The sequence below is a fragment of the Scyliorhinus canicula genome, chromosome 28 (genome assembly GCF_902713615.1).
Source record: "Scyliorhinus canicula chromosome 28, sScyCan1.1, whole genome shotgun sequence".
NCBI classification, from domain to species: Eukaryota; Metazoa; Chordata; class Chondrichthyes; order Carcharhiniformes; family Scyliorhinidae; genus Scyliorhinus; species Scyliorhinus canicula.
This window is the reverse complement of record NC_052173.1, coordinates 4673145-4744977: the sequence shown is the minus strand read 5'-3', so window position 1 is coordinate 4744977 and position 71833 is coordinate 4673145. Positions and strand designations below refer to the sequence as shown.

The 71833-nt window shown below is 50.2% G+C and overlaps 1 protein-coding gene across 2 annotated transcripts; it reads left to right on the top strand.

Moving 5' to 3' along the window:
• Nucleotides 1-43866: 43866 nt before the first annotated feature.
• On the top strand, nt 43867-68328 carry LOC119958201 (transcription factor Sp5-like). Of its 2 annotated transcripts, XM_038786583.1 has the most exons (3): nt 43867-44219; nt 44482-44587; nt 67300-68328. In XM_038786583.1, the coding sequence occupies exon 3, from the start codon at nt 67346-67348 to the stop codon at nt 68255-68257; it is 912 nt and encodes a 303-aa protein (XP_038642511.1). In that variant the 5' UTR covers nt 43867-44219; nt 44482-44587; nt 67300-67345; the 3' UTR covers nt 68258-68328. The 2 variants fall into 2 exon arrangements, with proteins under 2 accessions (XP_038642511.1, XP_038642512.1); XM_038786584.1 differs by lacking the exon at nt 44482-44587.
• The last annotated feature ends 3505 nt before the right edge of the window (nt 68329-71833 follow it).

The window sequence follows — 71833 nt, the reverse complement described above, 5'->3', positions numbered from 1 at the left end:
TACAGTATAGGGGACCCTGAGGTAGATGACACTGTGACTCGAACCTCATTGCCACACACATAGGTGGCAGATTAGAATCAAATCTGACACTTTGTTCAAATCGGACACAGACCAGCCATTCCCCGGAAAACTCCCTGTCAAACCAGTTCACTTGCACCTTTGTGCGGATTTGAGCAGGGCCAGGTTTAAAGAACAGGAATATGGAGTAATAAGCAGCATCAAATTGTATAAATGGGACTGGATTTGATGATCTTCCATTAAAATTCTCCGAGTTTGATCACAGGGTGCATTTATGCACAGGCCCAGATGAAAGACTCCAGGATGAAAGGCATTTTCGTCAATAAAAGTTGGACAAAATGAATACGCGACTCGTAGCTTATACTAATTGAAGATCAAAAAGAGTTATTCTGTTGTTGCAAAGACATCTCTCATTCTCAACAGTGGGGGCCATAGGGGAAGGGATGTGGGGAAGGGACAACACAGGAGAGATGAGATCGCCCTCATGAGACCCACGGGGATGATCCGATACATCGCTCTGTGGGGTTTGTGGATTACAAGCTCCCACGGTCCATGAGCGGAGGCCTATCAGATGGGGCTCATAGAATCAACTCTTAAAAGCCCGCGCGGATTGCGGCCGGCATGGTTGGTCGTTCCGGTTGGGAATTATGTGTGTAGGCCGCATTTTCCTTTGGTTATTAATAACCTCCGTTTGATTCACCTTCTTCGATCCCCTACGGTTTTTTAGGAGAGAAGAGGACATGGGAATGGGAGAGAACACTAGGAAAAAACACTGGCTACCGTCGTACCTGTAATACAGGTCCTACCATACATGACCTAATATAGGTGCAACAGTGGTTTACCACATTCACCCCCTGTTAAAACTGAGTCCGGCGGGGGTGGTGGAGAACTATATACAGTAGTAAATTTATATTTACAATATTTGATCAGAAAACAAATGTCTTTTGATGTCCAGTGGACCAGTTAGAGGTTTAACCGGTCCGGGGCTTTGATGTGCCGCTGGGAGCGATGTAGTGGTGGCGGCGATGCCAATGCTGGACTGATGTTCGATGACTCCGGGAGCGTGCTGAAACCTTCTTCATCCTCGGGCGTGGGCAGGGGAAGGATGGATGGTCCTGGTGGGGTTAATGCTGGGAGTGCCGGAGGAGGGGAGGGTGGCGCCGGGCCGGGGGGGTGTGTATGGGTGGAACCTGCTGGTGCCAGGTCCCTGAGGGAGACAGTATATTGGCGGCCATCGGGGTACACCACGTAGGAATACTGGGGGGTTGGCATGGAGCAACTGTACCCTTTCCACCAACGGGTCTGCCTTGTGGAGTCGGACGTGCCTACGGAGCAGGACTGGCCCTGGAGCTGCCAGCCAAGTCGGGAGCGACACCCCGGATGTGGACTTCCTGGGGAAGGCAAAGAGATGTTCATGGGGTGTGTTATTTGTGGCGGTGCACAGTAGAGACCGGATGGAGTGTCGCGCATCCGGGAGGACCTGCTGCCAGCGAGCGGCTGGGAGGTTCCTGGACCGTAGGGCCAGCTGGACGGCCCTCCATACCGTCCCGTTCTCCCTCTCTACCTGCCCGTTTCCCCGGGGGTTGTAGCTGGTCGTCCTGCTGGAGGCGATACCCCTGCTGAGCAGGAACTGACGCAGCTCATCACTCATGAATGAGGATCCCCTGTCACTGTGGATATAGGTGGGGAAACTGAACAGAGCGAAGATTGTGTTTAGCGCTTTGGTGACGGTGGCAGACGTCATATCGGGGCACGGGATGGCAAAGGAGAACCTGGAGTACTCATCGACCACACTGAGAATATGCGTGTTTCGGTCGATGGAGGGGAGGGGGCCCTTTGAAATCCACACTGAGGCGTTCAAAAGGGCGGGAGGCCTTCACCAGGTGTGCACGGTCTGGCCGGTAGAAGTGCAGCGTGCACTCCGCACAGACCTGGCAGTCTCTGGTGATTGTCCGTACTTCCTCGACGGAGTAGGACAGATTGCGAGCCTTGACAAGATGGTAGACGAGTTACTCACGGGTGACAAAGGCTGTCGTGCAGGGCCCGGAGTCGGTCAACTTGTGCGCTGGCACATGTACCTCGGGATAGGGCGTCTGGGGGCTTGTTGAGGTTGCCGGGGCGATACAACATCTCGTAATTATAGGTGGAGAGCTCGATTCTCCACCGCAAGATCTTATCATTTTTGATCTTGCCCCGCTGTGTGTTATTGAACATGAAGGCTGCCGACCGTAGGTCAGTGAGGAGAGTGAATCTCCTGCCGGTCAGGTAATGCCTCCAATGCCGCACAGCTTCAACAATAGCCTGGGCCTCTTTTTCGACGGATGAGTGCCGAATTTCTGAGGCATGAAGGGTGTGGGAGAAGAATGCCACGGGTCTGCCTGCCTGGTTTGAGGGTGGCGGCTAGGACGACGTCTGAAGCGTCGCTTTCTACTTGGAAGGGCAGTGTCTCGTCTACTGCGTGCATCCCGGCCTTGGCTATATCGGCTCTGATACAGGCGAAGGCATGTTGTGCCTCGGCCATCCAGGGGAAAGTGGGTGGACTGTATGAGTGGGCGGGCCTTGTCCGCATTGTTTGGGATCCACTGGGCGTAGTACGAGAAGAACCCCAGGCAGCGTTTGAGGGCCTTGGGGCAGTGAGGGAGGGGAGGCTCCTTGAGGGGGCGCATGCGGTCGGGATCGGGCCCCAGAACTCCGTTCTGGACCATATAGCCGAGGATGGCTAAGCGGGTCGTGCTAAACAGGCACTTCTCCTTGTTGTAGGTGAGGTTGAGGAGAGTGGCGGTGTGGAGGAATTTGGCAAGATTGGCATCATGGTCCTGCTGGTCATGGCCGCAGGTGGTGACGTTATCCAGGTACGGGAAGGTGGCCCGCAGCCCGTACCAGTCGACCATTCGGTCCATCTCCCGTTGGAAGACCGAGACCCCGTTGGTGACGCCGAAGGGAACCCTGAGAAAGCGGTAGAGACGACCGTCCGCCTCAAAAGCAGTGTATGGACGGTCCGATTTACGAATGGGGAGCTGGTGGTAGGCGGATTTGAGGTCTACCGTTGAGAAGACCCGGTACTGTGCAATCTGATTGACCGTATCAGATATGAGTGGGAGGGGGTACGCGTCGAGCTGCGTGTACCGATTGATGGTCTGGCTGTAGTCCACGACCATTCTGTGTTTCTCCCCGGTTTTAACGACTACCACTTGGGCTCTCCAGGGGCTGTTGCTGTCCTCGATGATGCCTTCCCGAAGCAGCCGCTGGACATCAGACCTGATGAAGGTCCTGTCCTGGGCGCTGTACCGTCTGCTCCTGGTGGCAACGGGTTTGCAATCCGGGGTTAGATTGGCGAAGAGAGAAGGCGGATCGACCTTTAGGGTCGCGAGTGAGGGGTGGTAGGGGCCCGCCGAATTTTAGGGCTAGGCTCTGGAGATTGCACTGGAAGTCCAGGCCTAGGAGTAGGACAGCGCAGAGGTTAGGGAGGACGTAGAGGCGGAAGCCGCTGAATTCTACGCCCTGGACCGTGAGTGTGACCGTGCAGAACTCCCGGATCGCCATGGAATGGGATCTTTGGTTGGTGGGGTGGACCGCGAGGGAATAGCGCCTTACCGTATCCGGGTGGATGAAGCTTTCAGTGCTCCCTGAGTCCAGCAGGCAAGAGGTCACGTGTCCGTTGATTTTCACACTGGTCAATGCGGTGGCTAAGTTGTGCGGACGAGACTGGTTGATCGTTATTGAGGCGAGTCGTCGTCGGTCGTCGCTGATGTCGGATGATGGGGAGCCTGGGGGGCCCAGGTCCTGGAATGCTGCCGGTGTCCATGTCCCGTGGGGGAGACAAGATGGCGGCGCCTGAAGATCCTGCGGGGGACAAAATGGCGGCGCCCATGGGCCGCACATTGCGGGGGTTGGACAAGATGGCGGCGCCCATGAGCCGCACGTGGACTGGGGGGGGAGAAGATGGCGGCGCCCACTGGCCGCACATGGCCCCGGGGGGTGAAGATGGCGGCGCCCACTGGCTGCGCGTGGTCCCGGGGGGTGAAGATGGCGGCGCCCACTGGCCGCGCGTGGTCTGCGGAAATGAAGATGGCGGCGCCCATTGTGTGTAGACTAAAGGGGTAGGGGCGATAGCGGCAACTGCGCGGGCCTGGCACACCGCAGTGAAGTGCCTCTTTTTGCCGCAGGCCTTGCAAAGGGCAGCGCGGGCCGGGCAGCGTTGGCCACAGAAGTAACATCGGGGACCCCCGGTGTGCGCGGGCTGGCGTGTGGCGCAGGCGTACTGGCTGGGTAAGGACCCCGCTGGGGCGGCCATCTGTGGGGTCCATGAGGGGTAGGAGGGGTGGGCCGCGCGGCTGGTGAGTGATGCACAATCAATGGACACGAAACGTAGGTGAAGTCCAAAAAGAAAGGCTTTAATTAGCAAGAAGTGAGCCCGGCCGTACACGAAAATGGCTGGCTGCCGGGGAACACGGGTTTTTATACCCTGCCTCGTAGGCGGAGCTACCTTCCTCTTAGCCAATAGGGATAAGCGGCACACAATACCTGGGCCAATGGGCAGCGAGTCCTCTGCACCAATGGCAGCTCACACTCCCAGGTACCGTAATACCCCTAGTCATACTACCACAGTGAGGTATGTTACGTGAGGCGACCGTCATGGAGAGCTCTAGCTTTTTAGTCTCTGCTAGGTCGAGCGTGGCCCCTTCAAAAGTCTTTGGCGTATGAGGTCCAACCCAATCCCCGTTACAAACGCATCCTGCATAAGAAGGTTGGAATGTTCGGTGGCCGTAACGGCCTGACAGTCACAGTCCCGGACGAGTGGGATTAGGGCCCACCAGGAGTCTTCTATGGACTCACCAGGGAGTCGAGAGTGAGTGGCGAGTGGAGGGGAAATGGGGAGTTTAATAACTCATAAGGAAGCTGTTGTTGATGAAGCAGGCTAGCCAGTGATTAAAGTCCTTTTTGGCGTCGCTTGATTGCGGATCCAGCTGCAGGCGATCCGGTTTGATTCGGAGGCCCATCTTTTAGAAAATCTCAGAGCAATAAATTAATGCACGATCAATTGCACAAAGACTAGAGTTGGATACAACTGAGGCTTTATTGCTCTAAGGTGTGTGGCCTCCCACAGCAGCTGGCGAAATGGCTGCTGAATGAGGACATGCATATTCATACTCCGCCTACTGGTCAGAGCCAGCAGGCAGGGGCTACCGGCGAACCTGTAGTACAGGTCCTACCATACATCACCTAATTGAGGTGCAACAGTGGTTTACCACAGGGAGGAGACATGGGGATGAGAGGGGACAGGGGGAGGGGACATGGGGAGGGGACAGGGGGAGGGGACAGGGGAGGGGACAGGGGGAAGGGACAGGGGGAGCATGGCAGTGTGCAGGCCCGCTCCTCACTTTGGGAATGCCATCCTGGGCAGGCTTCTGGACGCTGTGAATGAGAGGCGGGGCATCCTGTTCCCCCAAGGGGTATGGAGGACCAGCAGCAGGGTCACCAATACCCGCTGGGTGGCAGTGACAGTGTGGGCAGCGTGGCCAGAAGGACCGCCGTCCAATGTTGGAGGAAGACCAACAATCTACACCAGGCTGCAAGGGTACGTTACCACCTCTCTCCTGGCATCAGTTCTGCCTGCCACCCCTTGTGGTGATCTGCATATCTGTATGTATATAAAGGGTTAATATACAAAAGTAACAGCTGGGTAACCATTAGATGGCAGCACTAGAGACGGGTATAAAAGACTAACCCACGCCGAGTTCCCGCCTCTTTGTGTTTGGAGTGACCAGAGGTAGAGAGAGATAGCTCAGAGTGCAGGTGTTGTTAATCATAGTTAATATATATTTAATCTTGTTAATTTAATCTCTAGTTTAGTTGTTGAATAGACAACAAACTCACAGTTTAATTGTTAACGTTACTCAATAAACTGTTTGCTTTAATTGAAGACTTTGAGTGTTTTTTAAATTTAGTGCAATTAGATTTTTCCCAATTAAGTGGCAATTTAGCTTGGCCAATCCACCTACTCTGCACATCTTTGGGTTGTGGGGGCGAAACCCACGCAGACACGGGGAGAATGTGCAAACTCCACACAGACAGTGACCCAAAGCCGGGAACGAACCTGGGACCTTGGCGCCACGAGACAGCAGTGCTAACCACTGCGCAACCTGACTTGGAGTGTTGATGAACATCAAGTAAAGGAACATCTTGGAAATGAGTAATAAGATATTACACAATGTAATATAACATGGTACCAGGATGATGACTTAAAGAAATTTTACTAGATTAGATTAGAATCAGCACAGAGACACGACAGTGGGTGACATTAGTGAACAGGCTTCATTATAATGGGTCTCTGCCACGGTCTCCGGCACTAGCTTCATCAGCCAGGCCTCAGCGGGTATCCCCTGTCGCTCAAGAATGAGGATGTGGCACAGGTCTCTCCCCTGAGAGGCAGCCTTCTGTGACACATGCTGTCCGTCAGTTCATTGAAAGGCCAATGGTGCCTGTACACCTTGGGCCACTGCTGGCCTCTCCCCTCTTGGTTCCTCCTCAGCCTGATGGGTGGCCGGATCTTCAGGGAGTGCGGCGGCCCCTTGCACATGGGGTGCCCCCTCCAGCCTGCGTTGTCGCTGCTGCATCTAGCCGCCTGGGCTGCCATCAGCAACGTGAGAGCAGCTTCTGTGAGAACGATACCAGCAACCATTTTGTTCTCTGTCACAATTTGGAGAAGGAGCGAGATCGACACTCAGTTAGGGCTTCCATCCCGGGACCCTCAAATCCCCCAAGCCTCCCCCTCCGCCCCACCCTTACGTGTCCCACCTTCTCCCAGTGTGCCAGTTGTACTGGCAAACCTCACTCTGCACACTCAACCCCGGTCACATCAGCAGCCTCTAGACCCCAGACCCCTTTCCGGGAACATGAGGGAGACTGTGCTCAGGTGCCCCCCCCCCCCCCCCCCCCCCTTGATCCACCCACCTACCCTTTGGTTGCGAAGATAAGTGGGGCAGCAGGGTAGCATGGTGGTTAGCATAAATGCTTCACAGCTCCAGGGTCCCAGGTTCGATTCCCAGCTGGGTCACTGTCTGTGTGCAGTCTGCACGTCCTCCCCCTGTGTGCGTGGGTTTCCTCCGGGTGCTCCGGTTTCCTCCCACAGTCCAAAGATGTGCGGGTTAGGTGGATTGGCCATGCTAAATTGCCCGTAGTGTCCTAATAAAAGTAAGGTTAAGGGGGGGGGGGTTGTTGGGTTACGGGTATAGGGTGGATACGTGGGTTTGAGTAGGGTGATCATGGCTCGGCACAACATTGAGGGCCGAAGGGCCTGTTCTGTGCTGTACTGTTCTATGTTCTATATCCCAAGTGGTGAAGCCCTGCTCTTTAGCGTTTTATTATTGGCAACTGCCTCTATGGTGCTGGCACCCAGCGCCGGCCCTGCTGGCACCCAGAGTGTTCAGGCCTCAAGATGTGCTGAAAATGCAGTGCACTAATCATCCTCTGAGACATGTAAAGACACCAGTTTGGGAGCACTGATAACGGCACCTCTGCCGTTCTCGCCGGCCCGATACTCCACAAGTCCGGTGGTGGTGGCGGCTCTGAGAATCTGGGGGGGCAATGGAGATAAGAGAGTGGAGGGAGCATCGATTTGGACCCCGAGATTTATAATAACCACAGGTTTGTACCGGGTAGGCTGGATGGCGGGTTCTGGAGTTGGCAGAGGGCAGCAATTAGAAGGATGGGGGGATCTATTTATAGACGGGAGCCTTCCCAGCTTGAAAGCCTTGGAGGATAAATTTAAATTGCCGGCAGGGAATGGTTTTAGGTTTTTGCAGGTGCGAGACTTCCTGAGAAAACAGGTGCCGGCCTTTCCGCTGCTGCCGCCACGGGGGATACAGGATAGAGTAGTTTCCAGTACCTGGGTGGGAGAGGGGAAGGTATCGGATATTTACCAGGAGCTTTCGGAGACGGAGGAAACTCCGGTGGAGGAGCTTAAGGGCAAGTGGGAGGACGAGCTAGGACGAGAGATAGAGGCGGGTCTATGGGCGGATGCCCTAAGCAGGGTTAATACCTCCTCATCATGTGCCAGGCTCAGCCTGATACAATTTAAGGTAGTCCACAGGGCACACATGACAGTGGCTAGGATGAGCAGGTTTTTTGGGGTAGAGGATAGGTGTGCGAGGTGCCCGGGAAGCCCAGCAAATCATGTCCACATGTTTCGGGCATGCCCGAAGCTTAGAGGGTTTTGGCAGGGTTTGGCTAAGGCAATGTCCACGGTGCTAAAAACACAGGTGGTGCCAAGTCCGGAGGTAGCGATCTTTGGAGTGTCGGAAGAGCCGGGAGTTCAGGGGGCGGAAGAGGCGGATGTCTTGGCCTTTGCCTCCCTGGTAGCCTGGAGATGGATCTTATTAATGTGGAGGGACTCGAAGCCCCCAGGTGTAGAGACCTGGGTTAGTGACATGGCTGGGTTTCTCAGTCTCGAGAAAATAAAGTTGGCCTTCAGAGGGTCAATGTTAGGGTTCATCCAGAGGTGGCAACCGTTCATCGACTTTCTCGGAGAAAATTAAAATGGCAGCAGATGCAGTATTCCAAAGCATTGGGGGGGGGGGGGGATTATTGTACGGTTGAGGTGTGTGAAGATTGGGCTGGGGGGCAAAATGTTTATTTTACCATGTTGATGTCATTGTTTCTGTTACTGTTATAAAAATTTTCAAATACCTCAATAAATTTTATGATAAAAAAAATGACCCACGATGCTTCACGGGGACACTAATAAACAAAATTTGACACGTTTGGCAGGTCAGACAGGCAGCAGCTCTGGTTACCCCTGTTATGGGTCTCCACAAGATTTAAAGCGGGCTTGAATGCCTCACAGGCACCTTGGGATATTTTCCCCATTCAAAAAGTGCTGCACAACAGCAAGGTGTTGTTGTTGTCGCTGCGTTCTTTCCAAGACTGCCCGAGGATAGAAAATTGTCGTTCCCTAACAGATGGTCTCCTGGGCAGAGAAAGCGATGGAAGTAAATGAGAGTGCGATGATGTTATTCCGTAGACATGAGACACTGCCTGGAGGTCCACTTGATCAGCAAAGGAAACACGCTGGGTGGGAGAATCGCGGGGGTGCCGGGCGATTCACGCCACGCTGCCCTGGCACCCGCACGCGATTCTCCCACGCCCCCCCAAAACGGTGTGTCACATTTTACGACAGGCCGCTCGCAGAATCACCGCTCATCATTTCTAACGGTCGAGTGCCGATTCTCCGGCCCAGATGGGTCGAGCGGCCTGCCCAATCCGACCGGTTCACGCCGGCGCCAACCACACCTGGTCGCTGCCGGCGTAAACAGCGCATGACCACTGCGTGTGGGGCCTGTGGGGGGGGGGAAGGGGGATCGAGCACCAGGGTGGTACTCAGGAGGAGTCTGGCCCGCGATCGGTGCCCACCGATCGTCGGGCCGGCGTCTCTGAAAGACGCACTCTTTTACCTCCGCCGCCCCGCAAGATCAATCCTCCATGTCGGCCACGTCATTTACGCGGCGCCGCTTGGACGCAGGCACCAAGGCCCAGCGCGCGTAATTGACGCGGCGCCGCTCCTAGCCCCCCGGGGGGAGAGAATAGGGGGCGAGGAGCGGCCTCCGACGCCGGCGTGAAACACTCCAGTTTTCACTCCAGCGTCGGCACTTTGTCTCCCTTTGGGAGAATTTCGCCTGGGCTCTTTGGACATATTACTGTCAGACTGCCAGACATTCTGCTATTAAACTCTTTTCTCTGCTAGTGGAGATGCTCAACTGCTTATTTGAAATGGGTTAACACTTCTGGGAACAGAGCAGGCAAAGGAATGTCACATAAACACGTTAAACTGTTAGATCCCATCATTGGGTGGCAACATTTCCATGCCTCAGTGCATTAAAATTAATGTATAACCCTTCTCTTAAAGGGGAACACATCTGTCCTGTGTTTGTAAAATGTTGCTTGTAAAACACATTCCCTTTGATGTCCACAAACTGGGATCCTTGATCTATTTACTTGTGGTCTCTGGGCAGTAGTGTCGTCATATCTTCCTCAACGAAGAACCCAGTGAATGTGAGGTTAAATCTCCAGTTCAGGAAATGGAATTCAATTTTTTTTAAATTTAAATGCAAAAACCTGAAGCAGGAAAAACCTGAACGTGTGGTATTCCTCCGGGTGCTCCGGTTTCCTCCCACAGTCCAAAGATGTGTAGGTTAGGTGGATTGGCCATGCTAAATTGCCCATTAGTGTCCAAAAGGTTAGGTGGGGTTACAGGGTTACAGGAATAGAGCGGGGGACTGGACCTAGGTAGGGTGCTCTTTTGGAGGATCAGTGCAGACCTGGTGGGCCGAATGGACTCCCTCGACACTAAGGGACAATTTAGCATGACCAATCCACCAAACTGCACATCTTTGGACACTAAGGGACAATTTAGCATGACCAATCCACCTAACCTGCACATCTTTGGACACTAAGGGACAATTTAGCATGGCCAATCCACCTAACCTGTACATCTTTGGACACTAAGGGACAATTTAGCATGGCCAATCCACCTAACCTGCACATCATTGGACACTAAGGGACAATTTAACATGGCCAATCCCCCTAACCTGCACATCTTTGGACACTAAGGGACAATTTAACATGGCCAATCCCCCTAACCTGTACATCTTTGGACACTAAGGGACAATTTAACATGGCCAATCCACCTAACCTGTACATCTTTGGACACTAAGGGACAATTTAGCATGGCCAATCCACCTAACCTGTACATCTTTGGACACTAAGGGACAATTTAACATGGCCAATCCACCTAACCTGTACATCTTTGGACACTAAGGGACAATTTTACATGGCCAATCCACCTAACCTGTACATCTTTGGACACTAAGGGACAATTTAACATGGCCAATCCCCCTAACATGCACATCTTTGGACACTAAGGGGCAATTTAACATGGTCAATCCACCTAACCTGTCCATCTTTGGACACTAAGGGACAATTTAACATGGCCAATCCCCCTAACCTGTACATCTTTGGACACTAAGGGACAATTTAGCATGGCCAATCCACCTAACCTGCACATCTTTGGACACTAAGGGACAATTTAACATGGCCAATCCACCTAACCTGCACATCTTTGGACACTAAGGGACAATTTAACATGGCCAATCCACCTCACCTGTACATCTTTGGACACTAAGGGACAATTTATCATGGCCAATCCACCTAACCTGCACATCTTTGGACACTAAGGGACAATTTAACATGGCCAATCCACCTAACCTGTACATTTTTGGACACTAAGGGACAATTTAACATGGCCAATCCACCTCACCTGTACATCTTTGGACACTAAGGGACAATTTATCATGGCCAATCCACCTAACCTGCACATCTTTGGACACTAAGGGACAATTTAACATGACCAATCCACCTAACCTGCACATCTTTGGGCACTAAGGGACAATTTAACATGGCCAATCCACCTAACTTGCACATCTTTGGACACTAAGGGACAATTTAACATGGCCAATCCACCTAACCTGTACATCTTTGGGCACTAAGGGACAATTTAACATGGCCAATCCACCTAACCTGTACATCTTGTGCACTGTCGGGATTCGCTGATTCGAGTTGAAGTGACTATGAACCTGCCAGATTGCTGTACAAAACCCAAGTGGTTCACTCAAGCCATTGAAAAAGAGAGGCATCTCTCTCGCGCCTTCCATGGCCCTCCGAGGCCTCAACAAGCTCGGCAGCCAATGAAGTTCTTTCCGAAATGGAGTTGTGCTTGTCGGGATGGATTCTCCGCCCATTCATTCCAGTGGGATTCTCCCTTCCTGCTGCAGTGAACGGAGTTTTGGGCTGGGCGCCAAATTGGCCGTCCCCGCTGGCAGCGGTGGCGGGACGAACCCGGATCAGAGAATCCCGGCCGCAACGTCGGAAACGCACCAGCCAATTGTAGGGAAGAAAATCCTGCCATCCTTACCGTGCCTGGCCTATTACGTGACCTAGAGCGGGCACCAGCAAAATGCCCACTTTAGCCAGTGGTGCCCACATGTTAAGAAAGGATAATGATCTTCATTGCATTCACACCACTGCCATCTTAGTTGAGATTAACCAACTCACCTCAGATCAGTATCGAGTCGGTCTGTTCACCCAATGCCGCGCCATCTTGGTGTCATTGGGGTCTCCTTACCTAATGCAACCTTCCTGCCCATTTGACCAGCATTCTGTCATGAGATTATTTTATCTCATGGCACAAAGTGACCACCCACACTGAAAGAAAGAACAGTTGAATGGATGAGTGGCTGACTGTTCCCTGACTGGCTACCGAGTGATTGCAGTTTGCAGTCAGTGACCTGGGCCGGAGTCGCACTGGTTCCAATTAGTTCCTCGTTTGGTCGCAGCCAGGAAAACAGAGGGAGCGTCGCAAGAGGCCTTGGGGTGCTGGGTAAGGGAAATTAGTCATGTTTCTAATTCCTGCTCCTTACCTAATGACCACAGTTGGATTGTACTCGTATGTGGAAGCTACATGAGGCGAGAATGGAGTTCAGCCACGATCTCCACTCGCCTCCCAGCCCAAATTACCTGATTTGCAGTGGTTCAAATGTAGAAATGGCCGCCTGACAGGGGTGGGGGGGGGGGGGGGGGGTTTTATCAAAAGGAGGTCAGCTGACAACCAGGGAACAATGCCTCTGCCAGCCTCACTCTTTTCCAAAAAGGGAAACTTAATGCAGGAGATGAATCCCTCTGTTGGGCCTGAAAGCTGGTGGTGGGGTGGGCAGGGGGTATGTGGATTTCTGTGGGTTGGCCGTAACCAGTGTTCGAATTTTGCTGGCAGCAACCAATTAAGTTGGATCATATCAAACAGTATGTCCCTTCCGTGTTCGCAGTGGGCAAAGTACCCCACAAGCCCCTGCTTGCTAATCTCAAAACACAAGGTGGGATTGTCCGGCCTCATTCGTGGTGGGCCCCATTGCGAGCGAGAACAGCAAATCTGGCATTCCAGCCAAAACTCCATTCACTGTCAGGGGCACCCGAAACTCCCAGCCGCAAACGAGGACGGAAGATTTCGGCCACAGTGTCCAACATTAGATGGGATGGCACAATTGGACATTTGCTAAATAATCCTCAGTGTGCTAAGAATTACACTGACATCCAACTTAAGATTGTCAGTTGGGCTCACAGTGTGGTGCCCCTGTTCTTTGCGGACTGTAGCCACTGTAGCCACCTAAAATGGACACTGGACTGACAAGATGGAGAATTGCTAAGACTGCAGGGAAATGCAGTTTAGCCAAGACAGCAGTCTGCAAAGACTGATTAGCATTTTGCAAGCAGCAAAACTAGTTTCTGGCCAGGTGGAAGATCTCAAACCAAAGGTGTTAATGGCAAAACGCTTTGCATATTAATGAGGCAATCCAGATCTGGGCACACACAATGGCAACATTCAGGTTTGAATAGATACTTTAAGTGGATGTCCAGACAGAGCGGCACCAGAAGTATCCACTATAGAAACCGCCCCCTCCATCAAGAAGAGACCCTCACATTGGGGGGGAATTCAAAAGATATCGATTAGAATTCGGTCCAATCGATACCTGAAGGTAAAGCCCGCCCCAAAAGAGGCACGGACATTGGGGTCCTATAAAAGATAGACCCCACACATGGTCCTGTCTGTTGTTTTCGTGCTCCGGCTTTGACCAAGAACTTCGACCTGTATCCTGACTCCAGCCGTTGAGCACCAGCCGCCGAACCGTAAGTGACAATACGACGCTCGCTACGCGAACCAGGCCCACTAGACCCCCAGCGACCAGCACACTCTGAAGGTTGCAGACCAAGATCGGAACGAAGGCCTCGCTCCCTGACCTTGCCTGTTCCTGTTTAGTTAAGTATTCTGATCGCTTAGTTTAGTTATAGCTTAGTCCCTTAGCGTGTGCATGCGTATTTATTATATTTGTATAATAAATATTGATCGTTTGGAACTTACTAATCGGTGTATCGTTTTATTACTTTGAACCTGACCTTGGAATATTTGTGAGTTGTCTAGATACGGCAACTGGCGACTCCCGAGCTGAAAATACATACATAGAGCCTAGCAGTGTTAAGCACACGGCCTTTAAACGGAGGCGTGTTAATACACTCCAATAAACGCGAATTACACTCAAGTAAAACGTGCAACAGGACAGAAAGAACATGTATACACATTGCGCCTGCTTCAGTTAAGCAAAATAAGTGACAGCCATTCTCTGGTTCATTCTTCAGGGCAATGCCTTGGCCAATCAATTTGAAACATTGCCCGTCAGTTAACTGTCAGTTACCATCAACTAGCACATTCTCCATGGCAACATTCTCTACCAATCAGAGTCCACTTGCCTCACAATCAGCACTCTCGTCTCATATAGTATGAATTGTTGCTCCTTTTATGTTTACTATTCTTGCAGTTTGTCCTGATGAGTGTCAGACAAAAAGCTTTGACAAGAGATGCTTTTCTTCAGCAAAACTAATAACCGGGGCAGCGGTACCTGGTAGGGCACTGTAACAGAAATAAAAGGCGGGATTCTCTGGTCCCCCGGACACGTGTTCCTTAGCAGCGAGCAGTTCATTGACAGTGCTTGTCAATGGGATTTCCCACTGAAGCCATGCCACGCTTCTGGGATACCCACAGGCGGGGAAGGGGAGGGGGGGAGGGGTCTGCCGACAGGAACAGAGAATCCCAATACTCGGAGAATTCAGGCCAAAATGGTGAAAGGAAACTTATCCAATTAAGTTAAAATGGTGTTCCTGGGGCTGACCATGCACTCTAGCACCCCCTGCAGGACCGACCAGTCATGGAAGGCCTCAGGCGTGCCAGCGTACTCTCCGTGTCCCCTTTCCAGGGGCGCCTGGGCGTGAACATAGCTGCGGAAGGGAGGCATATCCCCTCAAAGACAATTAATACCCATCACCTGTTTCTCATAACGTTAACAATGTAATTCACACTCAGGGGTGGCACGGTGGCACAGTGGTTAGCACTGCTGCCTCACAGCGCCAGGGATCCAGGTTCGATTCCGGCCCCGGGTGACTGTGCAGAGTCTGCACGTTCTCCCCGTGTCTGCGTGGGTTTCCTTCAAGTGCTCCGGTTTCCTCCCACAGTCCAAAGACGTGCAGGTTAGGTGGATTGGTCATGATAAATTGCCCCTTAGTGTCCAAAAGATGCGTAAGTTAGGTGGGGATAGGGCGGCGAAGTGGGTCTAGGTAGGGTGCTCTTTGAGAGGATCAGTGCAGACTCGATGGGTCGAATGGCCTCCTTCTGCACTGTAAGGATTCTATAGTTCTATTAACAAGCTTTATCAATGTAATTGATGAGACTTTAACGAGCCTCGACAATGCCATTGATAAGACGCAGATATTCAACATTTCTGCAAGGAATTTAGCTATTCCAGCAACTAATAGGGTAGGCCAATGAGGTGACCGCACAAGGGGTAAAGGGTCGGCCAATGAGGTGACAGCACAAGGGGAAAAGGGTAGGCCAATGAGGTAACAGCACAAGGAGCAAAGGGTAGGCCAATGAGGTAACAGCACAAGGAGCAAAGGGTAGGCCAATGAGGTAACAGCACAAGGAGCAAAGGGTAGGCCAATGAGGTAACAGCACAAGGAGCAAAGGGTAGGCCAATGAGGTAACAGCACAAGGAGCAAAGGGTAGGCCAATGAGGTAACAGCACAAGGAGCAAAGGGTAGGCCAATGAGGTAACAGCACAAGGAGCAAAGGGTAGGCCAATGAGGTAACAGCACAAGGGGAAAAGGGTAGGCCAATGAGGTAACAGCACAAGGAGCAACGGGTAGGCCAATGAGGTAACAGCACAAGGGGAAAAGGGTAGGCCAATGAGGTAACAGCACAAGGAGCAAAGGGTAGGCCAATGAGGTAACAGCACAAGGAGCAAAGGGTAGGCCAATGAGGTAACAGCACAAGGAGCAAAGGGTAGGCCAATGAGGTAACAGCACAAGGAGCAAAGGGTAGGCCAATGAGGTAACAGCACAAGGAGCAAAGGGTAGGCCAATGAGGTAACAGCACAAGGAGCAAAGGGTAGGCCAATGAGGTAACAGCACAAGGAGCAAAGGGTAGGCCAATGAGGTAACAGCACAAGGAGCAAAGGGTAGGCCAATGAGGTAACAGCACAAGGAGCAAAGGGTAGGCCAATGAGGTAACAGCACAAGGAGCAAAGGGTAGGCCAATGAGGTAACAGCACAAGGAGCAAAGGGTAGGCCAATGAGGTAACAGCACAAGGAGCAAAGAAACTCATTATATTCCAAGGCTGAAGTTTTACGGTGAAACAGTCAGAAGGAATTGGGTAGGAAGATGTCTGAAATCGGCCTTCTGTTTCATCACCCCCAGCATTCAGTCAGAAAACACACACCAGCTTGATCAAGAGAGGAGGTTAATTTATCTGCTCCAAAGGCATCACAAGTAATTGTATACTCGGGAGTTCAAAGCTCTCAGAATGCCTTGAGGCAACTGAGCACAAAAAGGGAAGATTATACATTTAAAATATATGTCGATCCCGACTTTCCTTTTATATCACAGAAGCCTTTTCTCCAGATCTTTGTGTCAGGAGCTTGTTGGGGTGAATTATTGATGGCAGCAAATCAAAGATGGCTATGGTCCTTGTTCTGTGGTCGGTTTACATGAAGATTCTTTGATCAAAGGACTCACGTTCCGACTTCTGAACTTTTGCGAAGTCTGAAGTCCGGCCTGCACTTGCTCAATTTGAACAAACTTGCATTCTCAAAGCGGCCGGCACTTGTTCTTTTTCGTACTTTCACTTCAGCTAACATAGGGTCATGGTCCCCGCCTTCAGCTCAACACCTGTGCGGTATTGTGAAGGAAGTAAGGGATGTGACAGATTTGTGATAGAACAATAATTACCAGACAATGCGCCGTTAAATGGAGATGCAGGCATAGGCTTTGTGTTGATTGCTTTTTGCTTGACCTGCAATTAAACTCGCTCAATCCTGTCTCGAGTCCACGAAAAATAAACCTTTGTTGCATTCTTCCCAAGTCCGGGCTTGATCAGTGATGCCCTGACCGTTAAGTCTAAAGTACAACATCAAGGTATTAGGCATTAGAGGCGGCACAGTGGTTAGCACTGCTTCCCCACAGCGCCAGTTCAATTCCAGTCTTGGGTCACTGTCTCCACGTTCTCCCCGTGTCTGCGTGGGTTTCCTCCGGGTGCTCCTGTTTCCTCCCACAGTCCAAAGATGTGCAGGTTAGGTGGATTGGCCATGCTAAATTGTCCCTTAGTGTCCAAAGATGTGCAGGTTAGATTGCGGGGGAGTTACCTTGGTAGGGTGCTCTTTCAGATGGCCAGTGCAAACTCAATGGGCTGAATGGCCTCCTTCTGGACTGTAGCGATTGTTTTTTTTTATTCATTCACGGAATGTGGGCGTCACTGGTTAACCAGCATTTATTGCCCATCCCTAGTTTGCTTCAGAAGGTGGTGGTCTGCTGCCTTCTTGAACCGCATAGGTACACCCACAGTGCTGTTAGGGAGGGAGTTCCAGGATTTTGCCCCAGCGACAGTGAAGGAACGGCCGATATATTTCCAAGTCAGGATGGTGAGTGGCTTGGAGGGGAAGCTCCAGGTGGTGGGGTTCCCAGGTATCTGCTGCTCTTGTCCTTCAAGTTGGTAGAGGCCGTGGGTTTGGAAGGTGCTGCCTGAGGAGCCTTGGTGAGTTCCTGCAGTGCCTCTTGTAGATGGTACACACGGTTGTCACTGTGCGTCGGTGGTGGAGGGATTGAATGTTTGTGGATGGGGAGCCAATCAAGCGGGGCTGCTTTGTCCTGGATGGTGTGGAGCTTCTTGAGTGTTGTTGGAGCTGCACTCATCCAGGCAAGTGGAGAGTTTCCATCGCACTCCTGACTTGTGCCTTGTAGATGGTGGACAGGCTTTGGGGGGGGTCAGGAGGTGAGTTACTCTCCACAGGATTCCCAGCCTCTGCCCTGGTAGCCACAGTATTAATGTGGCTGGGTCCAATTCAGTTTCTGATCAATGGTAACCCCCAGGATGTGATTGTGGGGATTCAGCGATGGTCATGCCAACCGGGAGGAATGTCAGTCAGTGAGAAGAGGGGTGATGGGCGAATGGGACCCAGTGTCCAGTTGGACTTGGCCAGCAGAGATTTGGGGTAATTGGGGGAAACAACCTCTCAGCTTCTCTCCCAACAAGCCCTCAAAGGGTGGGCTTCTCTGTAAGTGCCCCCCCCCCCCACCCCCCTCCCTGTTGTGGATACCCTGGCAGCAGGACGGGCGAGCCACGCCAAACCCGGCAGACCTCGGTGGGACTGGAGGACCGGCAGAAGACACACGATGGTAGGGCCGGAAAAATCCCACCCCATATTTCTCAACGTGGCCATCTTTCACTCTTCCAAAGTGCAGAGAGTATCAGCCCGTTATACACAATTACTCCCGTCACATCTTTGTATTTCCCGTACAGATTACTCTTCCCCCACTCCTTACCCTCACCTACCATCAGACCATGCCCTGGCAATCTGCCTCACCATCTGGGATCCTCCTCTGCACCAGTGGGGCTCTGGGGTGGGGTGAGCTGACATCCAGTATATTTAAACCATTCTATGGATACCCAGGCCCTGTGCAACTTGGGCAGGGTGAAGCGGCCTTCCACGTTTTTGCGGAGTGTGGGAGGTCACAGCCCCAATCTCGTTCAGCCGCTCCTCAAGTTTTCTGACTAAATTTGCGTCCCGCACACCTCCTAACCTTGGGCCACCCGGTACGGCAAGGGGTAGGTCAGAAGGCCTGCTCATGGGTAGGGTTGCCATGCCAACTCTCCAGGATTGTCAGTTGGGCCCTGTCAGACTTGACGCTTAGCCTCCAGGACACTCTGCTGAGCGCAAAATCATTTGGGCATTGAAAACTTGCCCTTTTCCATTTTCTTGGAATACTTTCATTTATTAGTTACAAAATATTGAGTGAAAGAACCCCAACAAGAATCACCCTTAGAACATATAGTGCAGAAGGAAGCCATTCCGCCCATCGAGTCTGCACCGACCCACTTAAGCCCTCACTTCCACCCTACCCCTGTAACCCAATAACCCCTCCTCACCTTTTTAGACACTAAGGGCAATTTATCACGGCCAATCCACCTAACCTGCACATCTTTGGACTGTGGGAGGAAACCGGAGCACCCGGAGGAAACCCACGCACACACGGGGAGAACATACAGACTCCGCACAGATAGTGACCCAGCCGGGAATCGAACCTGGGACCCTGGTGCTGTGAAGCTACAGTGTTATCCACTTGTCCTAGCGTGCTCCCTTCTTCAGGGAGCGGAGGCGAGATAATTGTACATTCTCCAGCCTTACAATCCTCCGAGAGCTTGGCATCTTTCCTATCCTGGCCTCTTGTACATCGCCGATTTAAAATGCTCCGCCTGTGGGGAGGTGGTGGCTCAATGGTATTGTCATGTGACAAGTAATCCCGCAGACCCAGGGCAAGATGGTTCAAATCCCACGCCAGTTTATGGTGAAATTTGAATTCAATAAACACCTGGTATTAAAAGTCTAATGATGACCATGAAACCATTGTCAATTGTCGTAGAAACCCATCTGGTTAATTAATGTCCTTTAGGGAAGGAAATCTGCCGTCCTTACCTGATCTGGTCTACATGTGACTCCAGACCCACAGCAATGTGTGATGCTCGATCAATAACGACTGAAACGAGGATGTAGTCCGAATTGAAGGCTTTAATCAACAAGATGTTTCCCCAGCAGCTCGAGTACAGAAAGAAGGCCGGCTGCTGGGAAATACGGGTTCTTATACCCCGCCTCACTGGGCGGAGCTACCGAACGTTCCGACCAAGGAAATGCAAACACTTGGGCCAATGAGCAGCGAGCCTTCTCCACCAATGGTAGCTCACGCTCCCAGGTACCGTAGTACCTCTAGTCATACTACCACGTTCAACACGTTTTTGGTCACCTGACTAGGGGGCGGGATTCTCCGCTCCCCCAGCCGCGTGTTTCTCGGCACCGCGCCTTTCGCTGGCGACGGGATTCGATACGTCCACCGCTTGTCAATGGGATTTCCCATTGAAGCCCCCCCCCCCCCCCCGCGTTGGAGAATTCCAGCCCTAATATCTCCTTACATCGCTCTGTGTCAGATTTTGTTGTGTTTTAACAAAGTTACAAATGACATCCGATGAGGCGATTCCACTCATCCTTCTCGATCACTCCTCTGCCTTGAAGACAGTCGGTGACACCATCCACTCCCATCGCCTCTTATCACCCATCAGGCTGGAATTCCACCTGCTAACTTCAATTATCTCTCCAGTTGCAGCCAGTAGCGAATCAGTCACAGCAGCGTCTCTTCCCGTTTCACACCGCTGCCTCTGGATTTGCCCAGGAATCTATGCTTGGCCCCCGTCTATTTCTTGTGGAGTCCCTTGACAACGTTATCCGCAAACATGTCAGGTGGTACATGCACGTTAATGATGCCTAAATCTACCTCAACAATGTCTGATTTTGTAAATTCTCATCCTTGTTTTCAAATTCTTCTGTGATCTGGTTTTATGGGTCAGAATATTGAATACAGGAGTTGGGACGTCTTGTTGAAGTTGTACAAGGCATTGGTAAGGCCGCACATGGAACACTGTGTTCAGTTCTGGTCACCCTATTATAGGAAGGGTATTGTTAAACTAGAAAGAGTGCAGAAGAGATTTACGAGGATGCTACCAGGACTTGATGGTCTGAGTTATAAGGAGAGGCTGGATAGGCTGGGACTTTTTTCCCTGGAGCGTAGGAGGCTTCGGGGTGAACTTATAGAGGTCTATAAAATAATGAGGAGCACAGATGATGTAGATAGTCAACATCTTTTCCCAATGGTAGAGGAGTCTAAAACTAGAGGGCATAGGTTAAAGGTGAGAGGGGAGAGATACAAAAGGGTCCAGAGGGCAATTGTTTCACACAGAGGGTGGTGAGAGTGTGTGGAATGAGCTGGCAGAGGCAGTAGTAGAGGCGGGTACAATTTTGTCTTTTAAAAAGCATTGTTGCACGTTTTACTTGAGTGTATTACTCGTTTATTGGAGTGTATTAACACGCCTCCGTTTAAAGGCCGTGTGCTTAACACTACTACAGCTCTGTGTATGTATTTTCAGCTCGGAGTCGCCAGGTGCCGTATTTAGACACCTCACAAGTATTTCAAGGTCAGGTTCAAAGTAATAAAACTATACACCGATTAGTAAGTTCAAACGATTGATATTTATTATACAAATATAATAAATACGCATGCATACGCTAAAGACTAATACTTATTTCTACTATTAAACGACTAAATACTTATCTAAGTAGGAACCAGCAAGGTCAGGGGACAAGGCCTTTGTTCCTTTCTGGGCTGCACCTTCTGTTCTCTAATAGTCGGATAATGTATAAGCAATGCCGGGTTCACGTAGCGAGCGTCGTTTTGGCACTTACTGAACGATGGCTGGTGCTCAACGGCTGGTGATGAAAGACAGGATCTGGAGGCTGGAGTCGGAGTCAGGATACAACAGCAGATCTGGGCCGGAGTCAAAACAGCAGTCCAAGCCGGAGCACAAAAACAGACAGAACCATGTGCGGGGTCTATCTTTATAGGGCCCCCAATGTCCGTGCCTTTTCGGGGCGGGCCTCTACCTGCCATGTATCGATTGGGTCATTTCCCAATCGATGTCTTACAAACCCCCCCAATCTGAGGGTCTCTTCTCGATGGGTGGGGCGGTCTCTAGGGTCTTTTGTGATGGATACTTCTGGTGCCGTTTCGTCTGGGCGTCCACTCAAAGTAACCATTCAAACCCAAATGTTGCTATTGTGTGTGCCCAGATCTGGATTGCCTCATTACTATGCAAAGCGTTTTGCTATTTACACCTTTGGTTGAGATCTTCCACCTGGCCATAAACTAGTTTCGATACGTGCAGAATGCTAATTAGCCTTTGCAAACTGCTTGTCCTGGCTAAGACTGTTTTCTCCCTACAGCCTTAGCAGTTCTCCATTTTGTTAGCCCAGTGTCCATCTTAGGTGGCTACAGCATTTAGACAGTTATATGGGAAAACTAGGTGTAGAGGGATATGGGCCAAATCCGGACAATTGGGACTGGCTTAGGAATAAAAACTGGGCAGCATGGATAAGCTGGGCCGAAGGGCCTGTTTTCATGCTGTAAACATCGATGACTCTATGACTCGATCTCATCCCTCCCTATCTCCCCCAACCCCACAACCCTCCGGGATATTTGGGCAGCACGGTAGCCTTGTGGATAGCACAATCGCCTCACAGCTCCAGGGTCCCAGGTTCGATTCCGGCCTTGGGTCACTGTCTGTGCAGAATCTGCACGTTCTCCCCGTGTGTGCGTTGGTTTCCTCCGGGTGCTCCGGTTTCCTCCCACAGTCCAAAGATGTACAGGTTAGGTGGATTGGCCATGATAAATTGTCCCTTAGTGTCCAAAGATGTGCAGGTTAGGTGGATTGGCCATGTTAAATTGTCCCTTAGTGTCCAAAGACGTGCAGGTTAGGGGGATTGGCCATGATAAATTGTCCCTTAGTGTCCAAAATTGCCCTTAGTGTTGGGTGGGGTTACTGGGTTATGGGGATAGGGTGGAGGTGTTAACCTTGGGTAGGGTGCTCTTTCCAAGAGCCGGTGCAGAGTCGATGGGCCGAATGGCCTCCTTCTGCACTGTAAATTCTATGTAAATATCCACGCCTCTCTAATTCCGGCCTCTTGAGGGCTGGTTTAGCACAGGGCTAAATCGCTGGCTTTGAAAGCAGACCAAGGCAGGCCAGCAGCACGGTTCGATTCCCGTACCAGCCTCCCCGAACAGGCGGCGGAATGTGGCGACTAGGGGCTTTTCACGGTAACTTCATTTGAAGCCTACTCGTGACAATAAGCGATTTTCATTTCATTTTGTGGGCACCACGGTAGCATGGTGGTTAGTATCAATGCTTCACAGCTCCAGGGTCCCAGGTTCGATTCCCGGCTGGGTCACTGTCTGTGCGGAGTCTGCACGTCCTCCCCGTGTGTGCGTGGGTTTCCTCCGGGTGCTCCGGTTTCCTCCCACAGTCCAAAGATGTGCGGGTTAGGTGGATTGGCCAGGCTAAATTGCCCTTAGTGTCCTAAAAAAAATAATGTTAATGGGGATTGTTGGGTTACTGGTATAGGGTGGATGTGTGGGTTTGAGTAGGGTGATCATTGCTCGGCACAACATTGAGGGCCGAAGGGCCTGTTCTGTGCTGTACTGTTCTAATTCTAATTTTCATCTCCGATTTTAAACATCCATCATTGGCGGCCAATCCTTCAGCTGTCCCAATCCTAAACTCTGGAATTCCCTCTCTACCCCCCCACCCCCCGCCTCTCTCTCTCTTTTGCTCCCTCTCTCCCGCTCTCTCTGCTCCTTCAAGACGCTTCTCAAAACCTACCTCTTTTATGAAGTTTTTATTGACCTGTACCTCGTATGGTTCGCTGTGAACTTTTATTCAGTAGCTCTTACGCGGGGCAGCCTGAGGCATTTTTCGAAGTGAAAGGCGGAATATAAATGCAAGTTGTTGAAAAGGCAGGGCCACGATTTGTGAAATGAAACCCAAATTCCTCTCAGAATGAAAATTGTAAACGTGACGATGTGATCGCATCTCCGTTAAATCCTCCCATTCCAAAGCACGTCGTAAATAATCCTTGTGCACCCCCCCATCAATGCTTCACCCCTCCCGTCCTCGCTCCCTTGATAGGATTTCATGAATGGAGCTTGGAGAACGCAATGCTGGCTGGCGTTGAAAATAACACAAAGGCACTTGGGGGCTTCCCGGAGGGCGGGGGAGGGGGGGGGGGGGGGGGGGGGGGGGGGCAGGCGAACACAGAAGGCCAAGCATTTAACGATACAACGGTGGGTGTTGTCTGGCTAATCAGTGTGAAATTCTCATTAGCCTGAATAGCCCGTGGTAAAGTGAACGAGCTGTCCAGCCCACAGGAAATTTGCTCTGTGCGTGTTCTGCACCTCGTTAAGCAGATGGCCAAGGCAGCTGGCTGTATTTCAGTGAACTGTGGGCAGCTCCGGGGTGGTGGTAGGCCGAGGTGGGGGTGTGGGGAGGGGTGGGGGAGGGGCAGGGGGCGATCCACTGAAATAAATAAATAGGCAATTAAATCTGTCACTGTCGTAAAAGCCAGATTTTAACAGGAGTTGACTCCCCCCCCCCCCAACCCCCCACCTCAGCCTATTCGTTGATCGAGTCGCTAACATGTTCCTTGTAAGCTTGTGAACAATGACAGACAGGAAAAGAGCTCCTGGGTCACTCGGCCCATCACACACAGTTGTCTCACAACATCTCCACGCCCAAATCGATGTACCTTCAAACTTGTTTTGGAATGTGCATTCGATTAATTTTAGTGTGCCAAGTTAAGGCCGCTAATTTTATTCTTGCCCGACTGTGCCTGATCTGTGTGCATCTGTAATTATGGGTGGTTTTAATCTGCATATAGATTGGACAAATCAAATTAGCCACAATACCGTAGAGGAGGAATTCCTGGAGTGTATACGGGATGGTTTCCTGGACCAATACGTTAAGGAACCAACTAGAGCAGGCCATCCTAGACTGATGTGGAGATGCCGGCGTTGGACTGGGGTGAGCACAGTAAGAAGTCTCACAACACCAGGTTAAAGTCCAACAGGTTTGTTTCAAACACTAGCTTTCGGAGCACTGCTCCTTCCTCCTGACTCCGATAAAAACGGCTGGAGAATGGACGGGTCCGTGGCCACGCATGCGCACGGCGGCGACCTGTAGCGGTGATGCCGTACAACATGGCGCCACCCATGTGCGGAACCAACCTGCCAGATAGTGCCCCTCTGGCCACCCCTCCCGGCCACCCCCCACCAGTCCCCCAAGCCCTTGCAGAAGCCCTGTCGGCCAGCAACTCAGCTCTCGCTCGATTATGGCGGTGCTGGACACACTCCGCAGCCGCCACGGCGGCTTCCCGACCACTGAGGCCCCACATCAACCGCGCGGTTGGGAACTCGCCCCATTGGAGTGGAGCATCGGGGGAGTTGTGGACATCTCTTTGCGCTGAAGTCTCGGGCACATCGAAGAGCAGGAAAAGCAAGGCCCTGTTCTTTGTGAACTGGGCTCACTGATTTTTGCACCCCCCCCCCCCCCCGCACCGTCAGGCCAGTTACCTGAAGGTGCTGGGAATATGTTTCAGAGGGCCTGGGGGGTGCACCGGGAATTGGGAGAAGCGATGAGCAAACGTTAAACCTAAACTGGGAATTGGGGATGGAAAATTGTTGATAGGAACCTGGTCATCAGGTGGGAGGTACTTTCTCTCTTTCTGTAGGTGACACAGGTCTGACCCATAGAATCCATACAGTGCAGAAGGAGGGCATTCAGCCCATCAAGTCTGCACCGACCCTCTTAAAGTGCACCCTACCTGGGTCCACTCCCCCGCCCTATCCCTATAACCCCACCTCACCTGCACATCTTTGGACACTAAGGGACAATTTAACACGACCAATCCACCTAACCTGCACATCTTTGGACACTAAGGGACAATTTAACATGGCCAATCCACCTAACCTGCACATCTTTGGACACTAAGGGACAGTTTATCATGGCCAATCCACCTAACCTGCACATCTTTGGACACTAAGGGACAATTTAGCATGGCCAATCCACCTAACCTGCACATCTTTGGACACTAAGGGACAATTTAACATGGCCAATCCACCTAACCTGCACATCTTTGGACACTAAGGGACAATTTAACATGGCCAATCCACCTAACCTGCACATCTTTGGACACTAAGGGACAATTTAACAATGCCAATCCACCAAACCTGCACATCTTTGGACACTAAGGGACAATTTAACAATGCCAATCCACCAAACCTGCACATCTTTGGACACTAAGGGACAATTTAACATGGCCAATCCACCTAACCTGTACATCTTTGGACACTAAGGAACAATTTATCATGGCCAATCCACCGAACCTGCACATCTTTGGACACTAAGGGACAATTTAGCATGGCCAATCCACCTAACCTGCACATCTTTGGACTGTGGGAGGAAACTGGAGCACCCGGAGGAAACCTGCGCAGACACGGGGAGAAAGTGCAAACTCACACAGTCACCAGAGGTCGGAATTGAACCCGGGCCCCTGGAGCTGTGAGGCAGCAGTGCTAACCACTGTGCCACCCCAGGAATGCTCGCCGAGGCAAAGATCAGCTGTTGCTGGAGGACCATGAACTCAGTGACAGACGCTCTTCCCGAAACATGTTGCCTTTGCAGCACAGAGTTGTCCCAAACCGAGTATTGCAGACTGGCACATGGCAAGGTCCAGGACTATGAGGGACATACTAAAGCTTATGAAGGTTCATTGAGAAAAGGCCACAGTCTGGGGCCTTCCTATCACAGTGCACTGAGCAACTGCAATGTCAAATCCATCGGGAGCTATTTATAAGGAAACTGTTAATTTAAATGTCAATGCAATCTGTAAAGTAAGTAATATTTAACCTAAATTATCGTACTCTTAAATTGTGACATTTGGATTCTACTGTAACATAACTTTGACAAATTTTCTGAATGATAGATTAATTTTTAATAAAGAAATCTATTCCTGAAGCTCCCTCACTGTTGCCTGTTACCATGGCGCACCAATCTTTTCCTGTACTGGTGAGCTCAGCTTGTCAGAACAGGAAGTGAGGTAAGTGCGGCCTTGTTGGGGCATTCCTCACCAAGGCCAGAAAAACAGCAGTTTGATAGCGGGATCGTTCTATGTGCTGCAGTTGCAGAGAAACACCCCACTGCGCCCACAATTTGTTGGCCTCAACTGCTTTCTGTGGTAGTGAATTCCACAGGCTCGCTGCTCTCTGGGCGAAAGAATTTCTCATCATCTCTGTCCTAAATTTTTTTACCTCGTTCCTCTTTGACCCCCTGGTTCTGGACACCCCCACCATCGGGAACATCCTTCCTGCACCTACCCTGTCCAGTCCTGGTCGAATTTTATGGGTCTCTATGATAACCCCCCCTCATTCTTCTCAATTCCAGCGAATACAATCCTAACTGACTCAATCTCTCCTCAAACACAGTCCTGCCATCCCAGGAATCAGTCTGGTAAACCTTTGCTGCACTCCCTCGACAGCAAGAACATCCTTCCTCAGAGAAGGAGACCAAAACTGCCCACAGTATTCCAGGTGTGCCTGACCAAGGCTCCTGTATAATTGCAGCAACACCTTCCGTGTTCCTGTACTCGAATCTTCTCGCAATGAACGCCAACATATCATTAGCCTTCTTTACCGCCTGCTGTACCTGCATGCTTACCTTCAGCCAATGGTGCACAAGGACACCCAGGTCCCGCTGCACATTCCCCTCTTCATTCAGATAATAGTCTGTTTTCCTGTTTTTGCTACCAAAGTGGATAACCTCATATTTATCCACATTAAATTGCATCTGCCATTCATTTGCCCACTCGCCCAACCTGTCCAAATCACACTGAAGGATCTCTGCATCCTCCTCACAGCTCACCCTCCCACACAGCTTTGTGTCATCTGCAAATGTGGAGATATTACATTTAGTTCCCTCATCTAAATCATTAATGTATATTGTGAATAGCTGGGGTCCCAGCACTGATCCCTGTGATACCCCACTGGTTACTGCCTGCCAATTTTGAAAAAGACCCTTTAATTCCTACTCTTTGTTTCCTGTCTGCCAACAAGTTTTCTATCCATCCCAATACACTACCCCGAATGCCATGCGCTTTAATTTTAACATGCTAATCTCGAATATGAGACTTTGTTGAAAGCCTTCTGAAAGCAGAAATAAACCACATCCACTGGCTCCCTCTCATTAACATGGGTGGCACAGTAGCACAGTGGTTAGCACTGTTGCTTTGCAGCTCCAGAGACCCGGGTTCGATTCCCGGCTTGGGACACTGTCTGTGCGGAGTCTGCACATTCTCCCTGTGTCTGCGTGGGTTTCCTCCGGGTGCTCCAGTTCCCTCCCACAAGTTTTCTTTGTTATCTTTATTATTATTATTATGATTGTCACAAGTAGGCTGACATTAACACTGCAATGAAGTTACTGTGAAAAGCCCCTAGTCGCTACATTCCGGCGCCTGTTCGGGTCACAGAGGGAGAATTCAGATTGTCCAATTCACCTAACAAGCACATCTTTCGGGACTTGTGGGAGGAAACCGGAGCGCCCGGAGGAAACCCACGCAGACACGGGGAGAACATGCAGACTCCGCACAGACAGTGACCCAAGCCGGGAATCGAACCTGGGACCCTGGCGCTGTGAAGCAACAGTGCTAACCACTGTGCTACTGTGCCGCCTGAAAGACGTGCTGTTAGGTGGATTGGACATTCTGAATTCTCCCTCTGTGACCCGAACAGGCGGCAGAATGTGACGACTAGGGAAAATTCACAGTGACTTCATTACAGTGTTAATGTAAGCCTACTTGTGACATTAATAATGATTAACTCTACTGGTTATGTCCTTGAAGAATTCCAGTCGATTTGTTAAGCATGATTTCCCCGTCATAAATCCATGCTGACTCCGTCTGATCCTGCCACTGCTTCCCAAGTGTTCTACTGTAAATCCTTTATAATAGATTCTAGCATTTTACCCATTACTGACGTCAGGCTGACTGGTCTATCATCCCCTGTTTTCTCTCTATCCCCCCTCCCCTTTTTAAATAGTGGAGTTACATTAGCCACCCTCCAATCTGCAGGAACTGTTCCAGAGTCTATAGAATCCTGGAAGATGACCACCAATGTATCCATTATTTCTCAGGCCCTCCAACACTCTGGGGTGTAGATACTCAGGCCCTGGGAATATACCGGCCTTCAATCCCATCAATTTCCCCAACACCATTTCACTACTAATACTGATCTCCTTCAGTTCCTCCCTCCCACTAAACCATGTGTTCCCCAACACTTCTGGTACAGTTATTTGTGTCTTCCTTTCTGAGAACTGAACACAATATGTATTTAGTTGCTCAGCCATTTCTTTATTCCCCGTTATAAATTCCCCTGTTTCTGACTGTAAGGGACCTACATTTGCCTTCACCAACATATTGCTCTTCATGTACCTGGAGAAAATTTTACAGTCAGTTTTTATGTTCCCCACAAGCTTACTCTCGTACTCTATTTTCCCCTTCTTAATAATTCCCTTTTTCCTCCTTTGTTGAATTCTAAACTGTTCCCAATCCTCAGATCTGCTGTTTTTTCTTGGCCAAATTCCACGCCTCATCCTTGGATCTAATACTATCTCTAATTTCCCGTGTAAGCCATGGACTGGCCTCCTCTCCCATTTTGTTTTTGTGCCAAACAGGAATGGACAATTTATTTCATAGAATTTACAGTGCAGAAGGAGGCCATTCGGCCCATCGTGTCTGCACCGGCTCTTGGAAAGAGCACCCTACCCAAGGTCAACACCTCCACCCTATCCCCATAACCCAGTAACCCCACCCAACACTAGGGGCAATTTTGGACACTAAGGGCAATTTATCATGGCCAATCCACCTAACCTGCACATCTTTGGACTGTGGGAGGAAACCGGAGCACCCGGAGGAAACCCACGCAGACACGGGGAGGATGTGCAGACTCCGCACAGACAGTGACCCAGCCGGGAATCGAACCTGGGACCCTGGAGCTGTGAAGCAATTGTGCTAACCATAATGCTACCGTGCTGCCCATTTATGTAGTTCCTCCATGCGCTCCTTGAATGTTTGCCATTGCCTATCCACTGTCATCCCTTTAAGTAACGTTCCCCAATCCATCAGAGCCAACTCACGCCTCATACCACCGTAGTTCCCTTTATTTAGATTCAGGACCCTAGTCTCATAATCAACTGAGTCACTCTCGATCATGATGAAGAATTCGAGCATATTATGGTCGCTCATCCCCAAGGGTTTGCACAACTAGATTGCCAATGATTCCGTAAAATGCCATCGCACTTCGGCCCAAAAACAGTGAATCCAGCTCGGGGACGATGTTCACGTACAGGAAGGCCTTGTCCTGAGCCTTTACAATTCCACATGAAAATCGAGTTCTTGGGCCGGGTTCCAGAATAAATCACAACTTTTATTTGGAGATTCGCCTCATCCTGTTCACTGGAAGACCCACATGTTCACTGGTGATAGTGTCCTTCGGAGCCCAGGCCTGGTCCTCCCTAATGCGCTCGGCATATTTTAATCACAATCACGCATTTCTTTGCAGAGGTTGTACTGTACTCCCGAGCTTTGTTCACATCAAAGTGAAGCTGTTGATTTTTGCACTTCAAAGAATCCTGCCAGGGGATTGCTCTCGAAGGGAAGCAGGAAATAATCAACAAGGTAATTAGCAAGATGTTCAGATGAGGCACATTAAAGCTTTTAATTCTTTAAGGTTCGTTGTCTCCTTGTTTGCTGAGTGCTTTGATACCAACTCTGACACCTTTCTCTCCTAGTTGCTCACCTCCTCGCTTTGTCATTCACTTTCCCTGATCTGTTTTTGCTCACTTTGCTGTGTGACTTTCAAATCTTTGGTTTATGAATCTCCAGGCCAGCGTTAAGCTCCTCCAGCCGCTGCGATTCTCCATAATCTCTGCACTCCTCCAATTTCAAGCCTCTTGTGCATTTCCCAGTTTCAATTGTGCCCCCTCCCTGCCCCACACCGATCATTGGCAGCCATGGGCACCAACGTCTGGAATTCCCTCCCCGTCCTCCTTAAAATCTACCACCGGCCAAGCGTTTCTGTCCTAATGCCTCCTTGTGCATTGACTCTGTATCAGTCATTGTATATTTGTCAGCTGAGCCATCAAAAGGGAGGGAGTCTTTATTAATCCTTCTTCAGACAGGGTTGAAGCACAATATACAATTTGAGAGGCAACGACATTACTATCTAATCTAACTGGGGAACAGGGTAGATGTATTAGTTTGATATAGTAACAATCAAGATCCAAGCATCTTATGCACCCTCAATTGTACCGAAAGGAAGGCTCATTGCATTGTTATCCGCACTCACGCATTCTATTCTGGGTTCTCCAACCTATGAACCCCTCACTTCCCTCAATGTCTCTTCGAACAACAATTTTCCGGCATTCAAAATGGGAGCTAGTCCTCGCTATTTTAGTAATCTTGTCTTCTCATTGTGATCACAGAGTTTTACAGCATGGAAAGAGGCCATTCGGCCCATTGTGTCTGTGCTGGCCATCGAGCACCTATCTGCTCTGATCCCTTTTTCCAGCACTTGGTCTGTAGCCTTGTGTGCTGTGGCATTTCAAGTGCTCATCTAGATACTTCTTCAATGTTGTGAGGGTTCCTGCCTCCACCACCCTCTCAGGCAGCGAGTTCCAGACTCCCACCACCCTCTGGGTGAAAAGGTTTCCCCTCACATCCCCTCGAAACCTCCGGCCCCTCACCCTAAATCTCTGCCCCCTGGTTATTGACCCATCCAGAAACAGGGAAAGTTCTTTCCTGCTCAAACCCTGGGCAGGATTCTCCGGTCTGCCAGCCGGCCAATGGGGTTTCCCATTGAGGCCACCTCATCCCGTCAGGAAACGCACGGACGTGGGTGCGCTGCCTATCTATGCCCCTCATAATCTTAGAACCAGAGAAACACAGAATTTCTCCAGTGCAGAAGGAGGACATTTGGCCCATCAAGTCTGCACCGACCCTTCGAAAGAGCACCCAACCCAGACCCACTCCCCCATCCTATCTCCTCAACTCCACATAACCTGTACATCTTTGGATACTAAGGGACAATTTAACATGGCCATTCCCCCTAACCTGTACATCTTTGGGCGCTAAGGGACAATTTAACATGGCCAATCCACCTAACCTGCACATCTTTGGACACTAAGGGACAATTTAACATGGCCAATCCACCTAACCTGCACATCTTTGGACACTAAGGGACAATTTAACATGGCCAATCCACCTAACCTGTAAATCTTTGGACGCTAAGGGACAATTTAACACGGCCAATCCACCTAATCTGCACATCTTTGGACACTAAGGGACAATTTAGCATAGCCAATCCACCTAACTTGCACATCTTTGGACTGTGGGAGGAAACCGGAGCACCCGGAGTTAACCCACGCAGACGGGGAGAATGTGCAGACTCCACACAGACAGTGACCCAAGGCCGGAATCGAACCCAGGTCTCTGGCGCAGTGAGGCAGCAGTGCTAGGCGCTGTGAAGCAGCAGTGCTAAACACGGTGCCACTGTGCTGCCCCAATTGATTCAACCCCGGCCTAGCCAACGTCTCTTCATAGCTGAAAGGCTCCATCCCAGGAAACTTCCTGTTGAGTCTCCTCTGCACCCTTTCTCGTGCAATCACATCCTTCTCTGCTGCTCCTCTCCACTTCACTGCTGCCCTGCACTATTGACCTTTGCCCTCCACCTGGGTTTCTCAATAAAGTTAAGATGCTTCCTTCGCAACCTGGCGTTTAAGTGTTTTCAGCCTCCTGCTTCATTGTGATGCTGACAGAGAACAGACCCACCGTTGACAAGCCTCAGGCCTGTTGGCAATTTTATACTGCTATAAACACCAGTGCACGTCCCAGCCTGGTGCCAAGGCGGTCAGTGTGGATACCCACAACATGTGGGAGGACCGCCTGCAGGTGCCCACTGCTGCAGTACTCCAGGGTACACGACTGCCTCCGTCCTGAGCTCCAGAGGCAGCCCGAGGCATTGTGCAGGTCAGTCCTGACATCTGCATGCCGTGTTGTTCCAAACGTGCTTCCTCCCTGGCACCGCGTAGAATCCGCATGGCGGAGTTTGGGCATGGGGGGGGAGGGGGGCAGAATGGGGCCTTCATCTGCATCCATTAACGGGATGAAATTGCGGCTCACGGCGGCCTCTGGCGGCTCTCCGTTGTGGGCTCCAGCAGACGATCCCGCTGTAAACTCAGGCCGGAGGGGACCCGATTTCTGAGCCACCGCGCCACCCCCCAACTCCACGCCTGCCATCGACCCTGCCGGTGGGAGGCAACGGGCTGTTTTACTATCCCACAAGCATGTCGGCATATAGCCCCCCGCTGCACCCCCCCCCCCGAGTGAACGTCCCAATTAACATCAAAGTTGCCACACCACATTTTCTGTGGGTCTTACGCTGATGTTATGACACCCAGTTGGGGCACCGCCCCCCACGGCAGCCATTTTAACCTCCATGTCTACGTATTAGAGTGGCGCAAAATCCCTGGCCTGTTGCACTCAGCCGGGGGTGGGGAAGTGGGGTCAGTGGGCTGACACCATTCATCTCCGGGGTGTTCCCGGGCTAGGCAGCGGGGTGGGGGACGTGCCCTCAGAACCGGCATACTTGGGCCGCCGGCAACAGTCGCTTGCCTTCTGGAATGGTTTAATTCCTTAGCAAGGTGAACAGCCAGCCTGGGACGGTCGGGCAGGGCACTCTCTTACAGAGATGTACAGCCTTGTAAAATCGCTGCGTCCAACAAATCTTATGGGCTACCCTGACAGGAGAGCCCCAATCCACTTCATTGCGAAGGGAGCCAACAGCGGCGCGACACGACGCCCGCCGGGCACAAGGTCAGCGTCGTTCAGGAGCTTTCAAACAGAAGGAACAATGGGGCCTAGTGTGTGGCCTTCAAAGCCTCTGAGGATCTGCTCAATTTGTGATGTTTATTGTGGAGTTCACAGCCACTTGTTGCCGTATCAAAGAGAAAAGGATAGGATTGCTCACACTGCCCTGGGGTCTCTTTCCTTTCATTTCATCCCTGCAAAAACTAAATCTGCCTCTAAGAGCAGCTACCTAGCACTGGGGCACTCACTCCACTTAACTATTTGACCACCAGTGCGAAAGGTGGCCTGTTGTTTCTTTTTAAAGCATTCTATAGTAAGGGCGTGGAATGCCCTGCCTGCAACAGTAGTGGACTCGCCAACACTAAACGCATTCAAATGGTCATTGGATAGGCATATGGACGATAAGGGACTTTAGAGGGGTTTCACAGGTCGGCGCAACATCGAGGGCCGAAGGGCCTGTACTGCGCTGTAATGTTCTATTTCTAACCAAACACCTATCTCTATCCCCCCCCCCCTCCCCCTTACTACAGCATGGTGGCACAGTGGTTGGCACTGCTGCTTCACAGTGCCAGGGACCAGGGTTCAATTCCGGCCTTGGGTGACTGTAATAGTCATTGATGTTTACAGCATGGAAACAGGCCCTTTGGCCCAGCTGGTCCACGCCGCCCAGTTTCTATCACTAAGCTAGTCCCACTTGCCCACATTTGGCCCATACCCCTCTATACCCACCCTGCCCATGTTACTGTCTAACTGCTTTTTAAAAGACAAAACTGTACCCGCCTCTACCACTGCCTCTGGCAGCCCGTTCCAGACCCTCACCACCCTCTGTGAGAAGAAACAGCCCCTCTGGACCCTTTTGTATCTCTCCCCTCTCACCTTAAACCTATGCCCTCTAGTTTTAGACTCCTCTACCATTGGGAAAAGATGTTGACTATCTACCTTATCGATGCCCCTCATTATTTTATAGACCTCTATAAGTTCACCCCGAAGCCTCCTACGCTCCAGGGAAAAAAGTCCCAGTCTATCCAGCCTCTCCTTATAACTCAGACCATCAAGTCCTGGTAGCATCCTCGTAAATCTCTTCTGCGCTCTTTCTAGTTTAACAATATCCTTCCTATAATAGGGTGACCAGAACTGAACACAGTGTTCCATGTGTGGTCTGACTAATGTACAACTTCAACAAGACGTCCCAACTCCTGTATTCAATATTCTGTGTGGAGTCTGCACGCTCTCCCCGTGTGTGCGTGGGTCTCCTCCGGGTGCTCCGGTTCCCTCCCACAGTCCAAAGATGTGCGGGTTAGGTGTGGTTATGGGGAGGGTGGGGGAGTGGGCCTGGGCCGGATGCTCTTTCAGAGGGTCGGTGCAGCCTCAATGGGCCGAATGGTCTCCTCCTTCACTGAAGGGATTCTATGGATGCACACCACCAGGCTTCTCCCTGTTTCGCTTCAGTATGGTGATGGAAAGAGTTTGCAGTCTGAAGTTGTTGAAATCAGTGTTAAGTCTGGAAGGCTGCGCTGGGCTTCACTGGAACATTGCAGCAGGCCAAGGACGGACATGTGGACATGAGAACAGGACGGGGAGTTGAAATGGCAACGACCGGAGGTATTCTGCAAAGCGGTCATCCACTCTGTGTTTAGTCTTTCCAACGTAGAGTAGACTGCACTGCACTGTAGAGTAGACTACACTAGACAGCAACTGCAATAGACCAGATTGACGGAGGTGCAAGTTGATGGAACCATCAATTCTATGGACACGTGCTTGTAGGATTAGAATAGCGGTTTTAATATACTTACAACAGAGCCAGCCTGTTAGCCGTTGAACTTTCGGTGAACTGGCTGGCTGACTCTGTGGCATGGATCTTTATACAGCAGCTCCAGGGGGAGGAGTTCTGGGCGGAGCCAAGGGGGGAGCCCAGTACAAACTCTCGCGTACTCCCAGAGCTACTTCCCCCTGGTGGTCAGGTAGTGCAACTGCACTTACAATATCGGTACATATATACAATGGGAACAGAGTGACATTGGTAACTTATAATACCGTGTGAATCTCATTCACCACACAAGTTAAGCACTGCTTCACCTGCAAAGAGTGTTTCGGCCCTTGGATGGAGAGCAGGGAGGAGGTAAAGGGGCAGGCGTTACACCTTCTGCGATTACATGGGAAGGTGCCGTGGGAAGAGGGTGAGGTGTTGGGGGGTGATGGAGGAGTGGACCAGGGTATCTTACAGGGAACGGTCCCTGCAAAATGCTGACAGGGGGAGCGACGGGAAGATGATGTGCTTGGTGGTGGCATCACGCTGGAGTTGGCGGCACTGGCGGAGGATGATCCTTTCAATGCGGAGGCTGGTGGGGTGAAAAGCGCGGACAAGGGGGACCCTATCCTGGTTCTGGGAGGGAGGAGAGGGGATGAGAGGAGAGGTGCGGGAGATGGGTCGGACACGGTTGAGAGGCGTGTCGACCTCGGTGGGTGGGAAACCACGATTAAGGAAGAATGAAGACACGTCAGCCGCATCGGTTTGCAAAGTGGCATCATCGGAACAGTTGCGACGGAGGAAAAGGAACTGGGAGAGCGGGATGGAGTCCTTACAGGATGTGAAGTGTGAAGAGCTGTAATCAAGGTAGCTGTGGGAGTCGATGGGTTTGTGATGGATATTAATGGATAGTCTATCCCCAGAAATTGAAATAGAAAGGTCAAGAAAGGGAAGGGACGTGTTGGAGACGGACAATGTGAAGGTGATACCCTGTAGAGGGGTGGAAATTGGAAGCGAAACTAATACATTTTTCCAGGTCCAGACGGGAACATGAAACTGCACCAAAACAGTTGTCGATCTTCCGATAAAAGAGTTGTGGGATGGGGGCCAGAGCAGCACTGGAACAATGAATGTTCCACATACCCCAGAAAGAGAGATGCAAAACTGGGACCCATGCGGGTACCCATTGTCCGTAGAAAATAATGGTCATTTGCTTTGAACGCTTTTGTCCATTCTTGCCTTTGATACCTCGACACTCATTCCAACACACTCCCTGCGGCTCCCCCACACTTCTACCCTCTACAAACCTGAGGTCATCCATAACCTCTGCTACCCACGTCTCAACATGCAACAAGTCCCCATCAACCATCACCCCTGCGCTAACTGACCAACATTTGTTCCGAGTCGAGCAAAATCCTGATCTTAGAATTCTCATCTTTGATTTCAAACCCTGAAATGTCCTTACCACCCAAGCCCCTCACCTTTGTAAACATCTCCAGCCCCCGAGATTGCTGCGCTTCTCAAATTCGGTGGTCTTGCCCAGTCCCAGTTGCAATTGTTCCGCCATTGGCGGCCGTGTCTTCAGCGGCCAGGGCCCCAAGCTCTGGCGTTCCCTCCTTAAACCTCTCCACTCTCTCTATCCCTCACCTTCCTCCAATTGAACACTCCTTCAAACCGACCACATTGACCAAGGATTTGGTCACCTGGCCTAATATCTCCTGACGTGAGTCAGGGCAACACTTTGGTTTCTGATGCTCCTGTGAAGCAGCTTGGGACATTTTATTTACCATCCAGACAAAGCAGCCTTTTGGCCCATCGAGTCTGCACCAGCCCTCTGAAAGAGCACCCTACCTGGGCCCACTTCCCTGCACTAATCCTGTAACCACACCTAACCTGTACATCTTTGGACACTAAGGGACAATTTAACATGGTCAATCCACCTAACCTGCACATCTTTGTTCACTAAGGGACAATTTAGCACGACCAATCCACCTAACCTGCACATCTTTGGACACTAAGGGACAATTTAGCACGACCAATCCACCTAACCTGCACATCTTTGGACACTAAGGGACAATTTAGCATGGCCAATCCACCTAACCTGCACATCTTTGGACACTAAGGGACAATTTAGCATGGCCAATCCACCTAACCTGCATATCTTCAGATTGTGGGAGGAAACCGGAGCACCCGGAGGAAACCCACGCAGACACGGGGAGAACGTGCAGACTCCTCACAGTCAGGCCCCCAAGGCTGGAATTTAACCTGGGACCCTGGCGCTGTGAGGCAGCAGTGCTAACCACTGCACCACTGTGCCACCATTGCATGTGAGGAGCACAGCAACAAGAACTTGCATTTATATAGCCCCTTTAATGTAGTAGAAATATCCGAAGGCGCTTCACCAGAACGCTCTCAAACGAAGTTGGGAATTGAGCCTCAGAAGGAGACGGTAAGGGTCACCAAAATCCGAGTAGATTTTAATGGAGCGAATGAAAGGAGGCAAGTGAGGGAGAGAATTGCAGGGCTTGGGGCCCGGGTACAGCCAACAATGGCGGAACGATGGGAATCGGGGAAGTCCAAGAGGCAGGAACAAGAGGAATGTAGATACCTCAGGGAGTTACCGGGATGGAGGGGAATACAGAGATCAGGAATTGGGCCAAATCAGGGTTGATCACACGGATGGGAGTTGTTTTGTTTTTTAAAAGCAGAGCATTGCCTGCCCGGAAGCCAATGTAGACGACGATCACCCCGTCAATATTCGACCACCTACTTCCGAATTTCAACGGAGGTTTACAAGCACGTGTTGGCACCAAAGGTATCAGAGCGGTCACTGTGGCCAAGTAAAAACAGCACACGCCAGGCTTCCAGCTGGCAGCTGATTGCAGCCAACAACACAGCTGCAATTCCTCTGCTTAACTTCTCGCTGATTTGACAATGATGAGACAGAGACAACACCCAATGAAGTTTGCGTGGCAGCGAACCTCAGGGATAAAAATAATCACAGGCGCGCAGCTGCGAACATTGTTAAATCGCAAATGCTCGGTTTATTTATTTTTGACATGATTTTTATTCAACAAGCTTTTCATTAGAACACAAACAACAATAATGCCCCTCACCCCCCCCCAAACAAAAACAGGACCTTCATCAAAATACAGAGACTAAACCCCACCCCCTCTCCCTAACATCGAGCGTGACCCGTCCACCAACCCCCCCCCCCCCCCCCATGGTATATTTGATCTGCACCAATTCCATCAGCTACCCAACCACACAGGCGGCACTGGGGACGTCCACCCAAGCAGCACGGTAGCATTGTGGATAGCACAATTGCTTCACAGCTCCGGGGTCCCAGGTTCGATTCCCGGCTTGGGTCACTGTCTGTGCGGAGTCTGCACATCCTCCCCGTGTGTGCGTGGGTTTCCTCCGGGTGCTCCGGTTTCCTCCCACAGTCCAAAGATGTGCAGGTTAGGTGGATTGGCCATGCTAAATTGTCCCTTAGTGTCCAAAGATGTGCAGGTTAGGTGGATTGGCCATGCTAAATTGTCCCTTAGTGCCCAAAGATGTGCAGGTTAGGTGGATTGGCCATGTTAAATTGGCCCTTAGTGTCCAAAGATGTGCAGGTTAGGTGGATTGGCCATGCTAAATTGTCCCTTAGTGTCCAAAGATGTGCAGGTTAGGTGGATTGGCCATGCTAAACTGTCCCTTAGTGTCCAAAGATGTACAGGTTAGGTGGATTGGCCATGATAAATTGTCCCTTAGTGTCCAAAGATGTACAGGTTAGGTGGATTGGCCATGATAAATTGCCCTTAGTGTCCAAAATTGCCCTTAGTGTTGGGTGGGGTTACTGGGTTATGGGGATACGGTGGAGGTGTTGACCTTGGGTAGGGTGCTCTTTCCAAGAGCCGGTGAAGACTCGATGGGCCGAATGGCCTCCTTCTGCACTGTAAATTCTATGATCTATGATCCAGACTATTAGTGAGGCGACGGCTAGAAAGTCTGCCCTCATCGGCGTCTACAGCACCGACAGGTCCGAAACCAAAGATGGCCACCAATGGGGCTTTTCACAGTAACTTCATTTGAAGCCTACTTGTGACAATCAACGATTTTCATTTCATTTCATTTCAATGGGCACAGCTCCAGCTGAGTGGCCAGAATCCCTGACATTGGAGACCCAGAAACTAACAACCTTGGGTGGGGGAGGGGACCAAAACATGTGCCTGTGGTTCACCCACCCCCTAGCGCACCTCTCACACCTATCCTGGCCCCGCGAGAGGAACCCACTCATACACACCGTAGTCAGATGTGCCCTATGCACCTTTAACTGGATCAGGCTTAACCTCACACACGAGGAAGTGAAGTTGGCCCTGTGAAAAGCCTCACTCCACACACACACCCTCAAAGGTCACACCCTCCCACTTCCTCTTCCTCCAAAGATGCCTGCTCCACCGCCAACATCTGCCCATTGACATCCAAAATCTTACCCTCCCCAAACTCGGCCAAGGACAGGACCCTGCCCATAAGCAAAGACGGCGGTACCAGGGGGAAATTAAGGAAGCTCCTTGCGTGAATAAATCACGCATCTGTAAGTACCTGAATACATTCCCTCTCGGGAGCTGGAATTTCTCGAGTAGCCTACTCGTGTCGGCTGGCGAACCTACCTTCCAGAAGCATGTCCCTAAAGCTCTCCAACCCCTCCCTCTCCAACGCCCTGAATGATGAATCTAAGCCAGGTGACACAAACCTATGGTTCCTGCAAATTGGAACCAGCAGTGACATGGAGCCAGGTTGAAAACATTGCCTCAACTGATTTCAAATCCTCAAAGTGGATCTGATCTCGATGAGCCGAGCAGGGAAAATGGGATGGTGCAGTAACCAGGACCCTCAGACCCGACCCAATGCACCCACATCTCCTCGGTCCGCCCCCATATAGAGTCCGGAAGGTTCCCCGCGCTCCATTTAACAGGGGTTGAATCATAGAATTTACAGTGCAGAAGGAGGCCATTCGGCCCATCAAGTCTGCTCCGGCTCTTGGAAAGAGCACCCTACCCAAGGTCAACACCTCCACCCTATCCCCATAACCCAGTAACCCCACCCAACACTAAGGGCAATTTTGGACACTAAGGGACAATTTATCATGGCCAATCCACCTAACCTGCACATCTTTGGACTGTGGGAGGAAACCGGAGCACCCGGAGGAAACCCACGCACACACGGGGAGGATGTGCAGACTCCGCACAGACAGCGACCCAAGCCGGGAATCGAACCTGGGACCCTGGAGCTGTGAAGCAATTGTGCTAACCACTATGCTACCGTGCTGCCCGTGGTTCCCTGATACCCTGTCATAACCTTGGCATCAACTCTGAAGAAAAGGCACAATCTGCCACTTAAGCTGTTTTGCCCAGGAAGGTTCCTTTGACTGTCTGTCAATGTTACAGAGGAAGATTCCGGAGAAACTACCTGACAATTGTCTCTCCCGAAGTCCACTTCACCGGGGAAAATGGAAGTGCAGGAACCGTGACCAAAATTACTACAAAATATTCTGGAGGGTTCCGTTGGTAAAGACCAGCATATTCCAAGTTACCTGCCCAGTGAGTTAACTGTCATCTGACGGTGGCATCAAGCTCAACAGTGATGCCCTTGCAGTTGAATAGCCTACCGAACCTCACTGTCTAGGCGCACACAGCAAAAAGATTCTATTGGAAAGGGCGCAACATTTGGGGAGATTGTGGCATAGTGGTAATCTGACTGGCCTAGTTACCCAGAGGCTCTGGGGGCACAGGTTTGAATCCCACCACGGCAGCTGGTGTCGTAGAAACACACATAGAAAATAGAAGCAGGAGGAGGCCATTCAGCCCCTCAAGCCTGCTCCACCATTCATTATGATCATGGCTGATCATCAAGTTCAACGCCCTGATCCCACCTTCCCCCATATCCCTTGATCCCTTTAGCACCAAGAGCTGTATCTAATTTCTTTTTGAAATCACACAATGTTTTGGCCTCAACTACTGGGAGTGAATTCCACAGATTCACCACACTCTGGGTGAAGAAATTTCTCCTCCTCTCAGTCCTAAAAGGGGCTGTTCAGCACTGGGCTAAATCGCTGGCTTTTAAAGCAGACCAGGGCAGGCCAGCAGCACGGTTCAATTCACGTACTAGCCTCCCCGAACAGGAGCCGGAATGTGGCGACTAGGGGCTTTTCACAGTAACTTCATTTGAAGCCTACTTGTGACAATAAGCATTTTCATTAAAAGGTTAACCCCTGACCCTCAAACTATGACCCCTAGTTCTGGACTCCCCCACATTCTTTTTGAATCTATCCTGTCTAATCCTGTTAGAATTTTATAAGTTTCTATGAGATCCCCTCTCACTCTTCTAAACTCCAATGAATATAATCCGAACCGACTTAGTCTCTCCTCATATGACAGTCCCGCCCTCCCAGGAATCAGCCTGGTAAACCTTCGCTGCTCTCCCTCCATAGCAAGAACATCCTTCCTCAGATAAGGACACCAAAACTGCACACAGTCCTCTAGGTTTGATTCAATAAATTAAATCTGGAATTAAAAAGCTAATCTTGGCAATGGTGACCATGAACCTGTCATCAATGGTCGAATTAGTGAACCATCTGGCTCACTAATGTCCTTTAGGGAAGGAAATCTGCCGTCCTTACCCGGTCTGGCCGACACGTGACTTCAGACCCACAGCAATGTGGTTGAGACTGCCCGTTCTCCCCGTGTCTGCGTGGGTTTCCTCCGGGTGATCCGGTTTCCTCCCACAGTCCAAAGATGTGCTGTTAGGCGGATTGGCCATGATAAATTGCCCTTAGTGTCCAAAAAGGTTAAGTGGGGGTTACTGGGTTACAGTAGATACGTGGGCTTGGGTAGGGTGCTCTTTGTAAGGGCCGGTACAGACTTGATAGGCCGAATGGCCTCCTTCTGCACTGTAAATTCTATGATTCTATGCCTTCTGAAATGGGCCTGAGGTGTGGTGGCCCCCAAGGGCAATTAGGGATGGGCAATCAATGCTGGCACAGCCAGTGATGCCCACATCCCATAAACAAATTTCAAAACGCAATTATGCCAATTGATTAGTTTTTGGCTTGAATACCCCAGATGACTTTTTAAAAACACTTGCATTGACACTGTAAACTATTCCAAGGCACTATCAACCAAAATTGGACATTGAGCCATATCAAGCAGATATTGGGACATTGCTGTCAGAATTAGCCAGACAGTTTAAAGATAGGCGGCACGGTGGCACAGTGGTTAGCACTGCTGCCTCACAGCACCAGGGTCCCAGGTTCAATTCCAGCCTTGGGTCACTGTCTGTGTGGAGTCTGCACGCTCTCCTTGAGTCTGCGTGGGTTTCCTCCGGGTGCTCCGGTTTCCTCCCACAGTCCAAAGATGTACAGGTTAGGTGGATTGGTCACGCTAAATTGTCCCATAGTGTCCAAAGATGTACAGGTTAGGTGGATTGGCCATGTTAAATTGTCCCTTAGTGTCCAAAGATGTGCAGGTTAGGTGGATTGGCCATGCTAAATTGTCCCTTAGTGTCCAAAGATGTGCAGGTTAGGTGGATTGGCCATGTTAAATTGTCCCTTTGCGTCCATAGATGTGCAGGTTAGGTGGATTGGCCATATTAAATTGTCCCTTTGCGTCCAAAGATGTACAGGTTAGGTGGATTGGCCATGTTAAATTGTCCCTTTGCATCCAAAGATGGGGGCAGCAGGGTAGCATGGTGGTTAGCATAAATGCTTCACAGCTCCAGGGTCTCAGGTTCGATTCCCGGCTGGGTCACTGTCTGTGTGGAGTCTGCACGTCCTCCCCCTGTGTGCGTGGGTTTCCTCCGGGTCCTCCGGTTTCCTCCCACAGTCCAAAGATGTGCGGGTTAGGTGGATTGGCCATGCTAAATTGCCCGTAGTGTCCTAAAAAAAGTAAGGTTAAGGGGGGGGTTGTTGGGTTACGGGTATAGGGTGGATACGTGGGTTTGAGGAGGGTGATCATGGCTCGGCACAACATTGAGGGCCGAAGGGCCTGTTCTGTGCTGTACTGTTCTATGTTCTATGTGCAGGTTAGGTGGGGCTGTGGGCCTAGGTAGGGTCGGTGCAGACTTGATGGGCTGAATGGCCTCCTTCTACACAGTAGGGAATCTATGATGAAGACTCCCCCCTCCCCCCAAAGGGGCTCCATCCACACTCCTGGTTTAAAAGCCTTGACATTAATATTCCACAGGAAAATAGCCAACAACCGGCCGACAAAAATGAGGGACGACTTCTGTTTTTCCCTCCCCCCCCCCAGACTAATCAGGGCTCAAAACTGGTGGCCAATGTGAACCCCTAGCAGCTAAGGCTCCCAGGTCATGAAGTGCCTGGATAAAAGTGGGACATCTGTTGGGAATGTCGAAGATGGGACTTTTGATGTGATTTGAATTTGGGGAATGAAGGGAAACTTGGTTGCAAAGAAGGAAGAGGGAAAGGGGGGGGGGGGCAATAAAATGATTATTTTTGTGTGTTGCTTTTAACCCTTAACTGAGATGAAAAGATGGTCACCTTCTGGTTGGTGGAAATGTCTGCTCTGTCACCCTATCAGAGAGAGACAGGAACCCCAGCACACATTGATCCAGGTAGCCCCTCCCTTGGAGATCCCAAGCATTTGAAACAACTGTCGATTGATTGAAGAGCGCCCAGACCATTCACATCACTGAGAAGCGGCTGACTTCTAAAGCCTTGCCTTTTATTGGCTGGTAAAGGACCAAAAAAAACTTGTGTGTGTGTTTTTTTTCCCCTCTCGAAACATTATATTGCAATGATCACAGCTCAGAGCAGTGGCAAGTTACAAGGAGAGGAAATCTCCTCTCTCTCCCCCTTTTCAAATCAGCTCACCTTATAAAACATCAGGCTGGCGAATGGTCACCGTCGTTAAGTTAAGAGGAAACAATTGATCTGCTCGTGGGTTTCTTGCAGGTTAGTTTCAATTCATTTCATGTCATTTCCAAAAGCCTTCAATGTCAAGTGGATAAGACTTCCCCCTCTATTTCCCCCTCCTACCAACAGACTGCTTTTGCATATTGCTAATTGTTTTTTAAAAACATGTTCTGGAAACAGTTGAATCAAAATGTGTTGTATTATTTTTGTTGTTAAAATCATCAATTTGCAAGCTGTTGAATAAACTTTTTGATCCTGTTGTCGATTTCCGCCACTCCCCCCCCCCCCCCCCCCATCACAGACTGGATTTCAATCTTTCTTTTCGTTGCCCTTGCTGAATAATTCGATAAACGAACATCAATTGCTGGCGAGAGTCAAAAAGAAAAGGGAAGGTGATGCTTTGAATGGTAAATGTGTGGCTCATGTATACAAGTCTTTCCTTTTTAACTGCGTTTTTATAGCGCCTTTCGTGGCCGTCCCAGATCGCTCTGCAGCCAGCGAGGTACTTCTGAAATCACTTTTTAACATTACGTGGTTTTATAAATCAAATTTCACCACCCACCTCTTTTTCAACGAGCTCTCGGTAAACCTTCTATACAATTGCTCAGGAACTGATTCCTTACTATGTTGCCATGTCTGATTGATTTGGGATTCTGTTTTTATTTTTAAATTATACCTTCGTTACTATGTCTCCTTTTATCGGTTCTGGGGACCATGTTGCCAACTTCACTGATTGATTTAGGATCCTGTTTTAAATTACATGTGGGCAGTGTGTCTGTTTTAAAAACTTTTGAATATACTTTTGAAATTTGCAAGCTGTATTACATAGCCATGATGTGGAGATGCCGGCGTTGGACTGGGGTGAGCACAGTAAGAAGTCTTACAACACCAGGTTAAAGTCCAACAGGTTTGTTTCAAACACTAGCTTTCGGAGCACAGCTCCTACCTCGGGTGAATAATTCACCTGAGGAAGGAGCGGTGCTCCGAAAGCTAGTGTTTGAAACAAACCTGTTGGACTTTAACCTGGTGTTGTAAGACTTCTTACTGTGTTACATAGAACAGGGGTTGGGGGTGAGGGCGTTGTGGCATCACAGCGCCAGGGTCCCAGGTTCGATTCCTGGCTTGGGTCATTCTGTGCAGAGTCTGCACGTTCTCCCCGTGTCTGCGTGGGTTTCCTCCGGGTGCTCCGGTTTCCTCCCACAAGTCCCGAAAGACGTGCTGTTAGGTGAATTGGACATTCTGAATTCTCCCTCGGTGTACCCGAACAGTGTGGTGACTGGGGGATTTTCACAGTAACTTCATTGCAGTGTTAATGTCAGCCTACTTGTGACAATAATAAAGATGATTAGTTCTGGGTGCAGAGGAGATTCATTAGAATGTTGCCTGGGCTGGAGTGTTGCAGCTGTAAAGAGAGGCTGGTGTTTTTCTTGGAACGGGGGAGGGGAGTGGAACCTAATTGAGGGATGTACATGGGAAGAAACTTCCTCTCCTCCTCCCCCCCTCCCCCTCCCCCCCCCTCCCCCTCCCCCCCCCTCCCCCTCCCCCCCCCTCCCCCCCCCCCTCCCCCCCCTCCCCCCCCCTCCCCCTCCCCCCCCCTCCCCCTCTCCCCCTCTCCCCCTCCCCCTCTCCCCCTCTCCCCCTCTCCCCCCTCTCCTCCCCCCCTCCCCCCCTCCCCCCTCCCCCTCTTGTTTCAGTAGACGTGTCAACAACCGCGGAGGGGGGGGGGGGGGGGCATAGATTTACGGTGAGGGGATTTGAGGATAAACCTTTTCACCCAAAGGGTGGACGGAGTCTGGAACTCGCTGTCTGAAAGCACACAAGGCTGTGGACCGGACCAAGTGCTGGAAAATTAGGTTTAGGATAGGTGCTTGATGGCCGACCCAGCTGCAATGGGCCGAAGGGCCTCGTGTTTTTTTTAATTTTTACTGTGTAAAAACTATGATGAATTGCAAAACCAATCCGTTTCTTTCCACGCTGGGTGTAACACTTTTTTAAAAGTGTCTCACTACATTTAGGATTACAGGTTACAATTACATTATCCATTTTATGTTAAACATATAGGCTGTGGCAGAGGGGTTGGGATGGTTTAAACTGTTTTCAGCCGTCGGAATTATACAAGGGTGAAAGAGGTTGCTTCTTGTAAGGAGAATGTTTGAGCGGCCTGTCCGGGTGCTTAGTGAGAGGAGGAAATGCATCATCCTTCTCTTCACTCAGTGGCCGTGCATTTGACCGGAATTTGGAGTGAACCGTATTGTTGAGATACAACATGGGCACACGGTAGTTAGCACTGTGGCTTCACAGCGCCAGGGTCCCGGGTTCGATTCCCGGCTTGGGTCACTGTCTGTGCGGAGTCTGCGCGTTCTCTCAGCGTCTGCGTGGGTTTCCTCCGGGTGCTCCGGTTTCCTCTCTCAAGTCCCGAAAGACGTTCTGTTGGGTGAATTGGACATTCTGAATTCTCCCTCTGTGACCCGAACAGGCGCCGGAATGTGGCGACTAGGGGCTTTTCACAGTAACTTCATTAGTGTTAATGTAAGCCTACTGGTGACACTAATAAAGATTATTATCATTTTGTTAACTGAGTTAAACCTACTGACAAACTTTCCAAAATGAGACACTTGGGAAGAAAAAGTACTGTGCACTAATCTTTGTGTCCGCTTCTGCGCATGTTTTTAATACATCGAAGACTCTTGTGGCACACAGTGAGGCCATTTGGTCCATTGTGTCTGTGCTGGCCTTTTTGAAAGAACTATCCCCTGCTCTTTCCTGTTGCTCTGTGTACTTCTCTCTCCCTTTGAGCATGGTATCCGGCTGCCTTTTGAAAGTTACTGTTGCATTTGTTTCAACCAGCGCCTTCGAGATCTTAACTTGCCTTAAAGAAACCTGCTCTTCATCTTATCTCGGGCTCTCTTTGTGAAGTTATCTTGAATCCATGTCTTTCGGCCATGTGTAATGGGATTAACACTATTCCAAACTAGGATCTGATCTTCCCAGTGTGTTGGAACATTCAATCTGTTTCATTAGAACTAAGGGGGCTAAAGAGGGACCTGAAAAGGCTTTTTGAGTTTGGAGTCTTTTTTTTTTAGGTGAATTGGTGACCATGAGGGTGATCTGCTGAAGCGTGTAGATTTAGAATTCTGTTTGAACGATAATAGGCGTGGAATTATTTGTCATAAATTGGTGCAGGGGCAAAATGGAATTGGGTACTTGAAAAGTCGGGTGTGAAAGATGATATGGTGATCAGGCAAAGAAAGTGGCAAGGATTGAAGCAAGTACAAGATTTCCTGTGCTGTAATTTCAGGCTGTGCTAATTTTGATTTTGTTAATTTCCAATTAAGTCCTGGTTTAATCAATCATTAAGAGCTCCCTCCGTGTCATCCATACAGTGTGGTGAAGAAGATTCCTTTTCTCGTTTCCTCTCCTGAGCACATTGACGACTGTTTCAATAAGGCTTTACAAGTGCTCGCGTGTCCATTCTTCATGGGGCAAGTCTCGCGTGTCCATTCTACGTGGGGCAAGTCTCGCGTGTCCATTCTTCATGGGGCAAGGCTCGCGTGTCCATTCTTCGTGGGGCAAGGGCTCGCGTGTCCATTCTTCGTGGGGCAAGGGCTCGCGTGTCCATTCTTCGTGGGGCAAGTCTCGCGTGTCCATTCTTCGTGGGGCAAGTGCTCGCGTGTCCATTCTTCGTGGGGCAAGTCTCGCGTGTCCATTCTTCGTGGGGCAAGTGCTCGCGTGTCCATTCTTCGTGGGGCAAGGGCTCGCGTGTCCATTCTTCGTGGGGCAAGGGCTCGCGTGTCCATTCTTCGTGGGGCAAGTCTCGCGTGTCCATTCTTCGTGGGGCAAGGGCTCGCGTGTCCATTCTTCGTGGGGCAAGTCTCGCGTGTCCATTCTTCGTGGGGCAAGTCTCAATGAGGCTGGTTGATATTGAGGGGACAGTACCTCTGAATGCAGTCCACAGTGGAACATCTCAATAGACATACCCACCCCCAGCACAGTGGTACTGAGGGGCTATTGCAGTCTCTAGTTGGGATCCACTCTCTCAATACCGGGCCAGGGATTGTGCCTGGCACTTTATGATCCATGTGGCTCAACTAATGACCTGGGCGCAATGACCGGGCTTCACATTTTTCCCTCATAGCGTCGATCGGGTGGAGAATCCCTCCCAATGCCCAAATCGGGAGTGGCGCTGGTTTTCTATCCTCTGAAATGGCGTCGTCATGCGCTGCACGCCGTTGGGACGGCCTTGGCGCTGATGGCCCCGATGGGCCGAGTTCCCCACCGCGTGGCTGACGTGTGGTCTCAGCGGTTGGGAACCTGGCGCGGCGGCTGCGGACCGTGTCCAGCGGCACCACAGTCAGTCGGGAGCCGTGCTGCTGGGGGGGGGGGGGGATTCTGTGAAGGCTGGGGGAAGTGGTTGCCCCCCCCCCCCCCCCCCCCCCCCCCCCCACCCCCTGGTGGCCAGGGGGACACTATTTGGCAGGTCGGGTCTGCGCACAGGCGACGCCATGTTGTACGGTGCGGCCGCTGCAGGTCGTCACCATGCTTGGCCACGGACCCGGGCATTCTCCAGCCGTTCATATCGTGGGAGTCGGGTGTTTTACCCAACGCAGCTGCGAGCCCTCACCGGTCTCAGGATTGGTGAGGGAGGGGGTGCCGATTTCGGTGTTGTAAATAGCCACAGTTCCCATGCTGGCTTCGGCACTTAGCCGCTGAAACGGTGAATCCAGCTCTTCATATAGAATACATTTTCCATAACAAATTGTCAATAGCGCTGAGTTTTTAATCTCAATTGTTTGGGGAAACCCCCCTGGAAACTCAGTTTTGTGAAATACTCCTGATGAACAGATGCAAATTGAACATGCTGGTGGTCAGGTAAATTTCTCCCACTTTGTGATTACCTGTCGTCCTGCTCGGCGTGACGGCCCTCCTGCTCGGCGGGACGGCCCTCCTGCTCGGCGGGACGGCCCTCCTGCTCGGCGGGACGGCCCTCCTGCTCGGCGGGACGGCCCTCCTGCTCGGCGTGACGGCCCTCCTGCTCGGCGGGATGGCCCTCCTGGTCGGCGCGACGGCCCTCCTGCTCGGCGGGACGGCCCTCCTGCTCGGCGCGACGGCCCTCCTGCTCGGCGCGACGGCCCTCCTGCTCGGCGCGACGGCCCTCCTGCTCGGCGCGACGGCCCTCCTGCTCGGCGCGACGGCCCTCCTGCTCGGCGCGACGGCCCTCCTGCTCGGCGCGACGGCCCTCCTGCTCGGCGCGACGGCCCTCCTGCTCGGCGCGACGGCCCTCCTGCTCGGCGCGACGGCCCTCCTGCTCGGCGGAACGGCCCTCCTGCTCGGCGGGACGGCCCTCCTGCTCGGCGGGACGGCCCTCCTGCTCGGCGGGACGGCCCTCCTGCTCGGCGGGACGGCCCTCCTGCTCGGCGGGACGGCCCTCCTGCTCGGCGCGACGGCCCTCCTGCTCGGCGGGACGGCCCTCCTGCTCGGCGCGACGGCCCTCCTGCTCGGCGCGACGGCCCTCCTGCTCGGCGCGACGGCCCTCCTGCTCGGCGCGACGGCTGATCACCACCTCATTTGACCATGTGTTTGCTGCCTTGTGATGTGCAACCGTCTCCCACCCGGCTCTTCGTTCATCTTCCTGCCCCAGTTCCCTTGTCACCCTCTATCTCTCTGCCACCTTTCTGGCCCTTCTGGTTGGTCTCCCACATTCTACAATCTGCAACCTTTCCAAACTCTGTCCACGTGTTAATTCGCAGCAAGGTCCATTGTTTCCCCCATCACCCCGGTGCTCGCTGACGTTCATTGGGTGCCAATCAGAAAACGCCTTCACTTTGCAATTCACATCCCTTATTTAATGTCGCTGCCAATATCCTCCAGCTGAACCACCCTCTGAGGTATCGGTGCTGCTTTTATCCTGTCCTTGTTAGCATCCCTGAATTTAACCGTTCCACCGTGCCTTCAGCTGCCTGAACTTTAACCCTTGGAATTCCTTCCGTCAACCTCTCAGCTTCACTATCTCTGACCCCTCGTTACGACTCCCTAAAACCTCTTAGCCAAGCTTTCATTTCTTTCATATTTCCTTTCCTGGGGTGGCACAGTGGTTAGCACAGCTGCCTCACGGCGCTGAGGTCCCAGGTTCGATCCCGGCTCTGGGTCGCAGTCCGTGTGGAGTTTGCACATTCTCCCCATGTCTGCGTGGGTCTCGCCCCCACAACCCAAAGATGTGCAGGGTAGGTGGATTGGCCACTCTAAATTGCCCCTTAATGTCCAAAAAACATTAGGTGGGGAGACTGGGTAATGGGGATGGGGTGTCGGCTTAAGTCAAGTGTTCTTTTCCAAGGGCCAGTGCAGACTCGATGGGCTGAATGGCCTCCTTCTGCATTGTAAATTCTATGAAGTCCCGAAAGACGTGCTGTGAGGTGAATTGGACATTCTGAATTCTCCCTCGGTGTACCCGAACAGGCGCCGGAATGTGGCGACTAGGGGCTTTTCACAGTAACTTTTGTTAATGTAAGCCTACTTGTGATAATAAAGATTATTAAATTATGCATTGTCTTGGAATGGGCATTCTTTATTTTGTCCTCCAACAATCTGGGTAGGGAAGTGCCAATGATTCCAATGCTCATTTTGGATGCTTTTTCCAGCATGCTATCCCACCCACAATATCCTGGGATATTCTGACCCCTCCAATGCATTTTTGGAAGGTCTAATACAGCTGGGAAATGTACAATAAATGGCAGAACCCTTAGGAGTGTTGACAGGCAGAGAGATTTGAGCGGACAGGTCCACAGATCACTGAATGTGGCAATGCAGGTGGAGAAGGTAGTCAAGACGGCATACGGCATGCTTGCCTTCATTGGCCGGGGCAGTGAGTATCAAAATTGGCACACCTAAAGCAGGACTTTCTTTTTTAAATTGCAATATTGGATCTATGCTGTTTGGTGCAGCTGATAAATGCCCAGTGCGGTATTGAGCCATACTGTTGGAAGTTTTCGCTTTGTCCTGGGGCACTGTCGAGACGCGTCCTCCAGGAATTTGTATAATTCGTGCAGGAGTCCGAACCCCGAGCGGTCAGGCTCCGAGTGGTCTGCCTATGTTGACTTTGGCATCACGGCTGAGCCAATCGCTGCTGTCGGATCCATGCATGCAGATTTCCAGCAGGGGCTTATGGGTACAGGTGCGAACCCAATAAGTGGAGGATCTGGCTGAATTCAAGTGAATTAACAAAATAACCAGAGGGGGAACTGAGATTTTTGTTTCATTACAGATCTGGAAGGCATTGCCTGAAAGGTCAGTGGAAACAGATTTGAGAGTAACTTTCAAAAAGGAAATTGGACAATTAATAAAAGAACAAAGTTGCAGGGCTACAGAAGGAGAGAATAGGAATGGGACTAATCGAATAACTCCGTGCTGACACGATGGGCTGAATGGCCTCCTGTTGTATTACTGTATTCAGTCTTTTTTTTTGCCTCCTTTTAAGATGATGAGGCCATTTGGGGGCTAGCACTATCTTGTCTGCGGATCAGCTAACTCTGGAATCGAACTTGGGATCTTCCCAGACCAGTGTATTCGGCTGTAAGCTAAGTCGATCCCTGAGCCATTGGGGACGCTTTTCCAGGCCGTTCTCAAAACTCGGCAATGGCAAGGCAGATTGAGAAAGTGGTTAAAATGGTGTGGGGGAGGAATATACTGTTCAATTCTGGTCGCCACACTACCAGATGGATGTGGAGGCTTTAGAGAGGGTGCAGAAGAGATTTACCAGGATGTTGCCTGGTATGGAGGGCGTTAGCTATGAGGAGAGGTTGGATAAACTTGGTTTGTTCTCACTGGAACGTCAGAGGTTGAGGGGTGATGAGAAGTTTACAAAATTATGCTAATTGATTTTTCCCAGGGTGGAAGAGTCAATTACTAGGGGACGTAGATTTAAGGTGCAAGGGGCAAAGTTTGGAAGAGATGTGCGATCAAATGGTTCACTCGGAGGGTGATGAATGTCTAGAATGCGCTGCCGGAGGAGATGATGGAAGCAGATATGATCGTGGCGCTTTGAGGCATCTTGTCGAATACATGAATAGAGAGATACGGACCCCAGAAGTGCGGAAGGTTTTAGTTTAGACCGGATAGAACATAGAACATAGAACATTACAGCGCAGTACAGGCCCTTCGGCCCACGATGTTGCGCCGACCTGTGAAACCTATCTAAAGCCCATCTACACTATTCCCTTATCATCCATATGTCTATCCAATGACCATTTAAATGCCCTTAATGTTGGTGAGCCTTGGAGGGCCAAACGACCTATTTGTGTACCGTTCTTTGAATGCACCCCTCGTTGCCGGGAAACCAGCGGCGGGGGAGGGGTGCTGTCAGCAGGACTGGAAGGTCCCATCGATGTGCATGGACGTAAAATTGCCGAAAGAAAGTGTAAATGCAGAAACGTTCTGATGAATCGTTTATAAAACATTAGTGTGGCCTCCCCTATAGTGTCCAATTCTGGGAACCGCACTTTTAAGACAGAGATAGATAGGCTCTTGATTAATAAAGGGATCAGGGGTTATGGGGAGAAGGCAGGAGAATGGGGATGGGAAACATATCAGCCATGATTGAATGGCAGAGCAGACTCGATGGGCCGAGTGGCCTAATTCTGCTCCTCTGTCTTACGGTCTTGATACAGGCAGCATCAAAAGCACACTGGCTAGATTCCACAGGAAAGCCATTTGAAACCCAGTGTGAAGTATAACCAGGGTATGAATTCGAGTGGGGGTTAAATGAGCACTGTATTCAAATGCAAGTGATTTTCATCAGCTTTTAACTTAACATATTTACATACAATCGCATCTGATTTGGTTTGAAGTTTCACTTAGGAGTTGGATTTGATTGTATTGAGTTGGCTCCGAAAACAAAGCTTGTGCAAATGCACATCCCCTATCAGAAGGCTTGCGAGAGACACCCTTCTTCCAATAGTTTTTAGTTATTTATCTAATTTCCCACACCAGTTTTAAAGTCGGATTTGACCATTTGAAATTAAATGAAAATCGCTTATTGTCACGAGTAGGCTTCAATGAAGTTACTGTGAAAAGCCCCTAGTCGCCACATTCTGGCGCCTGTCCGGGGAGGCTGGTACGGGAATCGAACCGTGCTGCTGGTCTGCTTTAAAAGCCAGCGATTTAGCCTGGTGAGCTATAGAATCATAGAATTTACAGTGCAGAAGGAGGCCATTCGGCCCATCGAGTCTGCACCGGCCCTTGGAAAGCGCACCCTACCCAAGCCCACACCCCCTCCCTATCCCCATTAACCAGTAGCCCCACCCAACATTAAGGGCAATTTAGCGTGGCCAATCCACCTAACCTGCACATCTTTGGACTAGGCAGCAGTGCTAATCACTGTGCCATCGTGCTGCCCTATTCTGCATGATATATTTAAAAGCTTAACCCACGCTACTAAAGATCGCACATACAGCTGGAATAAATTGGGGCAGCACGGTAGCAGAGTGGTTAGCACCGTTGCTTCACCACTCCATGGTCCCAGGTTCGATTCCCGGCTTGGGCCACTGGCTGTGCGGAGTCTGCACGTTCTCCCCGTGTGTGCGTGGGTTTCCTCCGGGTGCTCCGGTTTCCTCCCACAGTCCAAAGGTGTGCGGGTTAGGTAGATTGGCCATGATAAATTGCCCCTTGGTGTCCAAAGGTTAGGTGGGGTTACAGGGATAGGGCTGGGCACTGGGCCCAGGTAGCATGCTCTTTCAGAGGGTTGGTGCAGACTCGATGGGCCGAATGGCCTCCTGTACTGTCGGGAATCTACGATTCTAACCTGCCAATTTTCTGGTTATTGCGTGATACTAGAGTCACCAAAGAATGGGACGTGCTCTCAGTATCTATGGATCAATAGTGCAATAAATTAGGTTGACTTTGGTAGGTGAGCAATTTTGGACATTTTCCCCTCCAATCTGTTCATCTTTGGGAACTGAATAATTGGAGGCTTTTTGGCATGGATTACATCCACCAAGAGCTGACGTGGCCCTGATCACCCTCCAACATGTCTTGTGGAACTTCAGTTGCTGCAACGGGATTTTAATGACTACAAGTTGAAAATAAAAACTTAAGCAATTGATTATTTCAAGAAAGAAAATCCCAAGGCAAATGAATTATGCAACAGAAAATTTGCACCAAGTCTGGTACTGAATTTTGGCGATAAGGTGAGGTGTATTTTGATAACATTGAGATAATCCTGACGTTTTATTAAAAATTCGCAAGGACGGTATGGCTATTTCCCGCCCCCATGATTTGTCCTGTCGAATTTTCACCATTGGGGTGGAAAGCAGCTTTGTTGTGATTCAGCCCTTTAAGTGAAGAATGATCTCGAGGCAATTCTACTCAAACTCAATGCTCAGCACTTCGATATAGCTGAATTCCTGCAGTTTGCTTCAAATGTTGCCAGCATTTTTTAAAAAAAAATGCACAAAAATGATCTTATTTCGGGTGGGGTATGACAAAGGGGCCGTTCTTCACAAGTGAGTTTAGATAGTTGGAGAGGATATTTGACTCTGCATGAATCGCGGATGGGTCCAATCCTAGCCTTGTTGGATATCTGCCTGCATGCCCTTTTTTTTTATTTTTTATTTTTTTTATTGGAATTTTTTGCAGAAAATATAACAAAAAGTATAGCAAAAAGCAGTAATATGCAACTAACAGCCCCATAACACCCACAATTCCCCCCATACCATAACATCACATGTATCACATTCCCCCACCCCCCCACCCCCCCCAAACAAGAGAACTTAACCATAAATTAAAATTAGATAAATCAAATTTAAATAAAATAAGCTAACATAATCAAACCCCCCCCCCCCCCCCCCCCCCCCCCCCCCCCGGGTTGCTGCTGCTACTGTCCCAGTACCCTATCGTTGAGCCAGAAAGTCGAGGAAAGGTTGCCACCGTTTAAAGAACCCTTGCACCGATCCTCTCAGGGCGAATTTAACCTTCTCAAGCTTAATAAAGCCCGCCATGTCATTGATCCAGGTCTCCACGCTTGGGGGCCTCGCGTCCTTCCACTGTAGCAAAATCCTTCGCCGGGCTACTAGGGACGCAAAGGCCAGCACACCGGCCTCTTTCGCCTCCTGCACTCCCGGCTCTACCCCAACCCCAAAGATCGCGAGTCCCCATCCTGGCTTGACCCTGGATCCCACCACCCTTGACACCGTCCTCGCCACCCCCTTCCAGAACTCCTCCAATGCCGGGCATGCCCAGAACATATGGGCATAGTTCGCTGGACTCCCCGAGCACCTGGCACACCTATCTTCACCCCCAAAGAACCTACTCATCCTCGTCCCAGTCATGTGGGCCCTATGCAGCACCTTGAATTGGATGAGGCTAAGCCGCGCACACGAGGAGGAAGAATTTACCCTCTCCAGGGCATCAGCCCATGTCCCGTCTTCGATCTGTTCCCCCAGTTCCCCCTCCCACTTCGTTTTCAGCTCCTCTACTGACGCCTCTTCCTTCTCCTGCATAAGCTTGTAGATATCGGATATCTTCCCCTCCCCGACCCAGACCCCCGAGAGCACCCTGTCACTCACCCCCTTCGCGGGGAGCGCAGGGAATCCCTCCACCTGCCGTCTAGCAAATGCCTTTACCTGCAGATATCTAAACAGCATGCCCTTTTTAACAGCCAAGGATCAAGGGATGCATTGTGGATTGGGAATCCGGGCTGTTTTTCATAGAATCCCTGCAGTGCAGAAGGAGGCCATTCAACCCATCGGGTCTGCACCGATCCTTCGAAAGAACACCCGACCTCGGCCCCACCCCACCCTAAGAGGCAACTTTAACATAGCCAACCCACCTAACCTGCACATCTTTGGACTGTGGGAGGAAACTGGAGCACCCGGAGGAAACCCACGCGCACATGGGGAGGACGTGCAGACTCCACATAGACAGTGACCCAAGCCGGAATCAAACCTGGGACCCTGGAGCTGTGAGGCAGCAGTGCACTGTGCCACCCGTATGAGGTCTAGTGGCTGACATTACCCAGTTCAGCACAGGCTGGCAACGACCTTGAGAACCTATTGGTCTGAGTGGGTCATATTTTTTTTTAATAAATTTAAATTTTGGAGTACCCAATTATCCCCCCCCCCCCCCCAAATTAAGGGGCAATTTAGCATGGCCAATCCACCTACCCTGCACATCTTTGGACTGTGGGGGCGAGAACCACGCAGACACGGGGAGAATGTGCAAACTCCACACTGACAGTGACCCGGGGTCAAACCTGGGACCTCGGCGCCGTGAGGCAGCAGTGCTAACCTTCTGAGTGGTTCATGTGATGCAGGAAGGTAGTGAGAGTGGGGTTTTGTTTAGGACTGTTTATATCTAACCTCTTTGCTATTTCCGGTTCCATTCTAGTTCAAATACACTCTTGTGTTGATTATTACTTTTCCAACCTGTTACAAATGTATGTATATATTTTTTTAAAGAGGTGCTTGAGTGGTGAAATCCAGAATGAGTGAAACATCATAAGATTTCAATCCCACAACTGATCGTTTCTGATTTTTTTTTTGTAAAAGTAAACGTGAGGGCTGCTCGCCCTCGGGTTGAGTAACCAAGCAGCTGATAATGGACAAGGAGACGGTCATTTAGCTTCCCCAGCTTGTTCCATCGTTCGAGACACTTGGAAATGCGAGCCCTCAAGAACTGCCCGACTAAAGATTTGCAACGTTGCATCGGTCATTGACAGCGTACTAATCAATTCTATGCAAATGGTGGGCATTCACTGGGGATTCACTTGGCTCCTTCATAACATAGAACATAGAACGATACAGCGCAGTACAGGCCCTTCGGCCCTCGATGTTGCACCGACATGGGAAGTCAAAAACTAACGGCCATCTAACCTACACTATGCCATTATCATCCATATGCTTATCCAATAAACTTTTAAATGCCCTCAATGTTGGCGAGGTCACTACTGTTGCAGGTAGGGCATTCCACGGCCTCACCACTCTTTGCGTAAAAAACCCACCTCTGACCTCTGTCCTATATCTATTACCCCTCAATTTAAGGCTATGTCCCCTCGTGCTAGCCACCTCCATCCGTGGGAGAAGGCTCTCGCTGTCCACCCTATCTAACCCTCTGATCATTTTGTATGCCTCTATTAAGTCACCTCTTAACCTTCTCTCTAACGAAAACAACCTCAAGTCCATCAGCCTTTCCTCCTAAGATTTTCCCTCCATACCAGGCAACATCCTGGTAAATCTCCTCTGCACCCGTTCCAAAGCTTCCACGTCCTTCCTATAATGAGGCGACCAGAACTGTACGCAATACCCAAAATGCGGCTGTACCAGAGTTTTGTACAGCTGCAACATGACCTCATGGCTCCGGAACTCAATCCCTCTACCAATAAAGGCCAACACACCATAGACCTTCTTCACAACCCTATCAACCTGGGTGGCAACTTTCAGGGATCTATGTACATGGACACCGAGATCCCTCTGCTCATCCACACTGCCAAGAATTTTACCATTAGCCAAATATTCCGCATTCCTGTTTTTCTTTCCAAAGTGAATCACCTCACACTTCTCTACATTAAACTCCATTTGCCACCTCTCAGCCCAGCTCTGCAGCTTATCTATGTCCCTCTGTAACCTGCAACATCCTTCCACACTGTCTACAACTCCACCGACTTTAGTGTCGTCTGCAAATTTACTCACCCAACCTTCTGTGCCCTCCTCCAGGTCATTTATAAAAATGACAAACAGCAACGGCCCCGGAACAGATCCTTGTGGTACGCCACTCGTAACTGAACTCCATTCTGAACATTTGCCATCAACCACCACCCTCTGTCTTCTTTCAACTAGCCAATTTCTGATCCACATCTCTAAATCACCCTCGATCCCCAGCCTCCGTATTTTCTGCAATAGCCGACCGTGGGGAACCTTATCAAACGCTTTACTGAAATCCATATACACCACATCAACTGCTCTACCCTCGTCTACCTGTTCAGTCACCTTCTCAAAGAACTCGATAAGGTTTGTGAGGCATGACCTACCCTTCACAAAACCATGCTGACTATCCCTAATCATATTATTCCTATCTAGATGATTATAAATCGTATCTTTTATAATCCTCTCCAAGACTTTACCCACAACAGACGTGAGGCTCACCGGCCTATAGTTACCGGGGTTATCTCTACTCCCCTTCTTGAACAAAGGGACCACATTTGCTACCCTCCAATCCTCTGGCACTATTCCTGTAGCCAATGATGACATAAAAATCAAAGCCAAAGGCTCAGCAATCTCTTCCCTGGCTTCCCAGAGAATCCTAGGATAAATCCCATCAGGCCCCGGGGACTTATCTATTTTCACCTTGTCCAGAATTGCCAACACTTCTTCCCTACGCACCTCAATGCCATCTATTCTAATAGCCTGGGTCTCAGCATTCTCCTCCACAACATGGAGGAGCCGACTGAATCTGGGGTTTTCTGGTTGGGAGGTGCATGCTTGGAATCTGTGACTCCGTAAATAAATGCCTATTAAAGTGTTGTAAGGTTGGCACCAGTTCTACCCTTCGCTCCCTGACTTTATGGGTTCTAATATTTATAGAAAAGTAATTGTATTCATATAATGTGTTCATTGGGAGCGCCTACAGCACAGTGGTTAGCACTGTTGCTTCACAGCTCCAGGGTCCCGGGTTCAATTCCGACCTTGGGTCACTGTCTTGTGCGGAGTCTGCACGTTCTCCCCGTGTCTGCGTGGGTTTCCTCCGGGTGCTCTGGTTTCCTCCCACAAGTCCCGAAAGACGTGCTGTTGGGTAAAGTGGACATTCTGAATTCTCCCTCTGTGACCCGAACAGGCGCCGGAATGTGGCGACTAGGGGGTTTTCACAGCAACTTCATTGCAGTACTAATGTAAGCCGACTTGTGAAACTAATAAAGATTATTATCATTGGCAAAGGCGAATAGGCAGTAAATTTAAAATTGATTTTATAAAGAGCATGCAGCCTTAATCCTAGTTTATGGCAGTAGCACTTAATTTCATAAAACATAATTTTCTCCCCTCCCCCTCTCAAACATCTGGAGATCCCAAAGTAATTGCAGTTTATCATGATCTTTGACCTGACCCCAACGGTTGCTAGGATACTGGACAGAAACGCCAATATTTTATTTTAATTTTGTAAGAGGGTGAGGAAAGGATATCTCACTCCAGGAATGATTTCACAAAGAAATAGGGACATGGTATTTTAAAACTAATACAGTATTAAAAACATTTTTAACATCACACCAGGAAAATCATTTACATGTATCCCTTAAACAATGCTAATCAATACAGTGACACAATGACGCTTAACTGCTATCTTTATTCCCACTCCAACAACAACAACCGTCTTGGCTCTCAGTACTATTTAACACGAGAGAATACCGGTTTTACAGAAATGTCTGGATACGCTACTTTGAGAAATAAAGATCTTTTGACATTGCTTTAAAGGCAAGATCTGACTCCTGTCAGACCCATGCAGAAACCCTTTCTTCAGAAGAGGTTTCTCCACTTGTTTCAGCTCCCCTTTCCAGCAACACTGCTAATCTGTCTACAGACATCTTTCAACTGAACGGCAGTGGGAGAAAATCTTGACTTCTGCTCACAGCTTCATCTAAAACACTTGCCGTTCTGTAAAATGCCTGATACCATAGTCCCTCCCAGTAACTACATCATCTTAACAAGCTGGAAATCTAATTAACTCCACAGGGATCCCCTCCTAATCCAAACAAAACTGCATTAACGCAAGTTTTTAACAATGCCCAATTTCATCCCTTGCCCCCAACCTTTCAAACTAGGATTCCTTTTAAAAACATGGCTGTAGCAGTCACATTTTAAAACGTGTTAGAGTTTATTAACAGGGGGCTTGAGTTTAAGAGCCGTGGGGTTATGCTGCAACTGTACATGACCCTGGTGAGACCACATTTGGAGTATTGTGTGCAGTTCTGGTCACCTCCTTATAGGAAGGATGTGGAAGCATTGGAAAGGGTGCAAAGGAGATTTACCAGGATGCTGCCTGGTTTGCAGGATGGGTCTTGTGAGGAAAGGTTGAGGGAGCTAGGGCTTTTCTCTTTGGAGTGGTGGAGGATGAGAGGCGACTTAATAGAGGTGTATAAGATGATGAGGGGGATAGATAGAGTGGACGTTCAGAGACTATTTCCTCGGGTGGATGTAGCTGTTCCAAGGGGGCATAACTATAAGATTCCGGGTGGGAGATATAGGAGGGATGTCCGAGGTAGGTTCTTTACTCAGAGAGTGGTTAGGGTGTGGAATGGACTGCCTGCTGTGATAGTGGAGTAGGACACTTTAGGAACTTTTAAGCGGTTATTGGATAGGCACATGGAGCACACCAGAATTTTTTTTTTTTTTTTTTTTTTTTTTATAAATTTAGATTAGCCAATTATTTTTTCCAATTAAGGGGCAATTTAGCGTGGCCAATTCACCTACTCTGCACATTTTTGGGTTGTGGGGGCGAAACCCACGCAGACACGGGGAGAATGTGCAAACTCCACACAGACAGTGACCCAGAGCCGGGATCGAACCTGGGACCTCAGCGCCGTGAGGCGGTTGTGCTAACCACTAGGCCACCGTGCTGCCCAGAGCACACCAGAATGACAGGGAGTGGGATAGTTTGATCTTGGTTTCGGACAATGCTCGGCACAACATTGAGGGCCGAAGGGCCTGTACTGTTCTATGTTCTACATTTTAACTCCGGCTTTTAACCCTGGCTGCACCGGTTACTATAAGACCAAATAACTGAAGATAACAAGATGGAGAACGCCATTCGGCCCATCAGAGCTCTTTCCTCCAGATCAGCATGCAGTTGTTCTCCGACCACTTTTGCCTCCACTACCCTTTATCAGCCAGCCTAATTGCACTTTTGTGTGAAGAGAAACTCCTCATTAGTCCTCAATTAGCCATTTACCGAATGGAACTTGGGGCCTTTGTCCTACAATCTCTGTTTTACTCCAGATAATGACCTTCCGCACTGTTGTTTTGTTCTAAAATCAAAAGTTTGGCCAGGCTGAGGTTCCATTCCATGAGTTGAAGAATTTGCTCAAGCAGCTATTGCTGTGTGCGTGAACCTAGTCCTTCATTGGCAGCCTGTGAAATTAATTCCTGGGATGGGTGTAGGATTGGGCCTATGGTCTCTGGGGTTTAGGCAAGTGAGAGGTGATCTCTTGTGATGCGCATAAAATTCTGAGGGTTTGACAGGGCAGATGCAAAGAAGCTGCTGAATAAGGAGTTGGCCATTTCGGGACTCCGATGAGGAGAAATTTCTTCACCTCGGACCTGTGAACCTTTGGAATTCCCCCCCACCCCGCGAGCTGTGGACGCTCCCATCGTTGACTATCTTCAAGGCTGAGATCTGAGGGAATAGAGTGGGAATGTGGAATTGGGGCAAGATCCATCACGATCTTGCTGATTGACAGGGAAAGTTCAAGGGGCCTCAATTATTCGCCGCCTCCTGTTCCTACTAATGTTCTTAGTTATTTTTCCCTCGATGGACCACCTTTGCAAACCTGGCATCTGTCCTCTCCAGTAAACAGCTTGTAGATCCGGAAGCTCTCTCCTCTTCATGTAGAACACTAGGGTAATTGGCTTTGGGCAGCAAAGGATTCACCAAAGAGAAGGAATTGGTGGATGTTGAGTCTGGAGAAGGGTGTCGAGATAGCCTGGGTCACATTGAGATCCAAAAAGACAAGGTGTTGGGTGTCTTGAAAAATATTAGGGTAGATAAGTCCCCAGAGCCGGATGGGATCTCCCCAGAATACTGAAGGAGGCTAGAGAGGAAATTGCTGAGGCCTTGACAGAAATCTTTGGATCCTCACTGTCTTCAGGTGATGTCCTGGAGGACTGGAGAATAGCCAATGTTGTTCCTTTGTTTAAGAAGGGTAGCAAGGATAATCCAGGGAACTACAGGCCGGTGAGCCTTACGTCAGTGGTAGGGAAATTACTGGAGAGAATTCTTCGAGACAGGATCTACTCCCATTTGGAAGCAAATGGACATATTAATGAGAGGCAGCATGGTTTTGTGAAGGGGAGGTTGTGTCTCACTAACTTGATAGAGTTTTTCGTAGAGGTCACAAAGATAATTGATGCAGGTAGGGTAGTGGATGTTGTCTATATGGACTTCAGTAAGGCCTTTGACAAGGTCCCTCATGATAGACTGGTACAAAAGGTGAAGTCACACGGGATCAGAGGTGAACTGGCAAGGTGGATACAGAACTGGCTAGATCATAGAAGGCAGAGAGTAGCAATGGAAGGGTGCTTTTCTGATTGGAGGGCTGTGACTAGTGGTGGTCCGCAGGGATCAATGCTGGGACCTTTGCTGTTCGTAGTGTATATATAAATGATTTGGAGGAAAATGTAACTGGTCTGATTAGTAAGTTTGCGGACGACACAAAAGTTGGTGGAATTGCGGATAGCGATGAGGACTGTCAGAGGATACAGCAGGATTTAGATCGTTTGGAGACTTGGGCGGAGAGATGGCAGATGGAGTTTAATCCGGACAAATGTGAGGTAATGCATTTTGGAAGGTCTAATACAGGTAGGGAATATACAGTGAATGGTAGAACCCTCAAGAGTATTGACAGTCAGAGAGATCTAGGTACAGGTCACTGAAAGGGGCAACACAGGTGGAGAGAAGATAGTCAAGAAGGCATACGGCATGCTTGCCTTCATTGGCCGGGGCATTGAATATAAAAATTGGCAAGTCATGTTGCAGCTGTATAGAACATTCGTTAGGCCACACTTGGCAGTATAGTGTTCAATTCTGGTCGCCACACTACCAGAAGGATGTGGAGGCTTTAGAGAGGGTGCAGAAGAGATTTACCAGGATGTTGCCTGGTATGGAGGGCATTAGCTATGAGGAGAGGTTGGATAAACTTGGTTTGTTCTCACTGGAACGACGGAGGTTGAGGGGCGACCTGATAGAGATCTACAAAATTATGAGGGGCATTGACAGAGTGGATAGTCAGAGACTTTTTCCCAGGGTAGAGGGGTCAATTACTTACGTGGTTTACCAAAGAAGTGGAATCTCTTGTTAAGAGGAAGAAGGAGGCCTATGTGAAGATGAGGCGTGAAGTTTCAGTTGGGGCGCTTGATAGTTACAAGGAAGCAAGGAAGGATCTAAAGAGAGAGCTAAGACGAGCAAGGAGGGGACGAGAAGTTTTTGGTAGGTAGGATCAAGGAAAACCCAAAAGCTTTCTATAGGTATGTCAGGAATAAAAGAATGACTAGGGTAAGAGTAGGGCCAGTCAAGGACAGTGGTGGGACGTTGTGTGTGGAGGCTGAGGAGATAAGCGAGATACTAAATGAATACTTTTCGTCAGTATTCACTCAGGAAAAAGATAATGTTGTGGAGGAGAATGCTGAGACCCAGGCTATTAGAATAGATGGCATTGAGGTGCGTAGGGAAGAAGTGTTGGCAATTCTGGACAAGGTGAAAATAGATAAGTCCCCGGGGCCTGATGGGATTTATCCTAGGATTCTCTGGGAAGCCAGGGAAGAGATTGCTGAGCCTTTGGCTTTGATTTTTATGTCATCATTGGCTACAGGAATAGTGCCAGAGGATTGGAGGGTAGCAAATGTGGTCCCTTTGTTCAAGAAGGGGAGTAGAGATAATCCCGGTAACTATAGGCCGGTGAGCCTCACGTCTGTTGTGGGTAAAGTCTTGGAGAGGATTATAAGAGATACGATTTATAATCATCTAGATAGGAATAATATGATTAGGGATAGTCAGCATGGTTTTGTGAAGGGTAGGTCATGCCTCACAAACCTTTTCGAGTTCTTTGAGAAGGTGACTGAACAGGTAGACGAGGGTAGAGCAGTTGATGTGGTGTATATGGATTTCAGTAAAGCGTTTGATAAGGTTCCCCACGGTCGGCTATTGCAGAAAATACAGAGGCTGGGGATCGAGGGTGATTTAGAGATGTGGATCAGAAATTGGCTAGTTGAAAGAAGACAGAGAGTGGTGGTTGATGGCAAATGTTCAGAATGGAGTTCAGTTACGAGTGGCGTACCACAAGGACCTGTTCTGGGGCCATTGCTGTTTGTCATTTTTATAAATGACCTGGAGGAGGGCACAGAAGGTTGGGTGAGTAAATTTGCAGACGACACTAAAGTCGATGGAGTTGTAGACAGTGTGGAAGGATGTTGCAGGTTACAGAGGGACATAGATAAGCTGCAGAGCTGGGCTGAGAGGTGGCAAATGGAGTTTAATGTAGAGAAGTGTGAGGTGATTCACTTTGGAAAGAAAAACAGGAATGCGGAATATTTGGCTAATGGTAAAATTCTTGGCAGTGTGGATGAGCAGAGGGATCTCGGTGTCCATGTACATAGATCCCTGAAAGTTGCCACCCAGGTTGATAGGGTTGTGAAGAAGGCCTATGGTGTGTTGGCCTTTATTGGTAGAGGGATTGAGTTCCGGAGCCATGAGGTCATGTTGCAGCTGTACAAAACTCTGGTACGGCCGCATTTGGAGTATTGCGTACAGTTCTGGTCGCCTCATTATCGGAAGGACGTGGAAGCTTTGGAACGGGTGCAGAGGAGATTTACCAGGATGTTGCCTGGTATGGAGGGAAAATCTTATGAGGAAAGGCTGATGGACTTGAGGTTGTTTTCGTTAGAGAGAAGAAGGTTAAGAGGTGACTTAATAGAGGCATACAAAATGATCAGAGGGTTAGATAGGGTGGACAGTGAGAGCCTTCTCCCGCGGATGGAGTTGGCTAACACGAGGGGACATAGCCTTAAATTGAGGGGGAATAGATATAGGACAGACGTCAGAGGTAGGTTTTTTACGCAAAGAGTGGTGAGGCCGTGGAATGCCCTACCTGCAACAGTAGTGAACTCGCCAACATTGAGGGCATTTAAAAGTTTATTGGATCAGCATATGGATGATAAGGGCATAGTGTAGGTTAGATGGCCTTTAGTTTTTGACTTCCCATGTCGGTGCAACATCGTGGGCCGAAGGGCCTGTACTGCGCTGTATCGTTCTATGTTCTATGTACTGGGGGGGCATAGGTTTAAGGTGCGAGGGGCAAGGTTTAGAGGAGATGTACGAGGCAAGTTTTTTTGTTTTACACAGAGGGTAGTGGGTGCCTGCAACTCGCTGCCGGAGGAGGTGGTGGAAGCAGGGACGATAGTGACGTTTAAGGGGCATCTTGACAAATACATGAATAGGATGGGAATAGAGGGATATGGACCCTGGAAGTGTAGAAGATTTTTAGTTTAGATGGGCAGCATGGTCGGCACAGGCTTGGAGGGCTGAAGGGCCTGTTCCTGTGCTGTACTTTTCTTTGTTCTTTGATATATTATGGCAACTTGGCAACATTGTACACTTGCTTTTGCTCCATTGGCATTCCACCAGAAGGTTCTGCAACACTGACTGGATTTTTGGTGATAAGCAAATCCTCTGCCTGACCATACAATTAAATAAATATCTTGTGTGAAACAACATGAAGTTCCCTGTTCACAAATATTCAATTTTTCTCTCATCTTTTGTGTCAACATATACTGGCTATGTCAACGTTTCCCACTCTTTTAGCTGTCTCAATGTATTGCTGGAAAGCAAAGACGTAGCAAGTGAACTTGGCCACTTGTAAAGTTTTTTTAGTTTTAATGATACTGTGGTGGCACAGTTGTTAGCACTGCTGCCTCACAGCGCCAGGGACCCAGGATCAATTCTGGTCTTGCGGAGTCTGCACGTTCTCCCCCTGTCTGCGTGGGTTTCCTCCGGGCGCTCCGGTTTCCTCCCACAGTCCAAAGACGTGCAGGTTAGGTGGGTTACAGGGATATGGCGAGGGAGTAGGCCCATGTAGGGACCTCCCTTCTGCACTTAGAGATTCTCATTCTATGCATGCTCAAGTAGATGGTGTTGCCATGGGGGATCCCTCTCTGGGCGCATCTTTGTCAGTTTCCACAAGAAACATGTCTTTGATGGAATTACATGCATATTTCAGACGTGTAAATATCACGTTTGCTGTATTTGAATCTACAATGTGCATGAAAGAATTTATTTGCACAACTTAATGGTCTCTATCCTGTGCTCAAAATGGGCGGTGAAATGGAACCGTCAAATGTACTCCCTTTTCTCAACGTGGGTTGCCAATTGGGCCAATGGGTTCTCTACTACCGTCTACTGCGAGCCTCCATTTACTGGTCAATACGCAGGTTGGGAATTCCTACAGCTCCACATGTTGTTATAAATTGGCCGCCTTGGCAACCTGGTAAATGGGGACGTGAGCCGTTTGCTCGCCGTGCAGTCCTGATGCTGAAATGGGGCCCATCAAAAGCATCCTGTGAGATCGTGACTACCCTGATCAGATCATTGCTCACTCTGTATCTCACGAATGGGCCGAAGGCCGCTGCTATTGGTTCTGAAAAGTGTCCGCTCTACTTCCGATTACCTTGGAAGGGTAAGATGTCTCAAACATTTGAGCAACAGTTGAGGCTGCATCCATTCACACACACACACGGGGAGAGGGGTCTGTCCTTTGCAGACAGAAGGAGCAGTCCACCCATTGCGTCTTTTTCAATTAAACAAAAGTTTGGGGTATGGTCGTTCCCTGCTTTAGGCCTCCTGGCAATGCCTTGACTGATCAGAGTTGACTTGCCTGGTTTGAATTTTGAATTGAAACAAAAGCTTGGCAGTTAACTGTTCCCTGGTGCATTCTCCATGTCCACATGTCGACCAACCAATCAGCGCCCTCTTGTACATTTTTTGTTCCCGTTGACACGGAGTGCAAGACGCAATTTTGATAGCATGTCCCTCCTTTTCAGTGACACTCCAGTTCTGTGTGACCAAGTTATTATTTTCATAATGTAGTTGCTTCTGGCCACTAGGTAGGTCTGTGAGTGAGTTTGTGAAGGCACCCAATTATATTGCCCTCTGTAGAATAGCCCTTGCATTGTGTACCTTGTGTTGCCCTATTATGTATTTTCTTTTCTTTTCATGTATTTCATCTGTTTGAGCTGCTCGCAGAAAAATACTTTACACTGTCCCTCGGTACACGTGACCATAAACCAATCCAAATTAATTGAGGTATAATTGAAAAACGTTTTGTTATTCCAAGCTAAGCAGAAATTGATTTTTTTTGTGTTTTGTTGCCATTTTTCAGGTGCGCACACCCAAGTTCTTCGCCTGTACCAGTCACGTGTTTGTCCATGTTGGCCGCTACCTGTGGGAGAGTCGGGCAAGTTGGACCAACCTCTGCACACTTTCCTCCCTTTCAATATGACTCGTCTGTTGAGTCCACCTCGGGAATGTTTCCATTTTGGAGCAATGAAGCATTTGGAGGCTCTCCCTCAATGCCGTTCAGCCCTCCAAAGGCTCCGTATTCATGTGGGACACCGCCATCTGCGTTGGGACCACGTGAACTCCCCCTGACCCCTCCCGCAGAATCTATCTACACTTTTGAGCTGTCTTCTGTGAAGATTTTGACTTCCATCCCTGCAGGTTCAGCCTATTCTTACCCGGAAGTTAATGGAATCGCTCCGACCTTCCCCAACTTTATTCCCAGTTCCTCAGCTTTGCAATCCAGGCATGTATCTCCCAGCCATGCAGATGAGATCCCTTGGTGGAGCATGCAACAGCCCAATACAGTCAATCCGCACCACCTCCAATTTGGAAGACCCATTATCTTGGGCCATCAAACCCAAGCGGCAAGCTCTTCCAAAGCTCTTCTGAATTTTTCCAGGCGCTGCAGGAGGTGCAGGTGCCCCAACTGCCAGTTGCCGGGCAACAGCGAAGGGCAAGGCAAGAAGAAACAGCACCTCTGCCACATTGCAGGTTGTGGAAAAATCTACGGAAAGACTTCCCACCTCAAGGCCCACTTGCGCTGGCACGCTGGGGAACGCCCCTTTGTTTGCAACTGGCTTTTCTGCGGGAAAAGTTTCACGCGCTCTGACGAGCTCCAGCGACACCTGAGGACGCACACGGGAGAAAAACGCTTCAGCTGCCAGGAATGTGGCAAAAGGTTCATGAGGAGCGATCACCTCGCCAAACACGCCAAAACCCATCAAAATAAGCGGATGAAGCTCCACGGAGTGGCTCTGGAGAACATCAAGAAGGAATAAGGAACCCAAGGGAGTGTTCCCTGATGGCTTAGCTGCGACCTGCGTTGGGTTGCATAGAACGACAATGGGGGATGTGGGGTGTGTGTGTGTGTTGGGGGATGTGGGGTGTGTGTGTTGGGGGATGTGGGGTGTGTGTGTTGGGGGATGTGGGGTGTGTGTGTGTGTTGGGGGATGTGGGGTGTGTGTGTGTGTTGGGGGATGTGGGGTGTGTGTGTTGGGGGATGTGGGGGGTGTGTGTGTGTTGGGGGATGTGGGGTGTGTGTGTTGGGGGATGTGGGGTGTGTGTGTTGGGGGATGTGGGGGGTGTGTGTGTGTGTGTGTTGGGGGATGTGGGGGGTGTGTGTGTGTGTGTTGGGGGATGTGGGGGTGTGTGTGTGTGTGTTGGGGGATGTGGGGGGTGTGTGTGTGTGTGTTGGGGGATGTGGGGGGTGTGTGTGTGTGTGTTGGGGGATGTGGGGTGTGTGTGTGTGTGTTGGGGGATGTGGGGTGTGTGTGTGTGTGTTGGGGGATGTGGGGTGTGTGTGTGTGTGTGTTGGGGGATGTGGGGTGTGTGTGTGTTGGGGGATGTGGGGTGTGTGTGTGTGTGTGTTGGGGGGTGTGTGTTGGGGGATGTGGGGGGTGTGTGTGTGTTGGGGATGTGGGGGGTGTGTGTGTGTTGGGGGATGTGGGGGGTGTGTGTGTGTTGGGGATGTGGGGGGTGTGTGTGTGTGTGTGTTGGGGGATGTGGGGGGTGTGTGGGTGTGTGTGTTGGGGGATGTGGGGGGTGTGTGTGTGTGTGTGTTGGGGGATGTGGGGGGTGTGTGTGTGTTGGGGGATGTGGGGGGTGTGTGTGTGTTGGGGGATGTGGGGTGTGTGTGTGTGTGTTGGGGGATGTGGGGTGTGTGTGTGTGTGTTGGGGGATGTGGGGTGTGTGTGTGTGTTGGGGGATGTGGGGTGTGTGTGTGTTGGGGGATGTGGGGTGTGTGTGTGTGTGTGTGTTGGGGGGGGTGTGTGTGTTGGGGGATGTGGGGGGTGTGTGTGTGTTGGGGGATGTGGGGGGTGTGTGTGTGTGTGTTGGGGGATGTGGGGGGTGTGTGTGGTGTGTGTTGGGGGATGTGGGTGTGTGTGTGTGTGTTGGGGGATGTGGGGTGTGTGTGTGTGTTGGGGGATGTGGGGTGTGTGTGTGTGTGTTGGGGGATGTGGGGTGTGTGTGGTGTGTGTTGGGGGATGTGGGGTGTGTGTGTGTGTTGGGGGATGTGGGGTGTGTGTGTGTTGGGGGATGTGGGGTGTGTGTGTGTGTGTGTGTTGGGGGATGTGGGGTGTGGTGTGTGTGTGTTGGGGGATGTGGGGTGTGTGTGTGTGTGTTGGGGGATGTGGGGTGTGTGTGTGTGTGTTGGGGGATGTGGGGTGTGTGTGTGTGTGTTGGGGGATGTGGGGTGTGTGTGTGTGTGTTGGGGGATGTGGGGTGTGTGTGTGTGTGTTGGGGGATGTGGGGTGTGTGGTGTGTGTTGGGGGATGTGGGGTGTGTGTGTGTGTTGGGGGATGTGGGGTGTGTGTGTGTGTGTTGGGGGATGTGGGGTGTGTGTGTGTGTTGGGGGATGTGGGGTGTGTGTGTGTGTTGGGGGATGTGGGGTGTGTGTGTGTGTTGGGGGGTGTGGGGGTGTGTGTGTGTGTGTTGGGGGGTGTGGGGTGTGTGTGTGTGTGTGTGTTGGGGGGTGTGGGGTGTGTGTGTGTGTGTGTGTTGGGGGGTGTGGGGTGTGTGTGTGTTGGGGGATGTGGGGTGTGTGTGTGTTGGGGGATGTGGGGTGTGTGTGTGTGTGTGTTGGGGGATGTGGGGTGTGTGTGTGTGTGTGTTGGGGGATGTGGGGTGTGTGTGTGTGTGTGTTGGGGGGTGTGGGGTGTGTGTGTGTGTGTGTTGGGGGATGTGGGGTGTGTGTGTGTGTGTGTGGGGGGATGTGGGGTGTGTGTGTGTGTGTGTTGGGGGATGTGGGGTGTGTGTGTGTGTGTGTTGGGGGATGTGGGGTGTGTGTGTGTGTGTGTTGGGGGATGTGGGGTGTGTGTGTGTGTGTGTGTTGGGGGATGTGGGGTGTGTGTGTGTGTGTGTTGGGGATGTGGGGTGTGTGTGTGTGTGTGTTGGGGGATGTGGGGTGGTGTGTGTGTGTGTTGGGGGATGTGGGGTGTGTGTGTGTGTGTGTTGGGGGATGTGGGGTGTGTGTGTGTGTGTGTGTGTTGGGGGATGTGGGGTGTGTGTGTGTGTGTGTGTGTTGGGGGATGTGGGGTGTGTGTGTGTGTTGGGGGATGTGGGGTGTGTGTGTGTGTGTGTTGGGGGATGTGGGGTGTGTGTGTGTGTGTGTTGGGGGATGTGGGGTGTGTGTGTGTGTGTGTTGGGGGATGTGGGGTGTGTGTGTGTGTGTGTTGGGGGGATGTGGGGTGTGTGTGTGTGTGTGTGTTGGGGGATGTGGGGTGTGTGTGTGTGTGTGTGTTGGGGGATGTGGGGTGTGTGTGTGTGTGTGTTGGGGGATGTGGGGTGTGTGTGTGTGTTGGGGGGTGTGGTGTGTGTGTGTGTGTGTTGGGGGATGTGGGGTGTGTGTGTGTGTGTGTTGGGGTATGTGGGGTGTGCGCGCGTGTTGGGGGATGTGTGTGCGCGTTGGGGAATGTGGTGTGTGTGGGGGAGGGGAAAAGAGCTGGAGTCAGAAGAATGAAGGACAAGAGTAAAAGAGTTTTTGTTTTGTGAAAGTGGAAACAAAATCAGGGATACATGACGAGGAAATGAAAATATTTCAGACTGAAACAGAGGAAACTCTTTAACTGTCTTAGAATAAATATATGCGGAGGTTGAAATGATATCTTGTCCATCTAAATGGTGCGGAGTGACGAGATGTCTAAAATGGAGAATGGTTGGTTGAAGGAGCAGTGTTAGCCATTGCCAACAGACATCTAATTTGAAGCTTGAATCCAACAATGTCGCAAATTATGGACAAACCTTTTCCTGGCAGAGCCTCTACATCTTGCACGTTGAAACTGTGACAATCTTCTTCCACCTACGTACATTCTTGGGCAATCCATTCTGGGAATTGGAAATGTTTTTTCAAAGGACAAAGTTGGCTGCCGTTGTGTAAGCTGAGATTTGTATGGCGCACTTTTATTTTATTTTATGTTTTTTTAATTAAGTATTTTGTGCCGGATGAAGTTGTGTGACTTGCTTCCACACCTTTGTGTTTGAACCATCTAAAACTGTTTTAATAATGAATGCGTGCCAGATATGGTATGTAAATAAAATGGTGCAAATCACCTTTCTGGCACTTGTGTTTTTTTTGTTTAAATTTATGCTATTTACCTCATTACTTGGAAAAAAATATTTTTTAAAGGATGTGAATTCATTGGAGAGAGCATGGAAGAGGTTCATAAGGATGGTTCCAGGGGTCAGAAACTTCAGTTGTGAGGAGAGATTGGGACTGCTCACCTTTTTGGAGAGAAGGTTAAGAACATAGAACATTACAGCGCAGTACAGGCCCTTCGATCCTCGATGTTGCGCCGACCGGTGAAACCCCTCTAAAGCCTATTCATTGTGTGATTTGTGGTTGAGCGATCAGACTG

Coding starts and splice junctions, on each gene's coding strand:
- LOC119958201 (XM_038786584.1), top strand. CDS start 67,346: ATGTTGGCCGCTACCTGTGGGAGAGTCGGGCAAGTTGGACCAACCTCT.